We start from the raw sequence: 71,168 nt of genomic DNA on the forward strand, positions 1-71,168 counted from the left end.
GGAGGTGATAAAGTTATTAAATAAATTGTAAGTTGAATTTTGCATTTAACAGCTCTACTCAGCACTGTTTGTACGTGATGTATTTACAATTATTGTTTGATAATATTAGATATAAGGCGTCATCCATAAATTACGTAACGCAAAAAATGCACTTTTTTGACCCCCTCCCCCCGTATGTCACAAATCGTCACGCTTGGACGTACCCCCCTATGAAAATTACGTAACGCTGATAATTACCCCCCCATCTTTTCATGTTTTTGAATAATGGTTTTCGATGGTAAGAAAAGATTTTAACATACAAATTTATTAACGTACTTCGAAACGGAATTATTATCTATCCAAATCGCTTCTTAGTTCTCATTGATGATAACTTTCTGATAAAATAAAATGATTGTCTTATTACTAGTTGTTCTGTGCTTGTTAACTGATGATCTACCTTGTATAATTTATTTTGTTCAAGGAGCAAAATAAATTAAACAATTATGTAAAATATACTCCACTAAGTTATATTCGTCGGAATAACCAAAATTGCATTTTTTTTTAATTAATTGAGGTAAAATTTCCGTCTTAAGGTTGAATAGAGTTCTTGGGGGTAAATGTACATATTTAACATTCGACTTTCTAGCGATTATTTTTCCGATATCCAACACACGGTTTAAGGGAAGGTTACATACCAGTTTAATCATGTTGAAGCTTACAAACTTTAAGCTGATTCTGGTGGGCTCATCATTCTGCAAAAATTGCATGACATCATAATAGCTGCGATTAAACTGAATTTTTTAAGGAAAAAATCGTGACGTAACGATGAGCATACCTTCCCCCTCCCCTATGTCACAATTCGTTACGCTCGAGCTTACTCCCTCCCCCCCCTAGGAGCGTTACGTAATTAATGGATGCCCCCTAATGGTTATTTGAAGGCAACGAAACGAACGAATCTTAAGTGTTCTCTGGAACAGCATGTGAAAAAATGATTCATAGGGACACCGTGGAAAATTGCGCCGGGCCTCCCGATGGCTCAATCCGGCCCTGCTGATAACAGAACCAAAAATCATCGACTTATAAACTGCGTCTGATTAGAGAATTTTTTTAAATAAAACTTTAATTTTTGGAATTATTTCAACAAAACGCCCGATTAAAAAGTGACCAATTAAGCGAGTAGGTACGGTATTGAAATCCATATATGTAACCTTAAGTTGCCAATATAATATATTGTCTGAACTATTTGGATTTTGGAAAATCAAAATAGTTCAGACGATGGCCAGTCAATTTGTCCACTGAGGAGGAGCGAATGCCAGAGTTGCTCGAAACGTATGGACAACTGGTAAATCTGTTTTATTATTATTAAAACTCACCGAAAAACGTCGATGTTTTCGAAGAACAACTACACGAATAACAAGAAGCAATTTCGTTTACAAGGGAGAATTTACTGTTTAACATTTTAATCAAATTATAATTGCTTTAATATCGTTCAATTACAAGTTTCTTATAAACAGCAGAGGGAATTAGGATACTTGATCTCTGGATTCTGGATTGATACTGGATTCCTCAGCTATATCTCGAAACTAAAATGTCTTACATAGAGCAAATGTTCTAGAAAAATTTGCCAAAAAAGGAACAAAACAACAAACCAGTTGTCTAAAAAAAAATAAATACATATTTTTTGTTTGAAAAATCTAACAAAATGTATCCTGATGATCTATTTTATCACTTTAAAATGATTCCCACAAGAAAAAATTCAAATAAAAATGTTTACTCCAATATGTCAATCGTTAGAATCTAAAATGGAGTTCTCAATGCCATATTTTCAAATCGATAGTTATTATTATTATTATTAAGATTAGAGACACTTTACCGTTTTAACGGTCAAATCGATAGTACACTCTCAATTTTTAAGATAAAGTTTTCAAAAAAGATATGTTATGGGTTCACTTGATCCCTCGAGTCCAAAAAGATAAACATTTTTTACTGAATGAATGTTGATCATTGCCCGAAATTATGAATAAGTATTCAATAACTAATGTTTATCCAATATTTTCCTGATCATAAAGGGCTTGAAAAAGTGTTTTTATCTAATAATTTGCAAATAGGATATTAGTCATACTCTTAGAATTCTTTATGTCTGACACTTATAAACTGTGAAATAAAAACTAATATGGCCAAAAAAGTTAATGGAACTTTTACCTTTCGATTTTTAATGATTGTTGCCAAAGCTTAGAGAACCCTGTGTAAAAGATCCACCCCTCGTTTAATAAAGGATCAAGTCTCCTTTAACTTTTGAAATATCACTTTTTTTTTGTCCCACGAAAACGCTTCTAGTTCATCTACGAATTCATGTATCGATCTAACTTATGCAGCATATAAACTTGAAACTACACGCTGTCAAAAAATGCAAAAGACAACGATTTGCAAAAATTTTCAAAAAGAAATGATGAAAATAAGAAATGGGGATCAAGTGTTCTCATTCTCCTCTATGTATTCAATTATAAATATAGCATGCTTCGGAACATAATTTGCATTCAATCTTTTCTCAAAAGTTTTGCTTCCACAAAGCCAATCAATCATGCCACAAAAACCATTCAATAGACACCAAGCATTATCGGGTGTGTTTTCTTGGAGCTAAGTATTCCAATGGATTCACATTATCTAAAAGAAAAATTTAAGAACTATTGAAGGAACATGCCTCCAGCACATGTTGTTCGAGCCTTGAACGTCCCTGCTCAGCAAACTGCAAATTGAATACGTGCCTAATCTTTTATTTATAACCGAATTATCTACATTTTTAAATCTATCCTATCTTTTTTTCTCCCTCGAGACAAGGGGCTCTGTACGAAAAAAGCAAGGCAAAAATACTGTTAGATTCCACTTTTCTTTCTTCAAGAATAAGGCGTTCTGCAACGGATGCTGTCTGCTGCTGTTGGTTGCTGAACGAGCCGCATCTGCGTCCAGTCGATAGTTAACAAGAACGAAAGAAAACCACTTCACAATGGCAAGCTGGGTTCGACCTGGTCCGAATTTTGGATGAGTCACCCCCGCCATGCCAGAGAGGTTGCAGCTTCTGCTAGTCGCATAATATCTCAGTTGATAAGATAACTGGTAAATTGGCGATGCTGCAATGCGTTCTAGAAACCAACAAGGAGATGAACCATGCAAGGTATTGCAAGAAGATGTTGGGCAGTTTACAACTTTCATTTCATCGTAATGAGATACAAACTTTACATTATCGAAAGAAAACTGAATATTTTGTATATTTCGTTATCTTATCTATAAGATATATCAAATTATCAAAACCATATAGCTGATTAATATTTACCAACAAGCTAGGACTGTGTTTAATTTAACATTCAAATAATATTCGGTCTAGGGATTTTTTTTATTATCTGGCGGGTTTGCGCCGGGGGTCTTCAGATCTTTACCAAAATAGAAAATTTGATATTTTTTTTATAATTTAAAAACACATGTATTTTGTCAGATTCTTAAAATTTTTATTTTACGAGTTTGATTTGATAAGGTTTTTTTTGTAAATATAATAAAATCATACTTCAAAGCTAAATAACTCTGTTGTTTTTCGACGGAAATCATTAAATAGCACATTAAAACGCATTGAAACTTTATCAGCTTTTCTAATAAAATATTTCATATGGTAGGGTGGGTGTTTCTCATTTGAGTTGTGTACCTTATGTTAACATACCGTTCGATTTTGACTGTTTTTGACGTTACTTTTCACTTATCACAATTATAAAAAATATGATAATGTAACTTATCATGTGAACTTTCATTTTACGAACGAATTGGTTTTTTAACTCACAGGATTTTTCGTAAAATCCGGATTGTTTCAAAGTATGTCTAAATTGAATGGAATTGTTAGCATATTTCTTAAAAAAAAAACTCCTTTTCATAAATGAAAGATAAAAGCTGAATTTGTCAACCGATTTTTTTTGAAATTTTATGTCGGATTGTTTTTTTATTATGATTTTTGTAATTAGTATGTTAGAACCATGTTTTTTCGTGTAAAAACTTATGTCTACAATTAGGAAGGCTATTTTCAATGTGTTCCTCATAACGGACATAGTCAAATTTTAACAAACTATATCAAAGTCGTAGAATTTATTTGAAATAAATTTGATTGACGTAAAGTTGTTTAAACAAATTGTGTTTTAACTTAATTTTCAACGATCTGTTAAAATAAACTGTTGTGAGTAAAAAAACATATTTGATATTTTTTTATTTTATTGTAGGAAACCATCGAGTTACAGAGAGCTTCTCAACAAGAACACAAACAAAGGAAAAAATTAAAAAAATCTAAAGAAAATACGTTGTATACCGTCACCTGGGCGGGACGTAATGCAACACTTTTCAACTTCAATGGCTTCTTGAAACCTAATGTCCACAGATAACCATACTGCTTGTACATCAAAAGTTTTAAGGTTAATGGGACATCAAATTGACGCTGTCTGAAAAATAATTGGTTTCACCAGTTGTTTTTGAATTTACAAAACTATGCGATTTTCACCCTACCAATAAAATGGGGTTAATTGCAACAACCTTTGTTTTTAATGAAAAATCAAATGAAAACGTTTAAAAATGTTATAATTTTTTAAGTATTTGTGATTTCGTTTTGCATAAAGCACGATCTGCAGTTATTTTTGATTTTGTTCGAATTAAATTTATCTAAGAATGAAAGATTTGGCCTACTTATATCAAATCTGAAAACCTCTGACAAAATATAGCAAAATTAGGCTCACTGTATAATTTGGGTTAATAAAAGCATCAATTTATGCATTAATGGCTGTTCCAGCGTATACCAATACGCTTGAAGAATACTCCAGAAGATTCAATGTTCAGAAAGTTCAGTTACTAGCATGTTCCATTATAGAAAGTTCCAGAATGTTCCATTCCTATATCATTGTATTTCCGATGTTTCCAGAAAGTTCCATTATAATTCCTTAGAAGAATCTAGAATATTCTACACGTAATAATCAAAGGTTTGAAGAACCTCTTAGCTGAATGAAACTATTATTTCAAAGTAGTCGAAGATTCCTTTGAATTCAGCTACAGTACAGCGTACATAGCTACAGCATACTGTAGCTGAATTCAAAGGAATCTTCGACTACTTTGAAATAATTCTACACGTAATTTATTGGTATAGTTCCGTCGTTTCCAGAACATTCCATTAGCATATAAATACATAGTCGAGTAATTTGTGAGTTAGTGTTATTCCGCATTTCAGTTAGTGTTATTCTGCATTTCAGTTAGTGTTATTCCGCATTTCAGTGAGTATCATTCTGCATTTGAGTGAGTATAGTTTAAGCTTGCCAGATTGCCCGGTTTTATCCGGGTTTGCCCGGATATTTGATGCAAAATTTCGAGAAAGTCCGGTCCGGCCCGGTTGCCCGGATATCGTGAAAAAAATTTGGATATTGCCCGGATTTTTTCACAATTTTCACAAAGAAACCAAAAAAATATCAAAGTTTTTGAGTAAGTTTCAGCAAAATCGATCAACGGTATGGAAATTTTCAACGGTTGTTTCAAATAATTTCGCTGATTTACTTTTATAAACCTTTAAATATTTAAGTGTTCCAAAAAGTTTTTGGAAGCCTGCAATTACTTTAATGAAATATTAATTTCATTTTTTTGCATTTTTTCTTTGCTTTTACATATAATAATACCTAAATTTTGCCCGGTTTTTGCCCGGTTTTTGGATTTGAAAAATTGAAATCGATGCCCGGATTTTGCCAGGTTTTTTTGAAAAAATGCCCGGAATTGCTAGGCCCGGATGGGAGTGGAAAAAATTCTGGCAACCTTAGTATAGTTCCAACCTTCAGTGAGTACAAGTGCTTCCTCAAGTTTGTATCCTAAGGAAAATAAAGTGTTCCCAAATAGAAAAGTGTGGTTTTGTTAATCCAAGTACCAAGGAAGTTATCCCTATCGATGTCAGTGAGGTTACCAGAACTTTGGACTGTTGTCGATGTCAGAGTTACCAGTACTCTAACCAAGAGTTCCTATCAACGTTTGAGCTTTCCGTTTTCTGCAACGGAACATTTGGTCCTTCGAACCAGATACACAGTGCAGAAAAACATTGAAGATACAGTGAACAGAGAAAAGAAAAGGTTTAGATAAAAGTTTCAAAGATAAAGACAAGACAGAAAAAGTGAAGTAAAAACAGACACGTTAAAAGTGCAAAAGAAGTGATAAAAGCAGAAACAAAAAAGAAACTATCAAAATGCCAATCGAGCGTTCGTCCACCAAAAAGAGTAGTGCTGAAGATACTGAACCAGCTAAAGCAGTGGTCGGGGAACCGGGGTAAATTACCCCAAATGGGGTAAAAGTGAAATTCTTGGGGGTAACAGTGAATATTTTGTGAGTGAAAAGTGTATGTTTTCATTTTGCAATTTCATGAATTTTTTGGTTTTATTTCGAAAGTAAAGGATTAAGCGGAATATGCAAAAGTAAATATTTCCCCCTGAGGCATTCAAATAACACGCTTTGAGAGCTCGCTTAGTGTTAACGGATACGTTTTTTTTGCTCTTCGTCATGGGGTAATACCAACTTAAACAAAATGTTTTGGGGTAATGATCCAAAAAGTTCCCTGAGCTAAAGAGAAGAATTAAGAAGACCGTTTTGAAAATCCTCGGGTAATTGTAGACACCCATATTCGTGGACTTCTTTCATTTAAGAAAATGACTTCCGAAAGCTACCGCGAGCTTAGACAACTCTTAGATGATTGTACCCGCCATGTGGGAAATCTCCGTTACATGAATCAAGAGCTAACTGGTGTTTCTGAAGTAATTGTAGTGTATCTGCTGACGTCTGCTACTCGCAAGCAATGGGAATCAACTAATCCTCGAGGAATATTTCCAAGGTATGAATAAACCAGCGAATTTCTAAAGAAGCAGTGCAGTATCCTCGAAAGCTGTGAATTTCCAAGTTCGAGTAAACAAGATGAGTTGAATAGCCCAATATCCAAACACAATTCCAATGTGAATCCGACAAATATGAGATGTTTCACGACATCGAAAGAGGTCCTATCAAATATTTGTGATATTTGCCACAGTCTAAAACAAAGAAATAATCAGTGCTAAGACGTACACGATATGAATGCTGTCCAGCGCCTTGAAACAGTGCGTAAACATCAATTGTGCTTCAACTGTTTACGACATGGCCATTTCCTACGCTATTGTCCTTCTAAAAAGAAATGCCTCAAATGCCGTCGAAGACATCATACTCTGCTGCATGAAGATGACGAATGTGGAACCACCCCTGATATTGAGAAAGCTTCAAATACCCAAGTCATTCGAAATAGTCATAAGAATGAAGTACTGTCATCACTTCAGTCGAACTCCAAGTCTACCTATCAAACCGGAGCTGGGTCGTTGGCCTCGAAGGACGCCGCAACCAATCAATGCTTATTTGCGATAACCGTGCCAACGTACGAAACGTATGTCGAGAAACCAAAGTATGGAATATGGAATATGCCCTGCAGATACGCTAAGAGAAGAAAGACTTATGACAGCCAGAGCGAAACCAATTCTCGATCCAAGTTGAACCGAAGAAACCTGACTGAACACATAGAACGTGTGGTGATGAAAAAGGATAATCATCGATGGCCCTCTTTGCATGGAAGATGCAGATATCAAGATTGGTCACCAGTTCCTCCGCATCAAAATTATTCAACGCCGTTTTGTCGATGTCAAGTTTTGACTTCAAATTCAAAGTTCGATGATTTCAAATTATCAGCTAACAACTCTCGCGGGCGGAGTAGGTTCCAGCGTATACCAATACGCTTGAAGAATACTCCAGAAGATTCAATGTTCAGAAAATTCAGTTACTAGCATGTTCCATTATAGAAAGTTCCAGAATGTTCCATTCCTATATCATTGTATTTCCGATGTTTCCAGAAAGTTCCATTATAATTCCTTAGAAGAATCTGAGGATCGCTCCCAGAATCCAAAAGTTTCTGAGTACCTGAACAGGAACGTGTCCTCTCATATACCAGTGTTGCCAATCATCCAATTGATCGTTTTTCTTTCATTGTTGAAAGTCACTCGCGACGGCTAAACATGTTTACTCCGCTGCGATTTATCTAGACTGACGAACCGCGTGGCAAATGTAAACAATAACAGAGAGGCGCGAGTGAGAGAGAACGTCCATTCGCTTTTGTTCTAGAATTGACGAAGAGTGAATTCGTAGTATTCACTGGAATTGTTGCCAGTCAAACAGATAGGGAATCATTAGGAAAGTGTTGGAAACAAAACGGATGGATAATCCGATATATCAATCACTTTTGCAACCTGACTTTTTTTATAAGACTTGACATAAATCAATATGAACTTGTTTTCAGTTTCCAATACAAAATAGAGTTTTATTTGATTTTGATATCACAACATTTATTAATAAAAATATATTTATTCTCACATCATTCCCTTCAGTTTAAACAAACTTAGCTTTAATGAAAAATCAGATGAACAGGATTGAAAATGCAGAATTTTTTTTTCTAGGTTTGTCGATTTTTTTTTTCAAAAATGTTTTTAAAGAAAGAGTATAACGGAAACTGCATTTATTCAGGGGTGAAAAATACAACATGAAATTTTACTAGCTGAAATCATAAGAAATAATGTTTGAACAGATAAAGTTTGGTGATTTTCAAACGCGTGATGCAAAACAATCGAATTTCAGCATACGGAAACGAGATTTAAAAGGGGAATCTTTGATTTGCATTTGATGCATTTTAGCCCAGACTGGTAGCTGATTTCTAAAAATATTCATTAAAAAAAAATGGTGATTGTCCGAAAAATTTTTTTACATCAACAATGTTGGTACAGGATCCCAAGTAACAATTATAGTTCCATAAGAATCTACTAGATATCTATAAAACCTTGCCTTAAAACAACACCAAATTTTATAAGTTCCTTCAGAACATTTATAAAACGCTTATATATACAAAAACGCCCACCTACAGGAGGTTTTCCAGACAGGAATTAAAATACTTTTTAAAACTATGAGAATATATAAACCTGAGAATATTTAAGTCTTTATCAAAAACTCTTCTCGTGAAAAAAACCATGAATTCTCGTGATAGGAAAAATAATCTTGATTGAATCAATTCTCTCCAATAGATGGTTTAAAAATGTTTAAATCAAATGAAATAATTGTGACTTAATGTTTTTATATTTTATCTATCGAATAATCAAAAATCATAAAGTAACATCGATTTTTTCAAGTTCTTCACGCATAAAGATATTGAGCATCTGATTTTATCGATTAATTTTTTGAAAAACTAGCAATGAATTTGCGCCCCACATTAAACCTTTGAAATTTATTAAAACAAATCGATTAATTTTCTTTATAATAGCATTTCGTTTTGTGAAAATGTATTTTTCCTAGTCTTCTTCATCATTATATGATATAACATTCAGTGAAAATCATATTTTTCTTCAATTTACGGTACAAAATAGCTTTAAACGCAATAACATTCAATAAAAAAAATATATTTTTTTTACATTATCCCTTTAAAAAATGGGGAATTAACAATAATTCCTATTTGATTTATAAAAGTCAGTTATAAAACTAGATTGTCTAGATCAATTTTATTTTCTGGAATAAGGCCGGAACAAATTTCAAATCCTTCTTTTGTCACTCGGAGTTGGAACATCGTGAGGGGGGGCAATAAAAAATAAAGCGAAAAATAAATAATTTGGAATAAATTGCACGAAAGCTTGTTTGCAACAAAATTACATGCTATATCATTGCACAAAACTTATTAAATCAATTAATTTTTAATCGAAAAATTCAATAAAATCGAGAGTTCAAAAAGGTGAAATAACTTCCAACTTCCAAAATTTGTATTTTCGTCTTGTAATCTTTCGGATATTTGAATTTTTTGTCGAAATTTACATAAAAAACCTCAAACTTTATTTATTTCCCCCTTCGGGTTTTTTGGAAATTTCGAAGGGGGGGGGGGGGGATGGGGGTGACAAAAGAAGAAATTGATATTTGTTCCAGCCTAATTGCACTTGGTTAAATCCCTTATGCATCTTATAGAACCTTTCATTCTACATTTTTTCTTGAAGAAAACCATATCCGGAGTAATTTGTTGGTTATGAAACTATTATGGTTTATGCAAAGCTTTTTTTTGAGGTCATTTGACGTTTAATTAGAGCGTACAGAAGAACCCTGAGGGGTTTTGGTGATTTATCCGGCAAAATACTATCCCAAAGTCCAGCCCGTTACTACGGCAATCCGGATACTCATTTCGGACAAGTGAACGAACTCGGATCTTGGATTGTGCGCCGCGAAAAGAGTCCCAAAGCCGAAGCCGGGACTGTGGTCAGTTGCGCCTTGCGATGATGATAGCACAAATAGGTGCAACCAAAGCGGATAGGATCCGCTCTGTTTTTCCAGGTCATGGTAAGTAATGGTTCTACGGTACCACGGTTAGTCGAAGCATCATCGGAACAACAAGTACCTCTAAGAAGGAAGTAATGGAACACGAGAATGGGTCAGTGAACGTGAATGCTGTGGAGTCGATGTGGTATGTAAGATCAAGAACGTCAAAGCCTTCCGGTGGGCATTTTCGATTCATAACATGCTTGATGGAATTAATGTTGGTCGTAATTAAAAACGAAAGAGCCCCTAAATGTTAGATTTAACATTTTGTAACTGGTGTGAAGATAAAAAAGGAAATATTGACAATAAATTTTACAATATATGAAAATTCAAAAAGTTTGTTTACATTCTGTTTGGTGTTGCACATTTTTTTCTTGACGAAGACCATATACGGAGTATTTTGCTTCCTATAACACTGTTAAGTTTTATTCAAAGGTTTATTTCTTTAAAAGGGTTATTAAAGGGTATTTTAAAAGTCAATTTGTAATACTATTAAACTATAAGGTTTTAATCAAGACTTTCTGTATTCATAAGGGTTATATAAGGGTATTTTTACTGTCAATTTGTATTAAACTATTAAACTATTAGGTTTTAATCAAAGTTTTCTTTCTCTATAAGGGGTTTTTAAGGTCATTTTGACAGTAAATTTCTAAAACTAATAAAATATTAAGTTTTATTCCAAGTTTTATTTTTTTGTAAGGGTTATTGCAGAGCACATCTACAGTCAATTTGTACTATACCAAAGCAATTATGATTTTTTTTTCGGAAGATATTTCTGGTTTCATAAGGAAGTGTGGAAATGGTTTTATACACCCATAGAAGAGGTTACAGAAATCCAATGCCTTTTTAGCAAATCTCTGTGCCGATAATGCTCTGAAATGTGCACTGTGCCGAAGACGGTATGTTTGAAAAGAGGCTGGGTCATTCGGCCGAAAGTCATGAGGCCGAAAGCCATTCGGCCGAAGGTCATTCAGCCGATGGACGTTAGGCCGAATGGGCTATCTGGCCGAACAGGCCACTAGGCCGAATGGGTTATTCGGCCGACGGTTATCCAGCCGAATGCTGTTAGGCCGAAAGGACGCAAGGCCGAAAGGATGTTCGGCCGAATGATCACTAGGCCGAAAGGTCATAAAGCCGAATGGTTACTAGGCCGAATGGTCAATAGGCCGAATGGTCATTAGGCCGAATAGTCGTAAGGCCGAATGGTCGTTAGGCCGAATGGTCGTAAGGCCGAATGGTTACTAGGCCGAATGGTCACTAGGCCGAATGGTCGTAAGGCCGAATGGTCGCAAGGCCGAATGGTCGCAAGGCCGAATGGTCGCAAGGCCGAATGGTCGCAAGGCCGAATGGTCGCAAGGCCGAATGGTCGCAAGGCCGAATGATCACAAGGCCGAATGGTCGCAAGGCCGAATGGTCGTAAGGCCGAATGGATGCTAGGCCGAATGGTCGTAAGGCCGAATGGCCATAAGGCTGAATGATCGTCATGAATGGTTGCTAGGTCAATAAGAAATCTTTTACACATGTCGGCATGCTAAGCCGAAAGGTCGTAAGGCCGAATTGCTGATAGGCCGAATGGTCGTTCGGCCGAATGGCTGTTAGGCCGAATGTTCATAAGGCCGAATGGTCATTAGGTCGAATGATCACAAGGCAATCCATTAGGCCGTACGACCATTCGGCTTAATGACTATTCGGCCTAACGACCATTCGGCCTAACTACTGATCGACCTAACTACTGAGCGGCCCGACATGCAAGAAAGCGATAATATGTCTTATATTTATTTTATTAGTCATCGAAAAAATATTGTTTCGCACAGACTTATTGTTCTAAGAGATGCCTTAACCTATTTTTAAATGATTGTTTAGACATACCAAAATCAAAATTACTAACACACTCATTAAAATAACGGTTACATGTGTCTATTGGGTTGAAGTAGGCCTTATAGGCCTAGCATAAATTCGGTCCAACGACCATTCAGCCTAACAATCATTCAGCCTAGTGGCTAACGACCTCCTAGCATCCATTCGGCCCGACGATCATTCGGCCTAATGACCATTCGGCCTAACGATCTTTCGGCCTAGCATCCATTCGGCCTAACGACCATTCGGCCTTGTGACCATTCGGCCTAATGAACATTCGGCCTAGTGACCATTCAGCCTAGTGACCATTCGGCCTAATGACCATTCGGCCTAACGACCATTTGGCCGAATGACCATTCGGCTTAGTGACCTTTCGGCCGAATGACCATTCGGCCTAACGACCATTCGGCCTAGTGACCATTCGGCCTAACGACCATTCGGCCTAATGACCATTCGGCCGAATGACCATTCGGCTTAGTGACCTTTCGGCCTAATGACCATTCGGCCTAGTGACCATTCGGCCTCATGACCATTCGGCCTATCGTCCATTCGGCCTGATGACCATTCGGCCAAATAATATTCGGCCAAATAACCTTCGGCCTAATGTCGCATTCGGCCTATTGTCCTATTCGGCCGAACATCCGTCGGCCTTTCAACCCATTCGGCCTAGCGACCTTCGGCCTAACATCTTTCGGCCTATCGGCCTTCGGCCGAATGTCCGGCCCCCGTTTGAAAAACCGTAACTGGCATAAGGACTCGGCTTCCAACCAAAATTATGCATGACCACTACATTCAAGCGAAACAAGAAAAACATTTTATGGGATTTCGTTCCTATTGGATAATCCATCCCAGAAACAAGAAAATAAAAATAATAACCACAGCGCCGTGGGGAGATTCGAACTCAAATCACCATTCAAATCGTCTTACCAGTCCGACATCTTAACCAGTGTACTATTTGAGCTTCATGCAGGACGAGGGATATTTGTCATAGGCTTTCTGTCACCGATCAATCACAAAAAAAAACGCACAACGGCGGCTTCCCGGCGTTTGGCCTCCTTTTAATGCATTCCTTTGTCTTTTGTTGGAAACGGGAAAGGGAACGGGAGTGAAGGAAACGGGAAACCCATTGAATGAGAACTGTATTTGCTTACTGCCTGCTATTACATACACACGCTACATATACACAGCTGCTAAAGCCGGGCAGCTTGCCGGTGATTGTTTGCCGGTGATTGTTTGCCGGTGAATTGACGGAATGTTTTTGTTGTTGCTTTTGCTACATACACACGCACAGCTTGGCCGTGGTTTGCCGGTGCCGGTGGATTGAATTAGAAGGATATTTTTGTTGTTGCTTTTGCTACATTCACACGCACAGTGCTCGGTTCGCTGGCTGCCTGGTGTTGGCCGGTATTTATTTCCATCCTTCTTCGTCTTGTGATGCGATAGGGAGGGACGTACAAACGTTTTTATTTTGTTTCTTTTAGACATACGCAATTCGGTTAACTTGGGAGATTAATGCCAGTGGGAGCAAATCGAATCAGCACCGGTCGCGTTATCTTCTTGTACCAATGATGCTATGTAATTGACTACACGCCATTGGCACAGAGGCTGAATTTTGGGTGTAGAACTCTTGAAACCTCATATAAAAAACCTCATAAGAAATATAATTGACATTTTATTTAAAAGTTTTATTATAGAGTTTTTATAGAGTTCTTATTGAAATATCTTTAAGAAAAACAAAGACTTTTTGAATCTTTTATAAATCACCCTCATTTGCTTACAAAGCCTATTTGAATTTAAATTGTTACTTGGGGATAATAAAGCAAAATAAAGTTTGTAAGTGATTCAGCCAATCCATCATACTGGGTAAAGTTTTTTACGGTACGAAAAAATGTAAAAAATTGTATTGCTCGATGTTTTTTAATTTTCTATTAGAATCGAAAACTTTTAAAAACTATCGATGTAAAAAACTTTGTCATCATCCTTTTTTAGTCATTAAATGATAACTATATTACCTACATAATATTTAAGAAGAGAAATCTCCGGGAATTTGTTTTATGAAATTAATTTGCGGCTTTATCGGTGAGGGTTGAAGAGTTGAAATGAAAGACAGATAGTAGATCAGAAGAAAATTCTAAGGTGGTGAAAAGGGCGAAGAGCTTTTGAAATAGAAGCTTGACCACATTCTAAATTCTTTGTCCCGCACCAATTTAGTATGTGGTCAAGCTTCTATTTCAAATGCTCTTCGTTCTTTCTAGCACCTTTGAATTATCTTCTGATCTACTATCCGTCTTTCATTCCAACTCTTTTACCCTCACCGATAAAGCCGCAAATTAATTTCATAATATTACACAATATTTAAATAAAAATTGAATAAGTGTTGTGGTACATAAATGTTGCATCTAACCATGCTGTTGCATGATGCCCCTCGTGACGGTATTTGATTATGAAGATTTTAAATCTTCCTAAAATTTCTGAAAAAAAACCATATTTTGCAGCATTGAACAAAATAAATCGTAGAAGAACAGATTTGTGTCTAGTGAATAATTTAAAAAGAAAAAAGAAAATGAAGCAACGGGAAATAAAGAAAAGTAAGAATTCATCTTTAGATGAAAAATCTGAAGTATAACGTTAGGGATTGAAAATCAAGATCGTCTGTTTCTTGTTTTCAATTGATGAATGAAAAGTGAAACTAACATGTGAAAAGTAAATGTAATACGACGAATAGATGTAGGATTTGAGAAAAAAGAAGTTAGAAATAAAAATGAGAGACCAATATGAAGTAGGATTGGCGCGAATAATAAAAAAAATGGAATGTACTGAAAGTCGCCCGAAACGATTAAGATTTAAGATTGAACGAAACGTGCAGTCCCTTGTAAACCAGCTCGATTGAAGGTACGTTTTAAAATACAAGGAACGAAATCTTTCTTGAAACTTTCAAATCTTGTCACATGGTTCAACGTGTTCATTAAAACGATATTCTTTCCATTTATTCGTGTTCTCTTTGAACATCATATCTTTTCGGCTGCTTGCGGACCATAGCAACACTGGAACACCGAAAAAAAAGAAAAAAGTCAAATGAAATGATGTCCAAATGGGACGAAATAGACATTCATCCCATTCTCATTATCTGCCAAGCTTCGCCAATCCCACGTTTCCCCGGCAAGGAAAAGCAGCGACAGCAGAAAGTCCATAAAGTGAGAAACTTTATACATCGTGAAAGGATAATTAAATTTCACAACTTTAAGCGAAAGTTTTTTTTTCCGTTTTGGTGTGTGTTTTTTTATCCGTCCAATTTCTTTTCATTTTTTGGGCTTCAGCCCAGAATCAGCCAGTGATGGAAATTGATTAATCCACTTGACGGAAAGTTTCCCATCGAGGGATCTGAATCATTTAGTGCTGGGAAACTTTTTTGTGATCGATTTTTTTCTTTCTCCTACCGGTCACCAGCACCGGTAGCCGGAAGTGAGTTATGATGTTTCTTGTGATCTGGAGCTCTTTTTGCATTCAATTTCCAACTGTCTTTTGAATTCACTAGTGGGGGCAAAGTAAGGGAGGAATTATTTTCCTCTAAGTTACAGCAGCGTAATCGGGACTGATTATCCAGAACGACGAATGCTTAGTTTGACAAAACATTAATTGAACAAATATTACATGGAAAGGAAGTAAACAATGTTATAATTTCTGTTTTGAACTTCACAATCTTTCAAAACAAATTCTTTTTGAAAAAAAACTACCCTGCATTATTTGCTCCAATCGTCGATGCCAAAGTTCTCTCCTTTGAAAGAACGTTGGGATAGGTAGGAAAAAATAAAGTTCTCCATTCACTGATACGCTTCATAATGAAAAGGAGCATTTCCAATCCAATCTACTGGGAATGCAAATTGATGAATTGTGCATGATAAGTAATTCAAATATGTGAGAGCAAACAGCAAGCGAAAGATAGTGCATCTTACACTTCTCAAGAAAGTAATCACCATTCTAAATTAGTCATGCCTTGTTTGGTATATCAAAATTGGTTACAGATCCCAAGTAATAAAGATTAAGCCATTTTTATTGTTGATATATTTAACCATTTCTTAGAGCAAGTTCACTGGTGTTGGGAAAAAGTGGTAGAAATTTTGACACTCTCGGCACATTTTGAAAATTTTGCCATGCAAAAACATTTTCAAGATCTGTGGCCTTCTAGTTTTTTTTACAACACGTGTTGTATTTTTGCATGCTGTGATGCAAAAATAGCAATATTTCTATCACATACGGCTGAAATAGAAACAGTGTTGTAAAAAAATAGAACGCCCCAAGATCTTGAAAACATTTTTGCATGATAAAATTTTCAAAATGTCAAAATTTCTACCACTTTTTCCCAACACCAGTGAACTTGCTCTTATGCATCCAATTTTGAAATTGGTTATATTGAAACTTTAGAAATGTTTCATTCAGCGTGTGTTTAAAAAAAATTCTTAGTGTTCTGCTTAAACTTTAATTAAATAAAAGATAAGAGTGTTATTAACAAATTTTACAAAGTTTCTCTACAGCTTCAATAAAGCTCATAGTTTCGTAATTTTACTAAGGCTGTTAAGACCTGTTTGAATAAAATACTCATTGCTTATCTAAGATTAACGCTAGAGTCAAGTTATAAACAGTTTCATCAAAGCAGTCATTATAGCAAGGCCGTGTGAACGGTGACCGGACGGGGTAGGGAGGGGGGGGGGGGGGTTATGGGTTTACTCATGTCTGTCTCAGAAATGAATTTACCGTAGAAACGTGAAATTACTAGACCCTGAAAGGTGTTTGAAAATAAGTGTTAATAAACATGTCAGAAAATTGGCTCGTCTTCGGCGGTATTTGATCCTATATCATTCTAGACTATATCATTCTACGACACTACACGACGTTCAAGAAATGATTTTTTTTTAATTCTTAATTTCGATCGGCAATTTTATAAGCCTTATGTACAGAAACTCAAATCCTGACACACAAAAACCATACCTCGTCTTTAACATTAGTAATTATTATTATTATCTCTTTGAAAAAAGAAATCGTTTATAGCATTACAAATTTTATGCTGATATGAAATATTATAGAAAATAATTTCAACGTCAATTTTATTTTGTATTTTCCGTTCTTCTAAATTTTCAATTCCACAATGAAAAGGGTTTTCAAATATTAAACAAAACTACAAAATTCACATTTTTGGAAAATAGTTAAAAACTATCCAAGATTCTGCACTATCCTGACAAAACTTTAAAACATAAAAAAAAAATAATTTATATATCAACGCGAAAAAACTAAAGATGTTACCTTTTTGGTTAATTTTCCCAATTCTGTAGATTAGTATAATTTTTAAGAGATTTTCAGTAAGTTAACCCTCTGTTTTCTAAGGAAACAAATTTGCAACAATTAATGTATGGAAAAATAGTAAAATCGTTTTTAATTTTAATTTTCACGCCATTTCTAACTCTTTGAAATAATTTTTGAGGAAAAATCAAAATTCATGAATCGAAGGGTTAATACTATATTCTTTTTAAGATAATTTTATAAACAAAAATATAATCGTTTTGCAGGCTTCAACAAACTTGGTTTTCCAAACGATGAAAATTTTAAGAAATCAACTTTTTAGAACATTCATCGTCATCATCATCTTCAAAATATTATTTCTCAATTGAATAAAGTGTAGTAAATTAATTAAAAATCTCTTTTTACTCTCATGGAGATTTGTATCAAGTATCAGAACGGGGGGTTGGACCAGAATGTCAAAAAAGGTCCTAAAATTTGATAAAAAAGAACAGGGGTAAGCTAATTTTTGTTTGATTTTTAATAAAAATCTCATCTTTCAATTTTGTTGATCAAGCTTTTACATGTTCATATTTGCATATTTTTCCTCTCTCAGTTTAGCACATGATGAGTATAAAAATGATTCTTAACAAGCTGTTTAACATAACTATATAATTTATTTCAAAATTTATCAGCAATTAAGTTAAATGCCATCGACCAAATATAAATGACTTTGACTCATGAATAGTCACCCTATATTGAAATTAAATGCTACAAAACAGGGATCAATGGATGGATAAGGTTCAGAATTAAGTGTTTTCGTTAATTTAATTCAAATTTTTTTTAAACATTTTTCGAATTTTACACTGTTTTTCAAGCTGTCGAAAACTAGCACTGAAAATAATTCTAATATAATCTATTTTTCGACACCCAACTTTCTATGTATAGTTGCGTTCAAAAAAGAATGAAATCGCGTGAAGCTACGCACCCACTTCCAATTTCGACAAGCTGCCATTGCTCTCTCGGTTTATATTTTCTCATGAAAATTTCACACAATTTAGTTCAACTATCCAACTAACACTCCACAAAATTTGAAGTCCTTTAAATGACGGGAAACAAAGATACAACTTTTCCCCTAAAAAATGGAAATTTGGAATTGTTTCACTAAATTTACTGTATCTTTGACCATTTCCATTGAAAAATCTTGAAATTTTGTCCAAAGATGTAAAAATGTATGATCTAATATCAGGCAAAGTTTCGTTAAAATCGATGAACGTGATAAAAAAATGGTGCCGGATTGAAAATGATGTTCATTATCACCCAGTAGACGATTTCTTTCTTTTTTGGACGGATATTTGTATGGAAAACATCGTAATCCATGTATTCTTGGGTTTTTCTTTCACAAAACCAAAAGTTATCACACAGAATGTTGTTAATTGCTAGAAACTTCATTCGTACTTTGTTTTGAAAGAGAGAATGTTTCAACAGGGTTTAAAATAAGAAAAACAGAGTTTTAGAAATTACCTGCTAATTATACCGATAAACAAATTTGATCCACAATTAAAGCGAATATTCTATTCGCTCTTTTGTTTCAGTACCAGCTCTGTTGGAACAATTTCTATTTTTAAACAAAGCAAGAATGAAGTTCCTATCAATTAACAACATTTTTGTAATAAATGTTGGTTTTGTGAAAGAAAAAACCAAGAATACAAAGATTACGATGATTTTCATACTAACATCCGTCCAAAAAAGAATGAAATCGTCTGCTAGGCGATAATGAACCTCATATTCAACCCGGCACCATTTTTGATCACGTTCATCGATTTTAACGAAACTTGGGCTGGTATTAGATCAAACGTTTTTACATCTTTGGACCAAATTTCAAGATTTTTAATGAAAATGGTCAAAGATACAGCAAATTTAGTGAAGCAATTCCAAATTTCCATTTTTTACTGGAAAAGCTGTATCTTTGTTTCTCGACATTGTTAAGACTTCAAATTTTGTGGAGTGTTAGTTGGATAGTTGAACTAGATTGTGTGAAATTTTCATGAGAAAATATAAACCGAAAGAGCAATGACAGCTTGTCAAAGTTGGAAGTTGGTGCGCAGCTTCATGCGATTTCATTCTTTTTTGAACGCAACTGTATGTATGACCTTTCTTTGCGGTTAGGGTCTATATGATCGGAACTGCAATTTCTCGACGCGATATCTCAGGAACTGTTTCCATGGTTTGAAAACGCCGTAAAGTAGGCATGCAACTCCAGTATGTAAATATTCAGATTTTTTTTCCCAACAAAGTAGGTGGAACAGTTCTTGTCGAAAACTAAAATTGAATTTCGAAAATTAGACCATCGAGAAGTTTTGGTAAAGAGATAATAAAAACTATGTTGTGAAACTTTTGATCAATAAAAAAGAAATAAAGTATAGAGAAAAAAAGTCGGATTCATAGATCCAATCATGTTTGAGATGATAAACTTTAGTCAATGAATCTTTTTCATTTCATTTTTCTGACAAAACAAGCCAAAAACGGTCGAAAACTAGTTATGTTACTCTATTCAACAGAAATCGTAACAAACAATTGCATGATTGCCTTTTTGCCAACCAATAAAACGTTATATGTGCTCATTTACAACACGGAAAATAATTAAAAGGTAAAATTAATCGAGTAACTGAGGTAATTTTTTTCCACGCCTCTTCCACAGTAGATTTTACCTTTTTTACATCCACTTAGCAAAAAGATGAAGTGTACCGTTTATTTTCACCTAAGTGAAAAGTACATTTCAATATTAAAAGCTGTTCTGCTTAGTCGCCAAATTGAATGAAACAAACATACAAATCTTTCTAGATTTGATTTTTATTTTAGAAAGACGTTTTCATTACCTATGTTAATAATGTTTTGGGAATCTATGTTCAATAATGTTCCTAATTCCGACGATCCGGCTCGATGAACTCTGTTATTCTTGAATTTTCCGCTTTGTCCGATGAAAACACTTTTGCACCCTCTCGGGCATCAACGCTGCCTTTTCCAGGTCCTTTCGAGCCACCATGGCCACTGAATCCACCTACAATTAGCACATTCCGTTCCTTCTCCGTTCGACTCATCCGGCCAGCTGGGGGATAATATTGGCTGTTCCGGAATGATGAGGAAAACACTTCGTAACTCAGTAGACCTTTTTTTCAAGGTGAATTGTATCGATTTGTTCAGCGCCATCCAGGACAACTTCACCTCGCTACGAGGTTAGCTTTACCTCGAGGAGGTACAAAGTACCTTTTAAAATTTACCTTTTTTCTAGGTGAATTGTACTTTTTTGTTTCGCTCAGTTCAGGTAATCTTCACCTTGCTATGAGGTAAGCTTCACAATTGTTTTGATTTACTTTTTTTTGTAGGTGGATTCAACCTTTTTTGTCTGCTCGATTCAGGTAAACTATACTTCGTTGTGAGGTGAGTTTCACCTCGGTGAGGTAGAAGTTAACTTTAACGATTTCACAAGCATTCACCTTTTTATCTCGGTAAATTTTACTAGTTCATTATTTTCCGTGTTACAAAATCATCTCTTACTCATCAGTGGATAAATCCGTCATCAGCGTGTAGATAAAACAACAAACGAAGCTGTGATTCAACCTATATTAACCCTCATTCGTCCCAGAACTTTTTACCCGTTGCAGTCCCTGAAGTGTCAATTTGCCACTGAAATTGTAGAAAAAACAGGAAAAATTTTCCAAGGCATTTTGACAGATTTTATCTATTACTTTCCTGGGGCAAAAATTTCTATTTTAAGATTTTGCGTAATGTTTTCATGAAAATGTACAAAAGTTCAATGAAATGTGTAAAACGGTCAAAGCTTAATTTGATTTTTCTTCTTTACTGTAGGTACACACCAAAAAATTTCTAAAATTAAACGAGCCAGAAACGCTTCAACACCTAATAGTTTTTATGATCTAATCTAGATTAGATCTAATTTTACATAATTTTGTATCTAAACGACACACACTCCATAAATTTACACATTTGAACAAACGTTAAGCTTGAAAAGATCTAAATTTATTGCATAAGGGATGTGTTTTTATGTCATGTAAATATAAAAAAAATATCGTTAATGTAAAATCATGAGTTGAAATCAAACAGTCGTTGACTTCCCCTGAGCCATTCAAGTAGCTTGCCACAGATTTGATTTGAGTGACATGAATTAAAACATTTCCCTCTTCCGTTTAGCAAGAGAGTAAAAATGGAGATCGTCGGTTTGTAAAAATCGAGTGGAATTCATGGAGTTTTCAGTTTATCTGTGGCCGTCTGAAAAGGTAATGTGAGAAAACTTTTGTTTTCAAAATAATGTTTTGTGGTTTAAATATTTTTTCAGTTGAAAAAAATGCCATCAATCCGGAGCTGAACGAAAGTGCTGCAGCTATAAGTGCAGCAGCAGACCAACGATGCAACAGCTACGTTCGACAATAATAACAACCGAGGGACTGAATCCAGCAGCACCATGGGGGATCTAATTTAGTACAACAATGTCAACGCAGTAGTAAATTGGTTAAAAAGCACTGTGGAAAACCGTAAGTAACCTGTATTCTTTATTCGGAAAGCAAAACGTGAGAATTGCGCAGTGAATATATCACATTCTGATTTGTGGTACTTATGAGAGAAAACTTTTCCTAACTTTTTTGAAATCCCAATCCTCATACTGCAAAGTATAAGGTATTTACCAATTGTAAACAATTTTTAATCAATGTACCTAACGGGAAAATGAGCGCTGTATTTTTGTTTACCAGATATGAAGGCAGGAAAATTTAATATTATTTTAAAAATTGCATCTTTCTCCCACGGAATGATTGTTTTTCATTTAGGCATTCAATTTGTTTTACCTGACTGACGAATTGTTCTGGGGCGAAAAAAAAACCCTAATATAAAGCTTAGTTCTTTTAGAAATGGGACAGTTACAAATGCGTGTATCTTAAAAACTATTCGCTTGATCAAAATACTTTCTTTGAAGGAAATGAAGGAAATATTATGATAATTCATAAAAAAATTTGAAAAAAAAAATTTATCGTTTTTTGTACGAAAAATTTCTACTTTATTCTTGGAACCTCCCATCGGCCGGCGCACACTTTTATAAGTCATGATTTTGATCAGTTTTTCAAACTTATACTTCGTCCAATCTGTGTTTTAGGTGGCTACATTCTCCTCCTTCAATTTCTGCTACTCTTTGATTCAATACTTCTCTTTTGAAACAAACTGAGGGCAATTTGGTGGATACAGCTGTTCCGAAATTAATAAAACTTGTTTATTTTTGAGCCACTTAAAAGTGATTTTAACAGAATTTCTGCTAGCAAAATCTGGCAATAACGAAGTAAAACCATCATGAGATTGAATTTCAAGTATAATCGGTTAGTATGGATCGTAAGATGCAAAGGGTTCATACAAGATTACTCATTTTAGGCTTTTTAAAACAGTGAAAACCAAAGTTTTCGTTTTGAAATTTGTTGTTTTTTTTCCACAGGAGCAGAATTTTGAGAAATCATTATGTTTTATACAAAACAACCAGCAAACTCATACTTTAATATTGAAGAAACCTTGCCACGAGCAGACATGGTATAGTATTCGTATGCTGGAATGTGTTAGAGTATTTCATAAGTTTTGTCGTTCATCAGAAATCATCTGTCGCATAGCGTCGGTACCGGCTACGCAGCTTAAGAGCTCTGCAACTAGCAAAAGTTGTTATTTGAGGTTAGGTTTGAATGACTCATAGCTAGGCAACACTTTCAGTTTATTGGAGAAAAAAATTTAGACATCTCAGCTATCTTCACTTAGGGTTTCGCTTATTCAAAATTAAAAATGTTGGTTTGAGACTTGACCTCCCTAATGACCCTTAACCATAGTTTCCGGTCATGTGCTTCACTCCATTGCTGGATTTGAACTTTGTGGACATTTTTGACAGTGTTGGCATACTTTTCCACCACTCACACACAGTAATTCTTTGAACAGTCAACGGTTTTGTTAGCTATCAATTGGATTATGACGGATTTTGAAGGAAACTGTGCAAAATTATTTTTCTCTCTTTCTCTTACATCGTACATATCTCAAAAACGTGGAAACTTAAAATTTTAACAAAAATATGTCTGATAGTACTTTTTACAGGCAGAAAAATGGTGTCAAAGTTTTTAATGTCCTATTAGTAGTAAACGAGCTATTGACAAAAGAAAGTGTCCCATTTCTAAAAGAACTAAGCTTTAGATATAGACAAATGCCTCCCGGCAGGTAAAACTGTGCGTCTTCGGAATGATGCCCTGGATACAGCTGATCTTCCTGATTGAACGGCGCAACATCTCGTCTACGGGAACTTCTTGAGGGATCAGATTCCAAAAATCCAGTTGTTGGCTCCTCCACCACCAGCATCATGCTTTTCGATTTCAAAATCGTTCACAGATAACAATAATTTAAACAATTATCATCAAACACAACTAGTGAACTAGGATAAAATCTCAAAGGGGTAAACTTTTTTGCGGGTTGAATTATTGTTCTTTAATATTAATTTATTTTCGTTAACTTTCTTATTGTCCCATATGCGGCGGCAAAAAAGTTACTGTCATCAGAAGCAAAGCGGCCAACAGGAGGATGACCAACCTGTCTACATATTATTATGTGTATAGCACCAAACCGAATAGCGACAGTAAGACTAGCGACGCTTTGTTACTAGCGAGATTCCTGTCATTCGCAGGTTTGTTTTTCTTTTTTCAGTCCAGTAGGCGATTTCGATATAGTACTCGAACATTGTTTATGTTATTTACTGTACATTTTTCTTAGGCCGCCAATCGCATGCTTCAAGTCTCCTAGGAAACTCGCGCTGCGTCGTTATTATTCTCAACGTCGCGACGTATGCGACGTGTCGCTAGTAGGCAAAGCTGCTATGATTATTAGCGCTCAAATTTTGGATTTTTTTGCATGCATAATATATTCAAAACCAGGTGGCGAATATCAAGAGAGCTCACCCACAAAAGTTCATATTCAATCTATTATGACTGTATGCATACACACTTGTGAAATTTTTTAATGACAAGACAACCTATGTTATCACCCGGATTTCCTTGTATTTTTTTTTACCACGACCGCAATATTGAGTTCTTCATCACCATTGTATGTACCGCATTGGGAGACGGCCGGGATGGCACCCCTATGGGCCAGATTTTTTTTTACAGTTTCTGGCCGCGTTGTTTTTGAAAGCAGCCGCTTTTGCCGTTGCCGCCTGCCGCCGCCAACAGTTCGACTCACAGTGGTTCAAATAGTAAGCGTATGGCAAAAAAAATTTTATTGTTTATTAATAAGTTCGGAATTTGTATAATCATTTGGCATTTTTGAATACAACGTTGTTTTTATAAGAAAACTTCCGTTTGTATAGAGGCGACCAACTGCAAGGGATGGTCTTAGCACACTGCATTATTGATTTTTAAATTCAGGTAAAATTAGCTATGAAATTTCTGATCAAATTTCAATTTCAATTGTTAAAAAAAATATTTTCTAGTAGAATATACTATATAGTATAGTATAGTCAACGATTACGGGTATGATATTTGATTATACGATATTTGATTATACGGGTACGCTTCCTGAAAAAGAACACATTTTCACAATTTCATGTATCAAGCTGAGATAAGTAAATGAGTATTTAAATATGTTTTTCAAATTTGATGAGCACATTGACTTTAAGGTTCAAATTCAACCATTTCAACTACATGATAGTTGAAAGTTATAAAAAAAAAAACAACATAAAATTATGAGCTTTATATTGTCCAAGTTTTTACAGGTTCTGATTCACTATGCTTCGGCATAAGGCGGGCGGCTTGGAAATCATCGGCAGATTTCTAAAAAGTTTACGGTTAGCCCAAAGGAAAATAACTTCTAGATCGGTGTTAGTATTTTCCACCTATTTTTCCCAGCAAACAAAAAAAAGTTTTCGGACAATTTCATTTCGTTCAAAGCTGCAAAAAAAGTAAAATTAGGTTGTTAATGTCTTCGCATTGAGTTTTTCGCTAAATGTATATTTTTTCCAATTTCAGAAACCCTAACTGTAAACGGAAATGACGAAAACTAAAATAGTTTTGGGATACATGAACCGGCGAAGGACAGGTCATTCACTTGCTGTTGTGTACTATATAGACGGAATAAGAAAGTTGATTACTTTTCTGCTAACTACCGAACCCATCCGAGTGATAGCGAACCATGATATGTAGTGGATATGGAACAATTTCTCATTTGGTAAGTGTAGATTTTTCTGAGGTACCTACCTAAAAAAAATCTAAATGCATGTTTTTTCACTTTGCAGGAAAAACTTCGATAGTTCAAGACAAGTTAATAATTGCTTCTTGATCAATCTCGGCCAGGCAGGAAATCTGGATGGCTTTTCCCATCAAGCTGGCTGCTACATGCTACAATCGCTTCAAAATTTCTGAGCCTAGTTTTTGAGTAATTGGTCGCTATCGGCTCAAGGATGGCCTCGATTTCGACGGATTGGTTGCAAATTATTCGATTATTCGGGCAAATGCCGAAAGATTTTAATGTGAGTTTTTTTTCTTAAATATTTAAATTCATGCAAATCTGAGACAGCACAAAAGAATTAATTAAGGAAAACGAATTGAAAATGAAGGAAAATTAAGAGAAATTGACTGCATCAAATATTAAGTAATTCCTTCAGTGAAAGTTCGCTCTTAAAATGCCAAATAGAAAAAGTAAATTCAAAATTTTTTCGCCGGTTTTTTTTTCTAAAACGATAGGAAAATGTTCCAGCAGCTAATTTTGCTACAGTGCTTCATTCATGAACAATATACATAAACCAAAAACTAGAATTTTTTATTTTGTTATAAAATTAATTTACAATGATATAGCGTTTGTGCTTTGCTGCAACGAAGATGACAAATCCAAACTAGCTGATACTATCCCTCTTTCATTTACATGATTCTATTTAAAGCTTTCGGAATAACAAATTTTTAGTGAAATAAATTTTTCTTGATATAAATTCAAGTGAAATTTCATAGTTTGAAAAAATAATAGTCATTCATCCTTATTTTCATTCCAAATTATGGGAATCGTAATTTTATTGATTGGTACAAAAATAACGATGAATAATTTGTTTTGCAAACTGTGAAAATTAACTAAAATTTATATCAATTAAAATTTATTTTCCTAATAATTAATATCTCTGGAAGCTAACGTCACTGAAATTTAACTCAAAGCAATGTAATTTCAGAGACGATCTAAATTTACGTCAAATAAGATGCTTTACTTTTGTGCATCCAATTTGACATAAATTTACATCATTTATGACTCAACATTATGTCGAATATGCCTTCAATTGAAGTCTAAAAATTTATGTCTTCAAGCGTTTCTGTTTTCTTTGCTTTAATTTTATGTCAAAAGTGATGCTTCAATTTTGTGCATCCTATTTGACATAAATTTACACCAAAAAATTAATAGTGTGTATATTTAAGATTTGGAAACTGTTTTTCAATTAATAGATATTGAACAGATAATGAATAAATTCATAGTTTTTGAATCAGAACATCCAAAAGCTAAAATTTTTCGTTCTTGCTAAAGTCTTTATAAGAAAAATTACATGATTTTTAATTACTGTTTCTAAGAAAAAAAAATAAGAAGAATATTATTATGAGAACTCAAGAAAGACCGTGTAAATCAGCTAGTTCAATAACTAAAACTAGATTTTCTCGTGTTTTTGAAGTTTGCGATGCTATTTCTGTACAGGTAGGCAGATTCCTTCACTATTTCTCGAAACCGGAATGTCTTACAATTATCAAATGTTCTGGAAAAATTTGCAAAATAGAACAAAACAACAAGGATGTTATCTCATAAAATTTTAAAAAAAAACATTTTTCGTGTTATTGAACTTTGTTTGAAAAATTTAACAAAAGCGGTTTTGAAGATCTCTTTTTATCACTTAATAGTATAACATGAACTTTATAAGGCCATATTTTCAAAGCAATAGTAAACTCTCATTTCTTTTTTAGAAAAGGTTTTCCAGAATGTATAATACAGGTTTAACTGATCCCTAGATTCCAAAAGATGTATTTTTCTTCTGAATGGATCGTGATAATTGATTGTCACATTACTAGTATTTGTCCGGTAACTAATGTTTTTCCAGCAATTATCTGCTGAATAAGACTCGAAATACTGTATTCATCAAAAAACAGAAATTTGCGCCTTAAAGTATGCAACAACTTTAGAGTAGTAGACAAACATTTAGAATTCACTTCTGTCTGATACTTACAAACTGTGAAATGAGAATTTACTTGGCAAATTTTGAGTAGACATTTTAATAAGGCTTATAGAATTATTTTTTAGACGTTGTTAAATCACTAGTCTAAATGTTAGCTTTAAAGCAGTTGTGCTTCCTGTATATCTCACCAAATTTATTCAAAATTATTTGACTTGCCGAACCTTACAAGTAAGCTATCAAAATTCATGCTCTGAAAGGACACCCATTAGAGCTGGTGTCCCTCAGGGCAGTAAACTTGGGCCATTTTTATACAACATTTTTACTTCTGATCTTCCTGATGTACCAGAAGAAAAAGGCAGAAGATTTTTTGCTGATGATACTTTGCTTTCAGCCAAAGATCGGAATTTACGGGTGGTACGAAGTAGATTGCAACCAAATTTAGATTCCTTTTCGAATTACTTGAAAATGTGGAAATTTTCTCCTAACGATTCCAAAACTCCACTTATTTTATTTCCCCATAAGCCAAGAGCTCAATTTTTAAAACCTAATGGAAATCATTCCATAACTTTTAATAGGGTTTCATTAGAATGGTCTGATCACGTGAAGTACTTGGGACTCACACTTGATCGCAATCTTACTTTTAAAAATCACATTGAAGATATTGAATCTAAATGTAATAAATACACTAAATCTCTTTATTCTCTCATCAATAGGAAATCCAGGTTGTGTCTTCGAAATAAGATGCTGATATATAAACAGGAATTTCGACCAGCAATAATGTATGCAGTTTCGATTTGGTCTAGCTGCTGCGCGACGAGGAAGAAAGCCATCCAGAGGATTCAGAACAAGGTTCTGAAAATGATTTTGCAGCTTCCAGCTTGGCACAGCTCCGAAGATCTTCATCGGATTGCGGGCATTGAATCGATCGAAGAGATGGCCAACAAAATCATCTCCAACTTCAGAGGCAAATCGATGCAGTCTTCCATCGCAGAGATTCGTTCTCTTTATAATTAGTTTAATTTAATTTTAGGATAGTGTTTAGTTTTAAGTTTAAATTTTTTTGCCATTACAGGATCCGTACCCTAAGTTGCAATGGGTTAACGGCTGCGGTGTGTATGTTTGTGAAAATGATAGATCAAACCATCATTTTCCTGACAGTGTCGTTACACACAATCTTGTTAAACATGGTGTCATAGTATGGCCTAAATTAGAAGAGGAGCTGGACATCTTTATTAAGTTTAAATTCAGCAGTAGGTTCAAAGATGTCTATTTTTTTCATGATCCATGTTGATAAGATGAATGGGAGTTGAAACACTTGCCCTCCCTTCCGCAGAACAATCGCAACATTTGGTAGTGAAAGTATCACAATTTACCATAATAAAAGTTGATACTTTCAATAGGGCATAATTCGTTTGGTTAGATAGTTAGTTGGTTTAGTCTTATAGAATTAAAAATAGAGAAAACGTGCTAGAAGTATTACGATGTTAGGTAAAGATTATGGTATTCGCCTCCCCAATGCTCTAGTAAGTGTGTATTTGCGGTTTATGAATTTCGTTGGCTTATTCTTAAATCAAGCATTTTACAAGAACTAGAGGCTCATTGGATGGAAATGCTGTTCTTGAAGAATGTTATATTTCATTTGGTTAGACGTTTTTTTTGCTTTTTATTTAATTATTCACTTTTAGCAGATTTTTACGTTTTTCGGTTAGGTTTGAAATTCATCTATGGAAGTATATAATAGAATGTACGGTTTTGAATAATGACAATGAGTAGATAGTCCAAATCACTGATTTCGGGCATTTTACAGTAGGCACACGGTATATTTTAATAGAACCCCTATGTAGACTTAGCATAGTTTGTCAGAGAGGCTGACCAGAATAAGTGATTAGGTTTTAGAAAAACAGCATTGTGCATTTCCAGTTCTTTTGATAAGTAGACGATATCGATAAAGATACTAAAGCTAGATTATTACTGGTTTAAGCTAGGCTTCATATTATATATTGATAGATAAAATGAACTAATATCCTATTTTTCTTTTTTTCTTTTCTTTTCTTTTTTATATTTCTTTTCATGTGACTTTTTGATGATGACGAACGAGCCTTCAAGCTATATCCTCTCAACATTGGACCCCTAAGATGGTTTCGAATCCCAAGGAGAGTTCTATAACATGGTGAGAGCGTTCCATTTTATTTTATTGTTTTCAATTATATATAAATACTGTAGTTAGTTTCGTTGGGATTAATTAAGCGACCTGTCTCAAACCGCCAACGTATTTCCTCCAACTGGTATCATGAGGGGTTAGTTCACTATCTTGTTCTGCTTTAAGTTCATATTCATCCGAAGTGGACTTAAGGAAGTGCAAGATGGTATAGCCAACGTCTCAAGATCGCTTACTATTCTAAGCTGCCTACTCTAAACTTTTATTTCTCTGACCCCTCTACCCACATTTCCTTTTCAGCGTCAGCATCTCACAGCTATTTAAACGCCACAAAAAAAAGAAAAAAAAAATTTTTTTGCCATTACAGGATGTTCTCCTACATTAAATACTTGATTGCGCTCATCAAATTTAATCTTATAAATAAATTTTTACTATCTAGTTAACTATAGGGCTCTGAACAGTTTATTATTGAGCTGAACACCTTATTAAAGGTCATAATGTAACATAAATGTAATGATGAATTGATACAAATGAAGGCATATTAAAAAAAAGCAGTTGTGCTAACGCCTATAATGCGCACTGGCTTGTAACTTTAGGAAATAATCTTAAGCGAGCTGTGAAGGTTGGAATAAAACTAAATTGTAACTTGGGATATGATGTAATGTTAAAAAGTCGTTTGTGCACAAAGACTCTTTGTCAAAGATAACAAATCTAAGTATTTCTCAGTCATAAAACTTGCATACAGATTAACTTGCATACTTTTAGTACAGAGTAGCCAATTTTGTTGAGCCATCTACCTTCGAGTATTACAGAAAAAAAAAGTCGTTCACATCCCACATTGTGATTGTTCGCAATTTTCGCTCTCGTTTAATCAACAAAACGGTAGATGTACCAGTTTCAATTTCTAAAAAGAGGCGTTCCAAAAGAACGATAAGTTTATTCCCACATTCAGTAGTTGGTTGTATCAAAACATCCCATTCAACATTGCTTCGCAACAAAGTAATATGTTTATGTTAATGTGCAGCCCATACGTTTAACGTTGCCAACAGGATTACAATTGAATTGTTATGATTTTGAAATATATTGCATTTATCGGGACCGCCCATATATCGTTCATTCGAGTGCAAATTAGCATGTTTATAGTTTGTGTGTTATTCATAGATTGGGTGAACTTATTATTATTATTGTGCACCGGGTTTTGCTAAACTATTTTAATCAGGTGCCATGCAAATCACTGCTGCACCACACTGCACGGACAGATGGCAGCAGTAGAGGACTATCAAAAAAATTGCAACCCGCCATAAGGTTCTAGTCGTAAATTCACCCAACGATGGGTACACAACGCACGCATTCAACCAAACACACGGACAAAGCGGCACATCCACACACGAACACACCCACAAGCCATTTCCATTAGTGCCTTTCCAGGGTCGTTACTCGCGAGCACCACTCCAAATATGTGTAAAGCCATCATGAAATCTCATTACCACACAACCGCCGGCCGCCATTATTAAGGGCTACACACATTGTGGGGAGTAGTTTGTAACAATTTAAAACATATTTCAACTTTGAAATCAATTTAACCATCCGTGTGAAGAGTTTGGGTGATGGTGGCTGGAGTGCAACCGTGTTTGTTGTTTGTAGCCGTGTGGCTTTTATAATAAAACTGCCAACAGCCCGGGTCCTGCCTGTCCTCTTCCTTTCCTGGTAACCTAGCCACCCACGCGCGTCCTCAACCTACATCCTATTTAGTTAGTTCCTGTCCTTCCGTCAGTCAGCCTCAGCATCACGTGCGTCCGACGTGGACGACTCACGTGTCTACGTGCCTTGCTGAGTGTGTTTGTGAGTGCCTCTAAGAGTAATGAGCTGAATAAATACACGGGGATTTTGAAAAATAAACACTTCTGCTAAATGTTGCAATTTATATGCACGGCTGAGCGGCAAACTGGCCGTGTTCGCTAAATGAGTCCCCCAGCAAGGTCCTGTTGAAATGGCCATAAATTCGGGGTAACCGTCAGGCCAAATTTGAGAAGTGACAGCACCCCATTTTGGGAGAAGTCTCACAGCGGAAGTTCACATTAAATACATCAATCTGTTGGTGCTGAAATGGTGCTCTAAAGTTTTTGCAACCTGGTAAGCTTGATGGATCTTTATTTCAGCTGAAATGAATTATTTTGGATAAAAATGAACTGATATGAACTGGTCTAGTGGATATCTGATGCGTGTCTCAGAACCCTTTTTGTGTTGGTCCTCCCGATCCAAAAAGTTAATCTTCTGACCACTCTTTTTTAAAAAAAAATCCGTTTATTCAGTATATATTTCAAACATTTTACAAAACAGTTTTTCTATATGGTTTCTATGGTTACTGCTATTCATTTACCTAATTAAGTACAAAAAAATACAAATAAATTATACGTGTTAATAAAATTTCAAAACTAATTAAAACCAATAAATTACTTTAGTAAGGCTATGATCATTTAGTATCCGGGCACTTCATTTCGGTGATAACTACATTGTAAGGGATCGGTTATGCAAAACTTTAGCAGCATTGTGTTGGTTATAAAAAGAACTATCTTGTCTATTTTTGCCCGATTTTTAGGTTAACTTGTGTTTGAGATATTTACGATGCAAAAAGACATGGTAAAAATAATTTTGCACAAATTTGCGCCTTTTGCGCATTTTGCGCTTTGAAAATTCTTCATTGTCGACTTGGAAACTCATAAACTGTTGATTTTTTCTGATTCTTTTTTGGACCAAATGGTTAAGAAGTGTAAGGAGCCACTATAGGATCCACACGAAGTTCAAATTAAGCATCGGAATGGAACCCTTGATCTTAAATATGGTAAAAAGTATATTGTTATTGGGGATAACTGAATGCAGAACCCTTAAATAATGTATTCAATCCATTTCCGGCAGTCAAAAAGTGTTTTCTGACTAGTAGACACCAAGTAAATAACTAATAGTGAGCAGTTTCTTAGATTGCAATCTGTGCAACCGGTGTTTACGCATTGTGACAGATGTGTCCTGATGGACGAAGAAATTAATGTTAAAACCGGATTTAAGAGATCAAATTCTTCGAGATGCCTACTCATGAAAAGGTTCCAACTAGAATCCAATTGCTTTTTCTAGGTGAGTTTGTGTAAAATATCATGATTTTGCAAAGGTTTTGCTTCTGTGGTCAAAATAATAAATCAATACATGACCAAGGTTGCCGAAATCACAGAAAAATCTGTAATTTCACAGAATTTTGAGCAAATTTTATCACAGAATCTGTGTCACAGAACACAGAATTTTGAAATATTCACAGATTTCACATAATTTTTCAATTTTCAATGGATATCAAAAATTATAATTTTGTTGGCCAATATAAAACTTTGTTTTTCTTCTTTGAATTAGCTAATTATTAAAGGATTGATAATGGTTATTAGTTTTTCCCAACTAGAATGTTAAAAAGATCCAATTTGTCGAGAATTTTCAATGAAATTAAAGAAAATAAAACCATCATAGAATGTTTGGGTAAAATCACAGAAAGTCAGAATTTTTATTCTCAAAAACACAGAATTTTTTTCGGCATCCTTGTACATGACTGAAAAAAGTGTGCAAAGATAAAAATGAGATTTTATGAAAAAGTAAGAGTACTTCTTGAAATCATTGATAAATAATTTTTTTTATATTTTTATATTAAATGTCATATTGACACCTTCATTTAATTCATAGAAAGATTTTCGATCAAATGAATAGTTTTTAAAATACACACGTTTGAAACTGCCCGGATACTAAATGATCATAGCCTTAGTAAAAGAGATGAAATTTGTTCACTATCTTTCTTCTCACTTTTTATTTTATTCACTTCAAACTCACTTCTTATTAAATTTGCCTACTCGTTGTAGATGAGGTTGAGTTTTCATTTCTTCAGCTGGAAACACGAACGCGTGGCGATCTTTCTAAGCGGTTTGACCAGTTTATTTTTTCGGCCTCGTTTAGTGGTTTTTGGATGCTGTCGTGATTTCCTGCCCTGTCCTTACCCGTTTCCTTTCGAATGCTGTTCGATTCCTCCGGGTCCGATCCTCTTCATGTTGTTTCTCCCGATCCAACGATAATTTGTCAAGTGAACCTTCAAAACACTCTTCATGTAACACTTCCTGATCCATCGAAAATACATCAAGTGAACTTTCAGAACATTCTCCATATTGGTCCTCCAGTTCCAACGAAAATTTATAAAGTGAACCTTCAGAACACTCTTCATGTTGGTCTTCCAGATCCAACGAAAATTTGTAAAGTGAATAAAAGATAAACTTTTTTTCTCAAAACACACGTCTTATTTCTGAATATATTTAATTCAACAAAATGGGATAAGTTCCAATCCAAACACTGTCAATATTCTTGTATTAAAAGAATATTTTATTGTTTTCTTATCCAAAAATTGGAATAATTCTAACCAAAGATTACTATTTCATTACCGTGCTAGTGTTAATTGGTTACAGCATTGCCAGTTAATTTAAAGGCTAATTCTACATGTTTCTTGTTGTAAATTTTCTACTTTTCTTAGAAATTAAACGTTTTTGCCAAAAATTTTTATTGAAAATCAATTTGACCAATACTTTTGAAGTTAATTTTAATTTTTCAGTAATCCAAGCTCAAAAACGTTAAATTTGAAGTTTTTAAGAGAACTTATTAGCGAAAACTTGAAATTTTGCACTATTTTTTTGTTCACAAGTTTGAAAAATTTGTTTTTCTTAACCTCCCGCTCGATTTTTTTTTCCTGAAAAGTGCGTTGAATAAGGGAGAGTCTCCTCTGTAAGGTTGCAAATTTTCAGAGATGCCAATTTTTATTATTGAAACGGATCTTAAAAAGACATCGTGTTCTATTTTGCAATCGTAATTTAAATTTAAATATACACTATATTCCTGTAATTTTATACATTTCTTCAATTTCAAAGTTTGAATTTGAAATTTTAATCAATTTTTCAAATGTCAGTTATTATTTCCTACTCCAATTATGAATTTCGCCAAAAGATTTTTTTAATCATAATTTAAAATTTTCAATGCTGATTTCCACTCTTTTGTATGGTTAAAAGGATATATTGGCAGCCCTTTACGAAGACTATCTTACCGAAAGGCCTCAGCTCTAACCTCTAAACAAGAATGAAACCAAGGTTCGGAAATTCGCTCAAGAAAAGCAATCAGGATTCGTTTCAAGATAGAAAAACTATATCAATCAGGATTCGTTTCAAGCTAGAATAACTATATCTCCAAGTAGCTGTGATACGCACGTGGTAAAAGTATCTGTTGAATATTTTATCGAACATCAAAACTAACTAGATAGAAGAAAATATACCATATCCCATCGGGGGCTACCGTTGCTTTTTGACACATGGCTATTTAATGGTGATCGACACACTTGATAAGGGGCCGTTCACATACTACGTGGATAACTTATAACAAAAAGGCAAAATGTAGTGTTTTCTAACTGTCAAATTAGATTTAGGAAAAAAAACAATTTCAAATCTCACAAACGGGCCCACCCATTGAACATTTTGGTCTGTATATTTCAGTTGTTTCTGAGATATACACACTTTTGTACAATCTGAAAAAGTTGTATAGAATATTCTATATGAGCCTGTACCTACCAAAGTGGAGGCAATATACGGACCAAATTTTACTCACCTTGAAAATATAAAACTTTGTATTGCGTTTTCCGCAATTTGATAGCAACTTTGTTTTGCATAAAATCTTAGGATTGTACAACTTACAACTTTCTATTGCCTACCCTACAATTGGATTACAATTTCTTTTTGCAGGTAGCCTGAGGTTTGTACAACTTTTTTCGCCATTTAATACAACTTATTGTTACTGTATCCCAAAGCAATTATATTTTTCCCTTATTACAATTTTACTATGAATCGCCGTGAACATTAGTACAATAGAATTTAATGTTTATTGCGAAAAAAAATTGAACCATATACAACTTTATGTGTCTCTTTTCCCTCAGTCTCGAACTCACAACGTTCCGATCCCTGTCCTTCGACACTTCCTCGGTACCATTTCATGTTGATACAAACAAGCAAATTTATTCATGTACTGTTGAGAGTTCCGTTTAAAAATCAGTTGATCGTATAAAATACCACTGACTGCATCATTTCGGACTCCAAATCTATTTATAGATGCCGTTTTTTGATATACAACTTTAACCTATCTCATAGACGATTCTATTACAATCAATAATTGTATTCAGCGCTGTGCGATCTTGGCTAGCTATCTACTGTACTGTTAAACAATTCGACAATCTGCAGATTGTTTCAATTCCATTATACGATGTTCTTACAATTACTGTACGACCTTTCATGGAAATAATATGTCATCATAGATCGCAAGCATGAAAGATTGCTTAATTGTACAGTGGGATATAATATTGAGTTTTACACAATTCTACTGCGATTCAAAACAACTTGATTGATCTTTCTATACGATTAACAATATATTTTCGTATATAATGAACTATACAAACCATAAACGATAATTCAGCCGCCGCCCGCGGTCTAGAAGATAGCCTTCAAGTCTTCTAAGCCAGGGGGTATGAGATCGAATCCCGGTCACGGCATACATAGTACACTTTCGGTGGGTTGGTGGTTTTAGCATTTGTAAGATGCTAGCCATTATATCCTCGAAAGATGTACGCTTAGAGTTAAGAAAAAAAGGAATCTCTTCGAGGAAACATCATGTTTCATTGAGATCCTGTATGTGTTTATATATTATATAACTTGGTTTAGCTACAACATGATGTTTATACAATTCTAATCTAAACTGGATGCTTATACAATCTACAATGAACACTTCTTTACGATTTCAGATTATCTGGAATCATTTATCACCGAACCGGATATTTTTAAGCGTCGCCTGTGTTTTTTGCAAACGCCGTATGTGCCACTTTTTTCATTTTTATATTCTTTTTTTCATAATTAGAACTGCCTTCATTTTTGCAGAAAAATTCGTCAAGGATTTCTATTTTCTGCAATTGTTACCATAAGATGATTACGATATTACTAAGCATAATAATTGCATTATTAACAATTATTTACCGATTAAGTTTATCTCAATAAGCGACTTTGAATGACATGTATGAATAGATTGTTTAAATTCCATTATACGATGTTCTCACAATTACTGTACGATTTTTCTCGGAAATAATAAGTCATCATAGGTCGCAAGCATGAAAGATTGCTTAATTGTACAGTGGGATATAATATTGAGTTTTACACAATTCTACTGCGATTCAAAACAACTTTATTGATCTTTCTATACAATTAACATTTTGTTATCGTATATAATGAACTATACAAACCATAAACGATAATATATAATTTGGTTTAGCTACAACATGATGTTTATACAATTCCAATTTAAACTGGATGCTTATACAATCTACAATGAACACTGCTTTACGATTTCTGGTTATCTGGGGGGTAGGTTTTTTCCAAATGTCCACGCTTGTCCATGGAGGGGGTCAAAAATCCCATTTTCCGGTCCACGTGGTTTCTGAACGGCCCCTAACGTCGACACCACCATCATTCACTTCTATCCTCGCATCATTGTTCATTATATGTTCGTTATTGATAGACGATCATGAATGTCTCAGAGTTTTTTTTCTTTTTCTCGGAATTTTCATCCCGAAGGATGATTCATCCCTCAATGTCTCAGAAAGAAAATCTGAAGAAGTACTAGGACCACATGTTTAAAAAAGTCTTAGCACATGCTGCACAGTTCATTGCAGTTCCTTAGTATTGATTTTGTTCTTCTACGCAAAGTGAAATAAAAAAAAATCATCTGGTAGTCTCCACAGGTCGCTCAAAACTGATACATATCAGTTGTGCTCCTAGAAGGTAGACAGTCATCAAGGAAGGGAATCATCATCGAAACGTTCGTTAGCTGATAGTCTGCGTCCTTCTTTACTACATCATGTTTTGAAGGAATGTTTCAAATACAGAAGCGTCATTGTTATGCATAATTGTTTATATGATTTAGTTGAAGAAGGAAATTTTAATGCTTCAATTTTTTGGCTCTGAACGCAGTAAAGCATGACTCAGTGAAAATGATTGATTTTCGGAACATTTAATGAAAATGAAACGATTAATTTTTTCAAAAGGACGTACCCGAAACGAGATTTTACTAAGACAAAATTACCGTTTTCGCCCTTTCGAGAAACCGGTTGAGTTTACAATGCTTTGATTTTGAATGCTACCCAGTGAAACCTGTTCATATAATTTGTCAACATTCGGACTAATTTAATCTAAAACTCTAATCTAAAATCATAAGTTAAAGCAAATTTAACAATGTTTTGAAAATTCCTCTTCATATCAGTAATAACTTTAACGTAAAATGAATACATGTTCAGTAGAGCCTTCATTCCTCAAGTCCGTATTTAATTGGTTTAGGTTTGTAGGGGAAAGGTTTCCTAAATGGGCCTATCGGGTTAAATGACCCTACGGCTGTTTGATGATATGGCTGACTAGACAGCTTATCTGATCAATGCATTTTGAGGGTGATACGCTTAGAACATGAGGCAAGAAAGAATGTTATGAATTTACAAACTCAAAAAAATTTAAAAAATAATACAAGGTTTTGATACATTTTGATGTAATATTTCGACTTTTAAAAATTATACGTAAAGAAGCTTAAAACAAAAACTAGGATGGTTTTTGTTCCTTACTCAAATTAACTTAAGAATTTAAACATATTTCAGTTTTTGTGGAGTTTTCATAATAATTAAATAGTGGAATAATAGAGTGTTTTTGTATGCCCCCACCATGTTTGTAAAATGCCTCCATCGTAAAATAACAGGTTAAATAGAATAAATAAATGTTTTTTATCATTGAACCTTCAAATTTAAGCTCTGAATAACATCTTAAGAGAGAATTGAAGATCTAAAAACAGATTTGATACAGTTTTTTTCATGGATGAACCTACCTCCATAGTATGGCAACCCTAACTTTTGTTTTATTCCATAAAATTATAATATACATAGACACTTCTGCTTTGTCGTACAGAAATTATTACTTTCTAGCAGTTTCAATGAAATCATACGGAAATATTGCCCAAAAAACAGAAATTTTGTTCAAAACATAAATAGGCGCATTCAGCCCGCTCGGTTTGAGGTTCGACATTTTAGACAACACTTATAATAAAATCGTTTTCTTGGAAACATAAGAAAATTTTAACATAAAAATTACTCCAATGCATAGAAAACAGGTGCCTGCACACGTGTATATAGTTTTTGTACAGATATTCGATGTGATATTTGATTAAATCTGTTCTGCTTAAAAGGTGCATATAGCCCGCTCCTCCCCTAATTGTAACTTGTTTGAAAACAACCTGCAGCAATGAAGTTGAAATATTCTTATATTTCTTGTGATTTGCAGTGATTGAACCGATATATGATTTTTTTTCGATTACAGTCGTTTCAACATCATTATGTCATTCGCGGCTTATATCATCGATGCAGTTGGTGGACACTTACTGAAAAACTTATTCGAAATAACTGTGATCGATGTTTACTCTTTGGCTCGATTTTATTAAAACATTTTCAGCTTCTCGAATACTCTCTACTGCCTAAACAACCTAAATTTCCAACGATGTAATGCTTAGAAATATTAAATTTTCTTAATTTAATGAAATGAAGTTTTTACATACGCAAGACGCGTACATGATTCTCAAAAATTTGCGAAGTGCAATCAAATGTGTAGGAAATGTTGACAGATGAAAATTGAGTTCAAATATTCGAGAACTAAAAAACTAGCAAATATTCATTTTTGTCAAAACAACCTGGCAACTCTGATGAAGTAAAATCAAAATCAAGTTTTGAGGTTATGGCTGAGGCCAACCAGCCATCAATACCATCGACCGTATAAACCCTTTTAGAAAATGTATGCATTACTTGTTCAAAATCAAACTATGATATCAATCAATTCGAGTCCCATGATCCACTATGGGGTTTGAGGCGACAAAAAGTCAAAAACTGAACTTTATCGAATCGTTTTTTTTCCTGTTACTAGTTAATAACTCAATATATGACTAAGATATCCTCAATTTTTCAACTCATTATCTTAAATTCTGAACCCACCACAGACATTAGACTTTGAAAAATTGAAAAATTTATATAATAAAGAAAAACAAATATGCGTAAGATAGATTACCTATCACACCATTAGTTCACAAAATTTGAGCTTTCTAAAGATTGTGTTGGCAGAGATACAGTAATTCTACGAAAATCGGACTATTTGGACTTCTACTATTCAAGCTTTGATATCTCAGAAACTACGCAACGCATTTTATAAAAATTTTGCAGAGTTTTTGTTGAAATATAAAGTTTACATGTCTGAAATTTTTGAAAAGTTCTATTAATGAAATTAAAAGTTACGTCATGTACAATATTTCAGGCATGAACCAAAAAATGCGATTTCTATAGAATTTTGGACGATTCATGAGAACAAAATTATTTTCCCTTCCCAAATCAGTCAAATAATGTCTGTCAGAAGCAATAAAGAAAAGAAAAAGTTGAATAAATGATCAATTTTTGTTTTGAAATCAGAATCTCACAAAATTGTTTTAGATTTTTTATTGAAACAGATTTACTGATTGTTCAACATAAAATATTATTTTCCTATGGAAACATTCGTCCAAAATTCATTAGAAATCGCATTTTAAGGTTCATGCTTGAAATATAGTACATCGCGAAGCTTTTGAACCCATCGATAGAACTTTTCAAATACTTCAGACATGTTAACTTTATATTTCAACAATCTCACTGCAAAATTTCAGTAAAAAACGTTGCGTTGTTTCTGAGATATTTCAGTTTGAATGGTGAAAGTCCAAAAAGACCGATTTTCGAAGGGTTTCTGTATCTCTGACCACACAATCTTTAAAAAGCTCAAATTTCTTGATATGGTAGTGTGATAGTTGATCTATCTTACGCAGAAAATTTGATCAAAAAATATCATCAGAGAAAAAAGTTATGGACGTTCAAAGTCAACCTGACAGAGCGCGAGCTTCCAATTTCTATACAATTATGAACAGTACTGTATATATTCCTATTGAAAACGGTTCTTCCTAAATTGAAAGTACCCTTTCATTCGAACCCAGGAGTAGAAAACAGAAGAAAAAAACAAAAACGGCACTCAAATGTCACATTGATCTGAATAAATCACCAACTAGTGATCAGGCATCAAATTTTGTTTCACTAGAATGACCATTCTTAAAACATTTTTTTTAAGTCGTTGAGAGAGTTTTCCTTTGAATAAGTTTACAAGTTTCACCAAACTGAGCATGCCTCGTCTATGAAACAACAGCTTTGTTCATTTTATTTGGTTCCGGCACTAATTTTTATCATAAACGATTACAAATCTTTTCATAAAGTGCTCATTTTTCAGTCGAAAAGTAAAAAATGCTGCAGCAAAATTTCTATTTGCCTGACCTAGTATTTAATTTACCATTAATTAAATTCATAGAAAGTTAAGACATGTTGATGATTTTGATTAAAGAAGCTTTTGAATAAAAGCATTGAACATCAAATATCAAAATGGCGACCAGTTGGTGTTTACATTTTCAAAACAAAAACAAAAAGTTACCCTACAACAATCTCTCTCAGGAAATACTCTATTGATTATTCGAAACATTCGGTGCTAAGCGAACACTGGTTTTTGATATAGCAAACATCGAATCTTACTATAGCTCCATTCTATAAAAAAAAGTTAAAAATCTAAAAATCCTCAATACACCCAATTAAAAATTAAACCACAAAAAATCCTCCGAAGTTGATGAATCTATTCTTTTCAAGCTATGATTTTTAGATTTATAGATGCCATTGACAATTCAGAATTCGTTAATGCTTTCGATCCTAAATTCTCGATAAAAAAAACTAAAGCTTAAAGGCCAGCGTGAGGAAAAATGAATAACCCAACATGCTCACCTTAAAAGAAACCACTAGTTGTGAGAGAGATTGTCAGTTTACTTTTTGTTACTCCAGTTCAAACCTTCAACTTACGATCTAAAAAATCAAATGACAAGCTGCTGTGGTATTTTTCAACGATAAGTTTTACAAGCCAAATTTTTCAATTAGATATAACTTATTTTGTTATAGCAATATTTACTGATTGTTTATATTCTGTCATACAAACAAATATTTTTCATACATAAAAAATTTATGATTATTTTTTATTATCATTATTGATTATTTAAATCAAAGCAATAGATTTGACTGTATCAAACATATTTCTATCAATGTATGATCAATATTTGATAGACCAATTGATTTAACCAGGTAATTATTGTCGACTGGTTTCTCGATAGCAGCCCAACTAGTAATTTGTAACTAACATACCAAAAACAACATATCGATGGGGCTCTATCAAACATAATCAGTCGTTTGTTCGAAAATAAAATTCTCGGCCAGCAATTGCAATCCATGCTTGTCGAATTGAAATGCTCACAACTACTGTTGGGAACATAAAGTAGGTACAAGCCGTACTACAAACCACCCTTAATTAGGGGCGAGTTTGTCGAACAAAATCGAAAATTGCTTTATCCCGAACCGCCAAACAGCACACCCACATTTTCGGTTAGGATTCGAGGAGTCGTTTCAATCCGGTCCAACCCGGACTCACGGAACAAACAAGTGGGATTCGCAATTTCGTCCGGCCCTGGCCAACTCACCTCAGAACCTGCCCAGGAGCCATACCTAGTTATAGCTAGAAGTAGGTACCTTCGAAGCCAGAGTCATTCGCCGATATGGTAGTTTCTGGGAATTGGTGCGTTGTTTCGCTTGGCCGATCAATTTCATTAATGCAATTCACCACTATGTATACCCTATCTATACATTATAGGCCGCCATCATCCGTCGCCTGGCCTGTATTTGGGCTCTTGCAGCGCTTTTTGTTTGGGTCTGGGTTCTCTATTTCGCCATTATACCCGTTGAACAACGAATTCGATTTGCGAAAATAGCGGAGGGAGTTTGGCAGCGTCGGTTGCGCTAAGTTGATACAATTTCCATTTAAATTGAGTACAACCAGTCAGTACATACTCTCTAACAGCAACAGAGGCAAAATTACTATCGTTCTATTCTAATGGATGGCTGATAAGTACCGTGAAATTGCATGTTTGAAGTGAAATTTCAATAGCAAATAGATCCTTCGGTTCAAGTAAATTAGATAGGTAACGTAATCAGACAAGAGCTCAATCGGGACGGCTTCGAGGGAAGAAAGTATTCAATCAGAAAACTCGGAGGAAAATGGCCTTGCTAGTTTCACTTCAAAAGCCAGAATTTCTAATCTGCACAAAAATGTTAGTTGAACACATATTGCACACAAATTGGAAACCAGCAGTAATAACAAATTGATAACGATAAAATTTAAACAAATCCTATATATAAACGACCCACTATTTTTTAAATTGCACTTCAATAGTGTGAAGTTATTGACTAATTATAATTTATGCACACATTGTTAAAGAGGTGTTCACAGTTCTGCATCGTGCTCTCGTCGAGTGCGGTTCAGTTCGCGATTCGTCCCGGAATCAATTTATGTGTATTTAGTTCTCGAGTGGTTGATTTACTTAATTTACTTGATGACTGGATAGTTAATGAATCCGTTTTTTACGTTAACAGTGAGAAGAGTGGAGATCGATTATTTGTGAACAGAATAAGTGTCGGAAAAGCCTACGAAAAGAACGCGATTTGAAGCCGAAACATGGTCTTGCGAGTTTTTTTTTTCTCGCACGGAAAACGGTGTTGGGTGTGCGTCAGAATGTTATGCGCTCGCAGATTAATTCGCTTGAGTTTAGGGGATTTGATTGGTTTTTTAATATAATTTTCAAAGAACATAAAAAGAAAGTGTAGTGCAAATGGTGTTTGTGATGGAAATAAGATTGCATTGATCGAAAAAAATGGCGTCATATTCGTTAAAGTGATTCCGTATAGTATTAGAGGGTTTTTGTCCTATGCATCGTGCTTCATATATGTGTGAGTGTGGTCAAAAAGAATATGTGAACGTGTCCCTAGAAAGGAAAGGATTAGAGATGAGCGGTTTCAGCGATTGGTTTCATAACATAGAAACGTGAAAGGCCTTCGAACAACTCAATTTTAAACTTGGTGAGATTGTTCTAATTATTATTCTTTATTTGAGCTGGGTCAATAACTATCTATTCATTTACAAACGTATCCTTTTATTAATTGATTATTTTTTTTCATATGTATTTGATTAACATTTGTATTTCATACGTAAATCTATTATTATAAGTTTATAACAGGCCTCTTTATCGTTTGAAACCTAAGTCTAATTCAAGTTATGTGCTGTAAAAATAGTATTTTTATAAATATAACTCCTACATATGTTTTGAAACTAAATATTTTTAAAATTAAAAATACAAGAAGTTTTGAATTTTGAATGTGAGATATTTCAGTCTAAGATATTTTAAAAATTTGGCTATTTGAATTTTGCTAATTTGTATTTTTTTATGATCGTTAATTCCGAGTCATTTGTTTTTATCTCCACAGAATGTTACGTGTACCACTCATTTTGCTATTGTGTACCGTAAATTTTGTAATCATTTAATATTTGAACTTATAAATAATGAAACAATATGATACATCTGTTAAACACTATATCCTTTTGAAAATATTTTTATTTTTTTACTTTTTTTAGATTTATTATTTATTTAATTGTTTATATCTTTGCCTTTTATCAATGTATGCTTATATTTATTATATACTAGCTGACCCGGTGTGCTTTGCTCCACCTTCCAAAATCAAATGATATTTTCAAAAATTATTCAAATTTTTATTGTTTTATTGGCATTATAACATAATTCATAAGCAACCGTTATAAAAAGAGAGCTGCAGCTGGAATTTCGAATTGCAACACAAAGATAACTTAAACTAATATTCTGAATCTTGCTCTATAAATTTGTGTAAAAGATCTGATAATTTTGATCTGTCTGGAGGGTCTCAAATTAATCGTACGCAAACAATCTAACTTATAAAATATGATTGTTTTTGCTTGATATTCTCTGGATTTATGCTTAAAACTAATAAGAGAGCCTCCCCTCTCCTTCCCTTCACCCCCTGCTGAATGGAGGTCGTGGTCTTTAATAATCATACCCATTTTTTCGTGTCCAAAAATCCTCTTATATTGATTATAACTTAATTGGTTGATAAGTTTTTAAGCTTTACAACATACTTTAAAGGGAGCCTCCTTCTTTCTTCCCCTCTCTACACTGTAAAGCGTAAGGGTCTATAACATTCGTAGAAACATATCTCGTAACCAAGTACCTTTCCATGTCATATTTATTTCCATTTGTTGATTTTGTTTGCATAAATTGAGAACTTATGCTAACAAAAGTGTATTGGGCTCAACTCCCTCCTCCTATGTACCTACTCAATGAAAGGAGAATGGTGTGTCAGATATTCATAGAATCATAGCAAAATGATTTTCCATGTTAAGTTTTGTCCATTTCTCGGATTTAATAAAAAAAAAGTTAAATGTAAACCTTCTCTTTCCTTCCTATATTCCCAATTCTATCATCCTACTGCAAGAAAGGAATTGCTTCACAAAGAAAAAGTATTTCTCGTACTCAAATTCTTTTTGATGCCAAATTTAGTTTCATTTGCTTGATTAATTCTCGAATTATGCAAAAAAAATTGTATGGAAGCCGCCCTTATATCTTTCCGCTGAAAAAAAGTTGGGGCTTAAATTTATAATAGAAACATTTCTCGTATCCAACAACCCTAACATGTCTAATATGGTTCAATTTGCTCGATCAACTCTCCAGTTATACTGAAAACTGTAATAGAGACTAAAAACTCTAAGTTTTCGGATATAAATTAACACTCGATTTTTACTTGTTGAAGCTCAGAACTAAAAAGAGGCCAGCTCCTTCAGTTGCTAGTTTATTTAAACTCTTCAACTGTGTTTTTCGGCCTTTGTTTTGTTCGGCTCAAACGTTAGCGGCCGAACCGACACGCTTAACGTAAAACCATAAATCATGGGTTATAACAACTTCTCCCTTCTTTAGTTCACTTAAACTTTCGTCTTTTAAAATTCGAAAAAAAAAACCTTATACCTACTACTAAAAAAAAAGTTTAATTGATTTCAACCAAACATCTTCAAACGTCTTCAATTTTGGTCGGTTTACGCCTTCGTTTAGATCTCCGGAGTTCCGGTGGCTCGGCGTTTTCCGGTAACGAACTGCTAGGATGTTTCCTCTTTCGACCAACAGAAATTGGACCATTGTCCTTCTGACATTCGTCAGGAAATCCTTTGAACCCATCGACGTCTTCATCGTCAGACACCGACCTAGCTCCTCCTTCAGTCAAGATGATGTTTGGTCGAATTATGCTATCCCCTTTGGGTGGCTTAATTTGATTCCGGTGAACAAGCCGGAGCCCGCTTCCAGACCAGATCTGAAAAGTGTAAGGAGAGACACGTTTTATAAATTTTGCTTTTAACCATCTAACTGGATTATGAGGATTATAATTGGCATACCACACCTCATCCCCCTCAGTCAGATTGTTTATTGGATCGTTCCGCGTTTGTGGAACATAATTTTTTTTACTATCATCACTTTTTTTTCTACTAATTTATTTTCATGGTTTTTTGGATTAACCAAGTCAAGCAAAACTTTAGGTTTGAACGAAAAAAGTTTCTCGGATGGAAATTTTCCATCACTCGTCACAGTATTTCTGTAGTTTATCAGGAATAAATTAATTTGGTTATCTAATTCTAAATTCCATCAGTTTTATCGGGTACACGAATTTATCAATACGCGTGTTTCTACATCGTATTATTTTCGAAAAATCCATTGATATAACGAATCTTAAAAGTGATCAATATCACTTAAACATATGCTTTAGCACTTGTAGAAGAACAATCGAGTGTTGAAATTTAACTTAAAAAAGTGGAAGGTTTGATAAAGCGAAAATCAATTTTATCGCATTGTCACCATTGTGTTTTCTTGGTGACCCGAGTAAACAGTGTACCTAACCAAAATTAAGTTGAAAAGTTGATTTTCTCATTGTCGTTCAACTAAAAATCTGAACCTCTGAGGGAACTAGACGTTACCCCGCCATGGCGGGAACATCACCGGGGATTCCTCCCTATCCAGTTGAAGGAACATTACCAGCTTATATGACAACTCGCCACAACGATGGAATACTACGTGTGTTATTGCTCCGCGCTAGGAAATCAAATGAAAAAGAAATACCCGAAACTCAAAACTCTCAACCAAATCAACAAATGGAGGAAGAGAGATTACCATCAAACCCATTTATCATTGCCCGTTCCATCGAAGCAGTTATCGGGTACGAAAACCGGTCCTTTGTAACAGCTACAAAAGAAGCGCGGGGTACACGGTACGTTCTCCGTACACAGTCTGCCCAATTGTACAAAGCTCTTCTCGGAATGTCTCACTTATTAGACGAATGTAGAACCCCTGTGGAAGTTGTCGATCATCCAAGACACAATTTTACCAAAGGAATAGTCTACGATGCTGATACAATCAATGTTGCTGAACCAGATCTCTTAAAGGAACTGCAAGATCAAGGAGTCACAGCTGTTAGAAGAATAACCAAAAAAGTGAACGAAGACACTCTAAATACACCCTTGATTGTACTAACCTTCCGGGGCACCATACGACCGGATCATATATATTTCGGATTCATTCGCATCAGCGTTAGAACATACTACGATAGCGTCCAAATATGCCGTAACTGTGCAGCTTACGGGCATTCTCCTAAGTATTGCACTAGTAAATCGGTGTGCCTTACTTGCTCCCAAAGTCATCCAACGATTGAAAACCAAGTCTGTGCAAATCCCCCTTTTTGCTGTCACTGTGAAGGCGCCCATTCTCCGGTAAGCAAATTGTGTCCTGTTTTTCGTAAAGAAGAAACAGTGATACGCCTTAAAACGGACCGGGGAATTTCTTTCTTCGAAGCCCGAAAATTAATAGAAGAGTCGTCAAAAGCCCCCAGCTACGCTAGTAAAGTTCAAAACAGACTGAACGATAACTCGGACAAAGACCGTGAAATCAAAATGCTACGAGACGAACTTCTTAAAATTCGTGAGCAAATGAAAGATTACGTTGCACTCAAATCAGAATTAGAAGCCTTAAAACAAAAAATCATTCCTTCTACACCAACAACAGGAACAACAACTGATCGAGCTAGAACGGCAAAACCAACCACTACAAACATCTCTCCTGCCGAAATTCAACAGCAAGAAAAAAATCGCGTCTCTCGAAAAGATTCGGGTCCAAAACAAACTAACGCAATTAATCAAACCCAAAGAATCTCGAAAAATTACCCTCAGAACTCCACCAATCGGATTGCTACTCGTAGTATAAGCAGGAAAAGAAACATTGACATATCTCCCACAGCAACGGACGCTGAAACTAAGAGATTAATAACCTGTCCCGAACCCAGTCAAGAGGTCATCATATCCTCTGATGACGTTGATATGCTTTTCGGCGACAGCAATTAAAACAATCTTTACATCGTAAAGAACCAACTTTTATTTCCTCCGATATGGCTTATCATATAAAACAAATTAGTATAACATCTACCAGCAATAACACACAAAAAAGAACCATCACTCCCGTTAAAAAAAACACTCCACGCAATCCAAGAAGAAGGCACTCCACCGGATCGTCGTTTCCAGAACCGAATGTAGAACATTTCACCATTGAAGACAACACTATACCGTGTCACCAATCATCACTACCCCCGCCCAGCCTTTCACAGGCCCCGCCGTTGATCCAAGGGACATCGGCGGTTGCTAGTGTTTGGCAACCGGGTGGTACTAAGGTCAGTACCCATTCCGCTTCGGAAGAAATAGTTGCTACTCCTCCAACAATTCCAGGACTTGCACCCTACTGGGAACCAGGCGAGGGAACCAGAGTTCGTCTTGCCCCAAGAAAAACGCGGACACTTTCGACTTCGACCGACACCTTTGAATCTCGAGCACGACTGAACAGCTGTAGCCCCATCGAGGATCTCATGCTCCAAAATCCAAACAGGGTCATTTCTCTTTCGCTCAATTCCTGGATTAGCGAATCGACCAACCTTCCACACAACTGCTCTGAGCAGGAGATCGCAGAACACATCATAGACCATCTAATAACAACCAATATCAACACCCAGCTGAGGTACTCATCATCACCTCCCCCGCACAGCCTTTCACAGGCCCCGCCGTTGATCCAAGGGACTTCGGCGGTTGCTAGTGTTTGGCAACCGGGAGGCCCACAGGTTCGTTATCCATTTATTTTAAATCGAACATCAGCCATCGTTCCACAAATTCCACAGTTTGCTGTATCCAGCTCCACAAAACCAAACAACAGATCTACTCTGAAGGATTTCGCCAAAACATCACTAACACCCCCGCTCGGCCTCTCACAGGCCCCACCGTTGATCCATAGGACTTCGGTGGTTGCCAGTGATTGGCAACCGGGTGGTACTAAGGTCAGTACCTAATCCAGTGCAAAAAGAAACAGCTGCTACTCATCCACCATTTCCAGAACTTGCGTCTGACTGGCAGCCAGGTGAAGGAACCAGCTCCCGTTTCGAACCAAGGCAAATTTCTTCAAGCCCAGCTGTGATGATTTCATCGAGCTCTCCAAACTTAACACAAGCAGCCAACGAAGAAGCAGAAGCTAGATCACGTTCTACGTCAACCGATTCCCATGAATCTCAAGCCCAACTGAACGACAGTTGTAGCATCTCCCACCGTCTGGCTCTCCAGTGGAATATCAACGGTTTGATGAACAACATAAATGATCTCACTCTCATCGTCACACCCAACCCCCCCGAGGTACTCGCCCTTCAGGAGCTACACCGAGTCAACTCCTCTGTACTCAATTCTTGGTTTGGTGGTAGGTACTCATGGTACACGAAAAACGGCGAGACCAGATACCAAAACGTAGCAATCGCCATTCGAAACCCCACTCCACATACATTGATAGCTTTAAACAGTCCTCTCCTATCGATCGGCGTTAAACTTGAATCTCATACTCCAGTTTCAATCGTATCAATTTATTTACCTCCCGGGAAAATCTCCGAGTTGGAGAAACTTCTATCTGACTTGTTTTCTCAACTTGAACGGCCTTTTATCGTACTCGGAGATTTTAATGCACATCACCAATCTTGGGGATCCTCAAGATCAGACTCTCGGGGAAACATTATCTTCAATACAGCAGAAAAGTATAATCTCACTATTCTCAACAATGGGACAGACACTTTTCTTAGAGGCCAAACTAGATCTGCCATTGATCTATCAATATGCTCGCCAGGTTTTGCAAGTACATTTGATTGGATGGTTCACCACGACACCAGAGGAAGTGATCATTTTCCAATCGAAATAACCAGAAGAACAACCCTACCTTCTCTACAACGTCGCAAAAAATGGTCTTATGACAGTGCTGATTGGGAAAAATTCGAAAATTTGTTATTTGAACGGGTAGACAGCCACATTTCATATACAATCGATGAGCTTAACAGCATTGTTTATGAAGCTAGCCTCGAATGTATTCCTCGTACGGGTGGTAGAGCGGGTAGGAGAGCGACTCGATGGTGGAATGACGAAGTTAGAATCGCAGTAAAGAAACGACGCAAATATCTACGTGCACTCAGAAAACTAGCTCAAGGAGATCCACGACACACCGAATACCATCAGAGATACTGTGCCGCTCGGAACTCGTGCCGTAAAATATTAGCCGAAAGCAAAAGACGCTGCTGGGAAGAGTTTTTGGATGGGATCAGTCCCCAATCATCGAGTACCGAACTGTGGAACCGAGTAAATTCCTTGAATGGAAAACGCCGATCGCAGGGTTTTTTTTTTGAAACTTAACGGGAAATTTACTGAGGAACCATCAGAAATAGTGGAAGGGCTTGGAAATTACTTCCAAGACCTCTCCGCTTCCGCTAATTACGATCATGCCTTTTTGATTTCAAAGGCTAAAGCAGAGGAAGAGGGGATTATATTCAATCATATGACCAATCTTGAACGGGACTACAACCTGGTGTTTAGTATGAATGAATTAATTTTCGCCCTTGACAATTCTAATGGAAAATCTACTGGACCTTGTTTAATTGGGTATCCTATGCTAAAACGGTTACCTCTCCCAGCAAAATCTGCACTTTTGAAATCTTTTAATGACCTTTGGTGTCAAGGAACGTATCCTGAATGCTGGAGAAACAGTCATATCGTGCCAATCCCAAAAAACGGCACACAAAGTAGGGAGCCTAGTCACTTCAGACCTATAAGTCTCACAAGTTGCCCTTCCAAAGTTTTCGAGAGGATGGTGAATCGGCGTTTGGTAACTCTATTGGACGAAAACGAATGGCTCGACAATCGACAGCATGCTTTCCGTCGAGGCCGTGGAACCGGCACTTATTTAGCCATTGTGGGCGACGTCATTGAAAAAGCAATCTCAAACGGTTTACACGTAGATATTGTTTCCCTCGATATTTCTAAAGCCTACAACAGAACCTGGAAGCTGGGGATCCTGAAGCAATTAAAATCTTGGGGAATAGACGGTCGTCTTGGGAAATTCATATCTAATTTCTTATCTGATCGAACGTTTCAAGTAGTTGTTGGAGAATCACTCTCATCAATCAAACGCGAAGAAAATGGCGTACCACAGGGATCAGTATTGGCAGTTACACTCTTTTTAATAGCAATGAACTCAATTTTTTCTGTCTTGAATAAAGGAGTTCACGTTTTTGTATACGCTGACGACATAATAACTATAGTTACAGGAAAAAGTTTGAAGATCAACCAACGGAAGTTGCAATTAGCAGTTAATCGAATTTCAAAATGGGCGAAGTCAATAGGTTTTTGCATGTCAGCTGAAAAAAGTGTTAGAAGTCATGTTTGTCAAGAAAATCATCATCCATGGAAGTTCAAAATAGAACTTGACCGAAAAGAAATTCCGTATCGCAAAGAGCCAAAAATACTCGGTATAACGTTTGACCGCAGATTTTCTTTCGAACCGCACTTTAGAAGAGTGAAATCAGAAATAACAAGCCGATCGAGATTGATTAAAACTATTAGCAAACGTCACAATGTGAACAATCGCCGTATGATTCTCAGAGTTGGTAACTGCGTAGTAACGAGTAAACTGCTATATGGTCTGGAAATCACCAGTACAGCTTTTGATAAACTAGTAGATATTTTAAGTCCCGTCTACAACAGCATGATCAGAAACGCCGGAGGTTTATTACCTAGTTCTCCAGCCCTTTCTGCTTGTGCAGAAGCTGGAGTTTTGCCTTTCTATTTGATTGTGGCCCTTCATGCTGTTAAAAAAGCCATAAGTATATCCGAAAAATCATTAAGCCAAGATGAACTAATTTTCTACAACCGTGCCAAAGAAATTTTTCAAAAATACACGGACTTAGAACTGCCAGGCACAGAACGCCTAGAACGACTAGGGGATCTAAGGTGGAATGCAAGCAACATAAAGATAAATTCTGAAATAAGAAAAAACGTTCGTGCTGGAGACCCTCGGAGAAAAGTAATTGCCCATTACAATTCGGTTGTAGAGCAAAATTTTTTCTTTTTTGACAAATTTTTCACCGATGGCTCAAAATTATCAGATAAAGTAGGAGCAGGCCTTTACGGCCCCTCTGTGGCAATAGCACAAAACTTACCTGGACAAGTTTCTGTATTCTCTGCTGAAGTTGCGGCCCTACTACTTGCAATCAGTCACCAAGATACATCTTCCGGAAATATCGTCGTTTTCACAGACTCCGCTAGCGCTTTGAGTGCCTTGAAAAACCCAAAAAATCGACACCCTTGGATTCAAAGGATACAAAAACTTCAACCACCAAATATTACCTTCTGCTGGATACCAGGCCATACCGGAATTCATGGCAACGAGGAAGCAGATAGACTTGCATCACTTGGTAGAGACGAACAACCAAATCCAACGAATATCCCAGCCTCAGACCTTCATTTGTGGGTCAAAAACATGATCTGGCGAGCTTGGACGAACATCTGGTCTTCCAATAGAAATCTTTTTTTGGCAAAAATCAAGGGGAACCCTTACATCTGGACTGATCAGAAAAACAGAAAAGACCAAACAATATTATCACGGTTACGCATTGGACACACAAGGCTTACCCATCGACACACTTTAGAGGGAGGATCCACACCGATTTGCGAGCAGTGCAACACGAGACTTACGGTAGAACACATCATCACCGAATGTCCCGGTTTCCATGGCACCAGAGAAACATACGATATTGACCAATCTATCCGCAACGCACTTTCCAATGATCCAGGGAATGAAGAAAAATTGTTAGAATTTCTCAAAGAATCAAGTTTGTATAATGACCTGTAATTCTTAAGTGTATAGTTCAACTTTTACAGAGGCGAACCAGCCTGCGGCTGAAAACCTCTCAAATAAAGACAAAAAAAAAAAAAAAAAAAAAAAAAAAAATTCTAAATTCGTGAATTCAGGATCTAGCAAATATTTTTTTAAAACATCTTTCACTGTTCTTACCAACCTTTCTGCTTGGCCATTACTTTGAGGATGATACGGGGGACTTTTCATCACTCTGATACCCTGTTTGCTTAAGAATTCAGTGAAAGCAAATGAATTAAACGGGGGACCTCCATCTGAGACAAGGATATCCGGTAAACCAAATCTTGCGAACAATTCTATTAATTTTGCAAGTACTTTATTGCATTCTGTCCCTTTGTTCATTCGAACAACTTCCAACCATTTGGTATAACTATCAACCATCAGTAAAAAGGTGGTATGCGAAAAATGAAAAAAATCTATGTGTATTCGACTAAAAGGTCTTGTAGCCGGTGTCCAAATTGATGTTACTTTAGGTTTCGGTACAACTGCTCTACTGCTACAAATATCACAGTTCGATACATATTTGTCAATGTCCGAATTAATACCGAACCAGTAAACAGATCGTCTTGCCATTTGTTTCATTTTCACTGATCCGGCATGATTAGCATGCAATAATTTCAGTGTACGGTTTTGTAATTGATGTGGTATAACTACTTTATCTTGGTATAGCAAACAATTATCTACCACCTCTAAATCTTGTTGATTCGAAAAAACATTCGCATAAGCTTTTTCAATTCTTTCTGGCCAACCGTTTTTCAAGAATGAAAAAAGTTTTATCATAAATGGATGTTTTTGTGAAGCTTCTGCTATACAAACATAGTCTAATGGTATTTCGTTACTGAAATTTATACTTCTCACAGTATCGTAAGCAGCCGGAACTGATTGTTGAAGCGGGAAACGTGAACAAAAATCAGCGTTTCCCATTTTAGCCGAAGGTCAATAATGTATTTCGAAATTGTAAATTGACAGTTCTAGGATAAACCTTTGTAATCTTGTCACATATATAGAATTTTTCCCGTCTTTTCCGAAAATCCCTACCAAGGGTTTATGGTCGGTAAATGTTTGACCGTAAAGATATTTGTGGAATTTTTTCATCGTACACACTAAAGCCAGAGCTTCCAAGTGAAGGATAGGGTATTTCTTTTGTGATTCGTTCAATGAAAATGACGTAAAACATATAGGTTTTTCTATTCCATCTACTGTGTGAGATATTACTCCTCCTAAACCATAACTTGAAGCATCAGATACTACCACAATCGGTTTCTTAGGGTCGAAAAATTCTAAAATATTTGCATTAATAAGTGCTTTCTTCGAATTTTCAAAAGCTTTCCGGCAATTTTCGTCCCAAACAAACTTGACGTTATTTCTTAGTAAATTGTATAAACAATGCAATTTAGATGAAAGATGTGGAATAAATTTATTGTAAAAATTGATAAGTCCCAAGAATGATTTGAGTTCAGACACATTTCCCGGAACAGAAGATTTTTCAATAGTTAGAATTTTATCAGGACATGGTAAAAGACCTTTTTTTGTTATAACATGACCCAAATAGGGTAGTTCAGTGACGAAAAATTTACATTTGTCTAGATTTACTTTGATGTTTGCATCTGACAGTCTGGATAACACTTTAATAAGTTTTTGATAACACTCTTGTAAAGACGGAGCTGCAATTAGAATATCATTCAAATAACATAAAACATTTTCAAATCCTATTAAAATTTGATCCAAAACTTGCTGAAATGCCGATGCGCTCGAAGATGCTCCTTGTGGTAATCTGTTATATGTAAATAAACCACGAATAGTATTTATTACCATATACTTTCTAGATCTTTCCGATAAAGACAGCTGGGTGTAAGCTCCTTCTAAATCAAGCGAGCAAAAATACTTGCATCCTGCCAATTTGGCAAATAAATCCTGTGCTGTCGGCAGCGGATATGTATTAGGAATGAGAATTTTATTGATTGAGACCTTACAGTCTATAACCAATCGAATGTCATTGTTTTTCTTCATGACTATCACAACAGGCGAAGCCCATTCACTCGTTTTGATTGGTGTTATAACATTTTCCTTTTCAAGTTTAGTTAAATAGTCAATAACTTTATCTCTTAGTCGATATGGGACTTCATATGCTTTTTTGAACATCGGGATATCAGTTTTAAGAACCAATTCAGCCTCAAACCCTTTTATGGGAGTAGAAAAATCTTTTTTGAAAACTTTGAAAAATCTCTTTTTTACATCTGAAATCATTTCATCAGTTGATTGTACATTAATATTTTGTATCACCTCTGAATTTGAAAAAAAAATTCTTCCAATTCGGATAAAAAATAACCAGCCAATCTCTACCCAAAAGGGGAATGAATGAATTGTCACAATCCAATACAATTATTTTCAATTCAGTTTGTATGTTTCGAAAATTAACGAGCAATTTTGCTTCTCCAAAAATTTTTAAATTTGAACCGTTTACAACTATCAGTTTTTTTTTAGATTTTCGAATATTTTTGTCAAAAAACGAAATATATTGCTGAAACCCAATAACCGTTACCGAAGATCCACAATCCACCTCCATTTGAAGAAATTTTCCTTCAATATTTAATTGCACAAGGCAAGGATCACTTATTCTGTTAACAATTTCCAAATGCATGCAATTTAATGTACCTGAGTCTGAATCCGAATCTGAATTCGATTGGGATGTACGCATCCTGGCCATGAGATCGCTTAGTGCTTTACCAGCCTTGTCTTCCTGTTGAGCATCAACATATTTGATTGCATTCCGCTTCATGTTCTTCATTGCAAAACATTTCCGTGTAGGATGACCAAGAATTCCACAGAATCCGCATTTGATTTTGGAGTAGTCGGGTTTGTTGAATCCACGTCGAGTTTTTCCAGCAGAAGGCCGGTTATCCCCAAAGTTTTCGCGGGAACTGTAACCACCTGGATTTTTATTAAATTTTTCCCGATCTCCAGAGTATGGTCTATAACCGAGTCGTTCTCTTACCGGACGTCTTACCGCTCCTCGCACAGCTCCAACTAAACCACCGCTAGGGCTTGGTTGTTCCATAGCGGATGCGCAATTTTTTGCCATTTCCCATGTCATAATTATATTTTCCGCCTTTTCAATATTTAATTCTGCTTCGTTTAAAAGACGGAGCCTAAGTTGCTCGTCTTTTATACCTCCCACGATTCTGTCCAATAACAGTTCGTTTTTATCTTCTCCCAATTTGCAGAATTCTGCCTCCATTTTTAAAGATAAAATAAAATCTTCGACCGACTCCCCCTGTTCTTGCGATCTTTTTGTAAATTTGTACCGTAAAACTCTCGCGGGTGGGGTTTTGTCAAAACGACACTTAAGTTTTTCAACCAATTGATCGTAAGTCGCCTCATCTAATTTCCCATTCGGAAACAATAGTTTCAATTGTGAAAATACGTATTGGCCACTAAGGGTGATCAGGTACGCTTTTTTTTGTCATCGGTTGTATCATTAACAATAAAAAAGTACCCCAAACGCTCCACCCAATCAGAAAATGGAGTTCCTTTTCTGTAAGGCTCAATTGTGGCAATTAAAGCATTTGCTGAAGCCATTTTTTGTTAAAAATTGAAAAAAAAACCCAAGTGCTCAAAATGATTTGTAAAATTACAAGTATTAATAGAAGAAGATGAAAAAAAATCAAACAAAACCAATATTTGAAACAAGCCTGATACTCTTACCAAATCCGGGAAAATTACCCGACTCCAGTATTCCACCTAAAAACCGCTTTCGAAAATTTCGAAGCTGGTATCGCTTTGTATGCCACTCGGAATTCGCCAAGTTCTGTCGAGAAAAAAAAATCAAAATTAATAACTTTTTATTTTTTTAATCGATTAAGTTTTTTTTTGTCACACAACAAAATTATTTTTATTATCTTTTCTTTTATTTCGTTTAACAATAAGCGACAATAATCGGTACTAAAAACTGCTTTGTTAAAATTCAATTAAAAAAAAATCTTCTTTTGTTGCACCACTCTAATAGTAATGCTGAAGAGGAACGCGCGGAAAATGAAACACAAAACAATATCTGTTTGCTTGTTTACAATACAATGGCTTCCAGTATTTCACAAAATGGTTTTCGCACTGATCTGTTTGCTGTCGTTTACTTACGGTTTTGATGCCGGAAATCACCGGAATTCCTGGGACGAACTTTTCCGTACCCTGAATCCACTGTTCGCTTAAAATCTGTTCCGAACTTTTCCGGTCACTTTAAGCAAACGAATCACTTACGCTTTCCGCCGGTGTTGAAAATCGTCAACAGAGCAAAAAAATTTCCCCGAACACTCGTTCGCAGGCAAAACTACTAGTTCACTAGCACAATTTATCCTCGTCGCCACTAAAAACTCTAAGTTTTCGGATATAAATTAACACTCGATTTTTACTTGTTGAAGCTCAGAACTAAAAAGAGGCCAGCTCCTTCAGTTGCTAGTTTATTTAAACTCTTCAACTGTGTTTTTCGGCTTTTGTTTTGTTCGGCTCAAACGTTAGCGGCCGAACCGACACGCTTAACGTAAAACCATAAATCATGGGTTATAACAGAGACCTCTCCTCCACCTTTTCATCCACATCTTTGAAAGAGTGAGGGATTCCAAATATTCATAGAAACATTTCTCGTACCCAAATTTCGTTCCATGCCAAATTTGGTACCATTTGCTGTTGTAGTTCTTGAGTTATGCAGTAAAAAATGAATGAAACTCCCCTCCTTCTTTCCTTTCTCCCCGCTGGAAGAAGGAAGGCGTCTCAAACAATCATTAGAACATGTCACGTTCCCAAATACCCGCCCATGCTAAATTTGGTTCCATTTGCTTAATTAGTTTTTGAGTTATGAAAAAAATAATAAAAAAAGGCCCTCTCCCCCCCTTCATATCTCCCTACTGGAAAGAGGGAGGAGTCTCAAATAATCATAGAAATATTTTTCGTATCCAAATACCCTCTCATGCCAAATTTGGTTCCATTTGCTTTAATAGTTTTGGAGTTATGTAAAAAATATGAAAGAGGACCCTCCCCCTTTATACTGGAAAGAGGGAGGGGTCTCAAATAATCATTGAAATATTTTCGTATCCAAATACCTTCCCGTGCCAAATTTGGTTCCAATATCTTGATTAGTTTTCGAGTTATATGAAAAATTGTAAGATAGCCCCCCTCCCCCCTTCCTATCACCCTACTGAGAGGAGGGAGGGGTTTCTTATATTCATAGAAATATTCCTCGTTCCCAAATACCACCCCATGCCAAATTTGATACCATTTGCTTGATGGGTTCTCGAGTTATGCAAAAAATTGTCTTTTGTTTGAAAGACCCCCCCCCCAGGGAGGGGTCTCAAACCATAATAGGAACCTTCCCCTACCTCCAATACCCCCACCTGCCAAGTTTCACGCAAATCGGTTCAGTAGTTTCCGAGTCTATAGGGAACAGACAGACAGACAGACAGAAATTCATTTTTATATATATAGATTTTCCTGTATTATATTATTCCTTAAAACGCAGATCAAATTAAATATTTAGAAGGAATGCATCTGGGGATAACCTTAAGAAACTATTGCAAGCGGCACGGGTAGCCGGCCATTGTAGGTTACTAAAGGTTGGATGCCTTCCTGCTAGGGACCTCGCCACGAGTAGACATATTATACGATTCAAACGCTGGTATTTGTTAGAAATAGGGTTTTTCATAAGTGTTGACGTCCATCAGAAATCATCTGTCTCATAGCCTCGGTACCGGCTTTACAGCTTTCGAGCACTGGAGCTAGCAAAAGTATGTTGTTTGAGGTGAGGTTTGAATGACTTATAACTAGGCAACACTTTCAGCTTATCGGAGAAAAAGTTGTTTCAGCGATCTACACTTAGTTTTTCGCTTATTAAAAATAAAAATTCTGCTACGCGACTTGACTTCCCCGATGACCCTTAACCGTAGTTGCCGATCACACAAAGTAATTCTCTGAATAATCTACGGTTTTTGTCAGCTATCAATTTGATAATGATGGATTTTGATGGAAACTGTGCAAATATTTTTTTCTTTTCTTTTGCATTATAAAAATCTCAAAAACGCGTAAATTTTAAATTTGAAAAATATGTCGGATAGTACTTCACACAGGCAGCTGTCAAAATTTTTAAAGTCCGGCTTCTAGTAAATTAGCTATCAGCAAAACAAAGAGTCGCATTTCTAAAAGAACTAAGCTTTATTTGCCTTACAAGATAGATGTTTTAAGCACTTAAGCAGTAATCTATAGGGGAGATCGGGGATACTTGATCCTTTTTTCTTAATTTCATCATACCTTTTTGGAACAAAATTCAAATCGCTGTCTTTTGCATTTTCTGATAGCGTGTAATTTCAAGTTTATATGTTCCATAAGTTAGATCGATACATGAACTCGCAGATGAACTAGAACGTTTTCGTAGGACTAAAACAATTGTGATATTTTGAATGTTAAAGGAGACTTGATTCTTTATTAAGGGAGACAAGATCCTTTAATCAGGGTTCCCAAAGCTTTGGCAACAATCATGCAAAATCTAAAGATCAAAGTTCCATTGACTCTTAAATACGAAAATAAAATATGGAGATATTTTTTTCTTCCTTCGAACAATCACTGTCCACGCAACCACTTTCTGGCTAATTTAGCCAACATCCAACCACTTTCTGGCTAATAACCGTCGGTATTGCGATTCTGTAGAAATCTGTTTAGTCCTATTTTATCGTAGAAACTAAATTTTGCTTGAAAGTCGGGTGACACTTTCAAACTGGGATAGCATTTCTTAAAAAGCGATCGATGCGCACTCTGGAATTGACATAACGTACTGCTGAAATAGTGTTCTTGCAAAGTGTCCAGTTAGTTTTGTCAGTGGTATAATTTTTGCCGGACGTCTTCAAATTCAAGTTTTTATGCTGAGGGAATAGATGTATCACTCACTACACACAACATTTTCGAGGCCGGATATCAGCAAAATTTTGCTTAAATTTGACCAGTTAGAAACTTAGCAATCAATTTAGCAATAATTTTTAACTGAAATTTTAGCAAACGAGAAAAAAGTTAGCCGCACCCTTTTTTACTCAAATTTTTAGCAAAAACCGGGAGAAAAGATGGCCCGGATCTGAAATTTTAAAATTTATTGTTTTTTTCTCAGGAGGATCAGGGGGAATGTTTGATTATTTAATAGAATACTCAACAATCATTCAGCCACATTCAGTTTTAATTTATTATTCACATTTTTTTAATTTTACACATTTTGTAAAACAGAAGTTCCGATCCTGGAAACGCACCTTCCGACGAGCGAAGAACCACGCCATCTTCACCAATAAATGCACCGGGGTGTGTGCCTGAATGGAATTCGTTGAATTTTTAGCCGTGATCCCTCTTCATTTCCGTTGCACTTTTCTTGTTGCAGTTGCAACCTGGTAAGAAAAAAAAACAAACAATTTTAAAATTAAAAATTCGAAAAATCTGTACAGTTGATTGATCCTTACCTGTTCACGTCCGGTGTCGATTTGGCCAGTATTTCGTTACTGACTCAGCCACCTATATATTGAACCACCAGCATTTCGAAACCGCGCTCAATCGTGTCAGTTTGTTTTTTTTTCTTCTTTCAACCCGCGGCGGCTGCTGTCTGGACACAAAGCGGCTAGAAATCCTTCGTTTTACTAAAAATCAAGCAAGATGATAAATATGAAAGTTCATATTGCTAAAATCAAGTAAATTTAGCTTTTTGCTAACTCGACAGTAAAAAAATATTTTTGCTATCGGAAAGTAACAGTGAAATTTTGCTAAGTGAAGCCCCGAAAGTTTTGTGTGTATGTTAGTTAGGGAGGAGGCCGTACACACAAAACTTTCGTGGCTCCACTTAGCAAAAATTCGCTGTTCCTTCCCGTTAGCAAAATTATTTTTTTACTTTAGAACTAGCAAACAGCTAAGTTTGCTTGATTTGAGTAAAAACTAATATTTTTAGCCGCTTTCTTTTGAATAACAGCCGCCTTTACCGCCGAAAAGAAAACATAAGTTCGGTTACGGAAATTCGGAGCCAGAGGTGATTTTGGTGACCAAGCGGATCTATACTGGAAAGCAATCAGGTAAAGACCAATCTAGACGCAAACAAACTTTTTGAGTTTTTTCATGTGTAAATTTTCCATTATTACCAGGATGGCGCTCCCAGCGAATACAACACCAAAGCCGGGGATTCACCTAAGAGGTTGACAAGTCTCCAAAAAGGAACATGCTTAATGTTGGTCGACGATGGAAACATCCGGAATCGAACGGTCAACCTACCCACATCCGGAACGCAAGAAAGTAATTATTGGCAAAGTTCGAAAAAGTTTTCACAACGCTGATGGACAAGTGTAATTCAAAAAAAGGTTTCCGAAAATAAATTAAACTGAAAGGTGAAAGCATCAGTGTTTTTTATTTGAAATATGATAACCTCCCTGCGTTTCGAAAGGAAAAATTATAAATTTTGTAAATAAAAATTCAGGGCGTTTTTTTTCTTCGGATTTTGCTAGAAAATTTGAGTAAAAATTGCGGCGGCTAACTTTTTCTCTGGTTTGCTAAAATTTTAGTGGAAAAATATTGCTAAATTGATTGCTAAATTTCTAGCTGGTCAAATTTGAGCAAAATTTTGCTAAATTCCGGCCTCAGAAATTTTGTGTGTACACACAAAACTTTCGAGGCCGAAATTTAGCAAAATTTTGCTCAAATTTGACCAGCTAGAAATTAAGCAATCAATTTAGCAATTTTTTTCTGCTCAAATTTTAGCAAATATGAGAAAAATGAGGCGCCGGCATGTTTTACTTAAATTTTAGCAAAAACCGAGGGAAAAAATCCCGCAGAATCTGAAATTTATTTTTTTATGTTTTCATTTGAAAATTTCGAGGGAATGTTTGATTATTAAATAGAATGCACGGATAACATCACTTTGAATTTATTTTTTACTTTTTCAAAACACTTCATAAAATGAAAAGTAATATGTTTGGATTCAGGGAACGCACCTTCTGGCTTATGACCGATCGCCATTCATGCATCGATGATTGAGCCAGACGCAGCGCATTGAAACTTTAGTTGTCCACTTCCGGACTGTTGCGAAAAACCCATCAATACCTCCGGAAATTGTAACCTGGTAGAAAAACAAAACAAACAATTTTGCATTTCGAAAATCGGGAAATCTAAACTTTTCATGATCGCGGCCGCGGCCCTTACCTGTACGCATTGATCCGGTATTGATCTGGCCACCACAAGAACCACCAGCATCGCGCTTTCAGAACCGCACTTAATCGCGTCAGTTTGTTATTTTTCTCCCAACTGGCGGCGGCTGCTGTCTGCAAACAAAGCGGCTAGAAAACTTTCGTTTTACTAAAATTAAGTAAAACTGCCTTTTCAATTACTAAAATGAAGCAAAATTAGCTTTTTGCTATCGCGTTAGTAAAATAACCCATTTTGCTAATCGAAAGTAACAGCGAAATTTTGCTAAGTGGAGCCTCGAAAATTTTGTGTGTAGTAAAGGGTGTTCGGATCAAAGGTCAAACTAAACTGCGTGTAAATTGATTGTTTGATTTCTTTTAATCTAAGTATCTTGCTTTTTGAAGTTCAATATGTACAAAATACGGAAAAAATACTCAGTTAAGATTCCGGTCAACCTAGTCCAAATTGGTGCCACTTTTGTTTGACGCCTGCCATCAGGTTTTGTAAAGTCACCTTATACACTTTCTTACGCGCAGAACATCAGTTTGCTTGGAACAGCTTTTCGCTGCTTACAGTTTCTTGGTCTTCTTACGGTTTTGCTTAACTATCGTCCAATATTTTTCGATTGGGAGAAGCTCTGGTGCGTTGGGAGGGTTCTATTCCTTGAGCACAACCTGAGTGTTGTTAGCGGCATACCACTCCATGGCCTTTTTTGCCTAATATCAGGATGCCAAATCCGACCAAAACAGCACAGACAAGTCATGTTTCTTCAGGAAAGGCAGCAAATGCTCTTAAAAACTCTCTTTTACGGAAATTTCCCGTTTGACGGTCCCGGCTGCAACAAAAATGTCGCTTTACAAGCCTCAGGTACAGATAGCTTTCCAAACGAGATATATAAAACTCTTGCCCTGGAAGCTGTCTGAAGTCTGCCTTGGCGTAGGTTTTGTCGTCCATTCCTACGCAACCAAACTTTTTCAACAATTTCGTATACATTCCGAGATCTTGATTTTTATTGCGATAAGCAGTCACTACCTTCATATAAGTCGACAGTTCGGATCGTTTTTAAACTTCATGCACGGTTTAGACGGTATTCCTAACTTATTGGCGACGTTTCGAACGGAGAGATTGGAATTCGCTTGAAAGTGCTAGTCGCTCTTCTGTTCGTCACTGCGGCTCCCGAATTTCAATTTCCCCGAGATCTCAGCTTCCTATTTATCGGAATAACATTTTGGTTTTTAAAAACAGTGGGAATCAAAGTTTTCGTTTTCATATTTGTATTTTTTCCACAGAAGCAGAATTTTGGCAAATCATTATGTTTTGTACAAAACATCCAGCAAATACATACTTTAAATGCTACGGACCTTGCCACGAGCAGACATGGTATGGGATTCAAACGCTGGAATTTGTTTGACACGGTGTGCCAAAATACGTTATTAAAAAGAAAAAATGACCATCAAAACGGCACTCGGCATTCGAAAGATATATTATTCAGGCATCCATTCTGAAAATTTGGAAATGTTTCATCGGGCTTTTTTGAAATTAGAACTATTTTAAATTTTTAAGTCTATTTGCATTAGATTCCCAATGGAGTTTTTCGACCTAATGTTCTACGTCCATCGATTTTTCTGACAACATATTTTATGACAATCACCCAGTTCAATGACTTTAAAGAAAATTTCATGCCTGACAACTTTGTCGAAGACTAGAAAAAGATTTGAGTTGATCCTGAAAAGTTATTGGTAATTTTCTAAAACTTTATTAGACTGATTGAAATTTTTCCATGTTTCTTAAGTTTTTTTTCAATGCAGCTTCACTAAGAAGCGAATATCTTTCCAGACGTAGTTTGAATCGTTTTTGGGTCTTCGATAAAGTTTATAACGATATTTTGTTTGCTTGCAAAAACCTAAGCAAACTCGTTGGCTATTCGCCTTATCCGTGGCTATTCGGTTTTATCTAACCTCATAGTCTATTCTGAAAAATGAGCCCCGTAGTATTTTCGTCTAAGCCCGGCTAAAGCACTCTCAATGATTTTGAGATACTCAAATTACCAAATAGCGCAAATGAGAAGGTTTGATTGCATGTTCATGAAGGTTCAATTATATTCATGCAAAATCCACATTTTCTTACAATTACTAAGATTTTACTTAAAGCTACTTTTTAACTTACGTACTACACACAAACACATCGATCAGTAATGGCAAGCAGTCAATTTATCGCCATCGACGGTGTTCCGCTACCGGTGCAATATTCGAATGCGCTTGGGCGCGATCGTGATACCTGCTGCTGTTGTTTCACTTCAACTAGCGCGCTAGCTGCTTTCCGCATGCATCCGCATGCACCCGCTGGCTGCTGATTCGACCGCGCTGGTTAAATCTCTCTCGATTTTCCCGTCTCTCGCTACTAGTGGGCGATTCGCACCTCGCTCTCCTGCTAGCTGCTCTATGCTGGTTATTTGGCGCAATTTTCCGACAATGTACACGAAGCTCGCATGCACTGTGCTCCACGTGTCCGTCTGTACACCCAAAATTCAGCCTCTGTGCCAATGGCGTGTAGTCAATTTCATAGCATCATTGGTACAAGAAGATAACGCGACCGGCACTGATTCGATTTGCGCCCACCGGCATTAACCTCCCAGCGTAACCGAATTGCGTATGTCTGAATGAAACAAAATAAAAACGTTTTCGCGTCCCTCCCAATCGCATCACAAGCCGAAGAAGGATGGAAACAAATACCGGCCAACACCAGGCAGCCAGCGAACCGAGCACTGTGCGTGTGAATGTAGCAAAAGCAACAACAAAAACATCCTTCTAATTCAATCAACCGGCAAACACGGCTAAGCTGTGCGTGTGTATGTAGCAAAAGCAACAACAAAAACATTCCTTCAATTTACCGGCAAAAAACACCGGCCAAGCTGCTCGGCTTTAGCAGCTGTGTATATGTAGCGTGTGTATGTAATAGCAGGCAGTAAGCAAAGCACAGTTCTCATTCAATGGGTTTCCCGTTCCTTCACTCCCGTTCCTTTTCCCGTTTCCATCTTAAGACAAAGGAATGCATTGAAAGGAGGCCAAACGCCGGGAAGCCGCCGTTGTACGTTTTTTGTGATTGATCGGTAACAGAAAGCCTATGACAAATATACCTCGTCCTGCATGAAGCTCGAATAGTACACTGGTAGGAATGTCGGACTGGCAAGACGCTACAATTGGTGATGTGAGTTCGATTCTCACTACAGCGCTGTGGTTTTAATTTTTATTTTCTTGTTTCTGGGATGAATTATCCAATAGGAAGGAAATCCCATAAAATGTTTTTCTTGTTTCGCTTGAATGTAGTGGTCATCATTTTGATTGGGAGCCGAGTCCTTATGCCAGTTACGGTTTTTCAAACATACCGTCTTCGGCACAGTGCACATTTCAGAGCATTATCGGCACAGAGATGTGCTAAAAAGGCATTGGATTTTTGCAACCTCTTCTATGGGTGTACCAATTTTCCTCTTACAATTGGAAGTTCGCATGCACCAAACTTCTCCCTATCGCCTTGCCCAAACTTTCCAAAGAAGAACGTAAAGTGCTTGGACTGATGACGTCGCTCTCATGCAATCACGACAATTCCTACGATTCGATAATCGTCCACCTCTGCGTCCCTTCCTGCTCTCAGCTTTCGGCACAGCCACGATTTCGGAATTGTTGGAATTCGACGATTCGGAATTGTTGTTGGAGTTCGAAGATTCAGCTTGAGCGCTGGAAGAAGTATCTCAAGCTCCCAAAAACGGCCCTATAGTGTAGGTTGAACAAAATGTGTTAGGCCAAGAAATGTGAGTTTGTGATTTTAACTTACTTCACAGAGAAGGCCGTTATGATGCACGGAGCTTATTTTGCCGCTCGAGACGATGTCTACAGGGCCCTTCTTCTTCGTGTCTTTTTGTTATTGTCACTTCTGGTGACTTTAAGTCTGGAGAATACGTGGAATAATTTAGATGAGGATTTGTTATGAATTCTGCTTTCCTTACATTCATGCAGGTCACTCGTTGTTAAATGCTTCGTTCACTTATCGGTAGACGGTAAATTTATGGTGTTCTAGCTGTAATTTAGAATTTTAGTGGTTTTGTGAAAGTCATTACAGAACTTCATTTCTCACTTGGAGTTTACGCAGATCCACTTATTATCGGATGTTTCATTTCGTGATCGGTGAACGTTCGGCGCTCAAGCTGTAATTTTCATGAACTACATTTAGATGAAATTCTTAAAAGCGTGTTAAAAGGAATCTTACAAGTTTCGACGAGGTCAATGACATGCAGCATGCAACTCGAAGAACACTTTCTTGAATGCGCAAACGACTATAAATCACGGTTTTACGTGACTCCCGATCACTCGATCTTTTCTGGCTTTCTTGCCGATCCAACTCGGATAAATTTCACAATACACGCATTAATTTTCGCGATGATTTGGCGAGTGGAATAACACCGACGTTCTCGACTGTTTACCGTACCGATCAATTCTGCTTTCTACCGGAAGCAGTTTTCCGAGAGCTGATGGATTATTCCTTCTCGATATTATTTCCAGAAAATTGTTTTCCTGATGCTTATTTTCAAGCAAGTGAGGTGTGCTCAAATTTTTGGTGAGCTTCTATGCCATTTCTCGACTTAAAAGTTAGCCATAATCCACTGTTAGCTGAGGCTAACTTGTAACAAGTTGTTTGGGATAGAATTTTCAGCACAAATGTGTATGTAATAGTAAAAGAATGGGTAATAGTCATCATACGAGCAAGATTCTACTGTTACAGATACTTTCGTGAGTTTAACAAAAAGGGAACAGGTTTTGACAGCTGGGTTAGTGTTATTTTTGGTTGTTGTTGACGTAGGGACTAGAAAATGGTGCCTGACATTATTGAAAGTGCATTTTTTTTGGATCTCATCGGCAGACGCATCAGAGTGAAAATGTGTTCACAAAATTTCTATACACTGCCGGCCAAATGTTTGGGATCACCCACCATTATTTTTATTTTATTTACATAGTATTCCGTCTCACGACATAACTTGACGAACATAATTCCTAAAATTCACTCGGTCCATGGCAACCGTTCTCCAATTCCTCGGGCACCCCACGTTCGCCAGATCACGCTCCACTTGGTCTAACCACCTCACTCGTCGCGGGATCACCCACCAAAAAACATGCAAATTTTGATCGTTCATACCTAAGCCGTCTTAGGGCATATTGCAAATCTTCTGATCTCATTTGACAGATAATGAGCAATAGCTATTTCAGAGGTATTTTGCCCAGATATAATGTTTTAGTTTTGTACCTTAATCTTAACCTAAAGTTAGAACATTTTCAAAAAATCGCACTCAATATTCAAAGCCGATCTTTTCGGAATAGGGTCGACCACATTTCAAAATTTGCATTATAATCCTTATTCTGTACTTCTCAGGACACATTAAAAAAATTTTGTGCAAAATTTCAGAATGTATAATTTTTGAATGAATTTAAGAAAAAAACAACAACTCCCAAACTTCTAAATTAATCCTTCACCCAAAATTCAGCCTCTGTGCCAATGGCGTGTAGTCAATTACATAGCGTCATTGGTACAAGAAGATAACGCGATCGGTGCTGATTCGATTTGCTCCCACCGGCATTATTCTCCCAAGTTAACCGAATTGCGTATGTCTGAAAGAAACAAAATAAAAACGCTTTCACGTCCCTCCCTATCGCATCACAAGACGAAGAAGGATGGAAATAAATACCGGCCAACACCAGGCAGCCAGCGAACCGAGCACTGTGCGTGTGAATGTAGCAAAAGCAACAACAAAAACATCCTTCTAATTCAATCGGCAAACAACCACGGCCGAGCTGTGCGTGTGTATGCAGTAAAAGCAACAACAAAAAAAACATTCCTTCAATTCAATTCGCCGGCAAACATCCACGGCTAAGCTGTGCGTGTGTATGTAGCAAAAGCAACAAGAATATATTCCTTCAATTCACCGGCAAACAACCACACCGGCCAAGCTGCCCGGCTTTAGCAGCTGTGTATATGTAGCGTGTGTATGTAATAGCAGGCAGTAAGCAAAGCACAGTTCTCATTCAATGGGTTTCCCGTTTCCTCCACTCCCGTTCCCTTTCCCGTTTCCATCGAAAGACAAATGAATACCTTGAAAGGAGGCCAAACGCCGGGAAGCCACTGTCGTGCGTTTCTTTTGTGATTGATCGGCGGCAGAATGCCTAGGACAAATATCCCTCTTCCTGCATGAAGCTCAAATAGTACACTGGTTAAGATGTCGGTCTGGCAAAACCATTTGGTTAGTAAATTGAGTTCGATTCTCCCTACGGGGCGCAATGGTATATATTTTTATTTTCTTGTTTCTGGGATGAATTATCCAATAGGAACGAAATCCCATAAAATGTTTTTCTTGTTTTGCTTGAATGTAGTGGTCATGCATCATTTTAGTTGGGAGCCGAGTCCTTATGCCAGTTACGGTTTTTCAAACATATCATCTTCGGCACAGTGCACATTTCAGCGCATTATCGGCACAGAGATGTGCTAAATAGGCATTGGATTTTTGCAACCTCTTCTATGGGTGTTCAGATCTGCAATACGATGTTAGATGAGAAAGATATGAAAGAGATAAATTTGCAAGTTTTTAAAAGAATGATCCCAAACTTTGGGCCGATACACCATATTAAGGGGTGATCCCAAACTTTTAGACGATAACTTAAGTGTCTATTTTATTAATTAAAAGAACATTTTAAAATTTTTGAACAAAACTATTTATTGTGTTTTGAGAAGTACAGAATAAGGATTCTAATTCAACTCAAATTTTGAGATTTTGTCGATCATATCCCGAGATGATCGGCTTTGAATATTGAGAGCGATTTTGCGAAAATGTTCTAACTTTAGGTTAAGATTAAGGTACAAAGCTAAAACATTATATCTGGGCAAAATACCTCCGAAATAGCTATTGCTCATTATCTTTTAAATGAGATCAGAAGATTTGCAATATGCCCTAAGACGGCTTAGATATGAACGATCAAAACTTGCATGTTTTTCGGTGGGTGATCCCAAACATTTGGCCGGCAGTGTATAGAAATTTTGTGAACACATTTTCACTTCACCCTGATGCGTCTGCCGATGAGATCCAAAAAAAATGCACTTTCAATAATGTCAGGCACCATTTTCTAGTCCCTACGTCAACAACAACCAAAAATAACACTAACCCAGCTGTCAAAACCTGTTCCCTTTTTGTTAAACTCACGAAAGTATCTGTAACAGTAGAATCTTGCTCGTATGATGACTATTACCCATTCTTTTACTATTACATACACATTTGTGCTGAAAATTCTATCCCAAACAACTTTATCGAAGACCCAAAAACGATTCAAACTACGTCTGGAAAGATATTCGCTTCTTAGTGAAGCTGCATTGAAAAAAAACTTAAGAAACATGGAAAAATTTCAATCAGTCTAATAAAGTTTTAGAAAATTACCAATAACTTTTCAGGATCAACTCAAATCTTTTTCTAGTCTTCGACAAAGTTGTCGGGCATGAAATTTTCTTTAAAGTCATTGGACTGGGTGATTGTCATAAAATATGTAGTCAGAAAAATCGATGGACGTAGAACATTAGGTCGAAAAACTCCATTGGAGCAAATAGACTTAAAAATTTAAAATAGCTCTAATTTCAAAAAAGCCCGATGAAACATTTCCAAATTTTCAGAATGGATGCCTGAATACTATATCTTTCGAATGCCGAGTGCCGTTTTGGTGGTCATTTTTTCTTTTTAATAACGTATTTTGGCACACCGTGTTGAAATAGGGTATTTCATAAGTTTTGTCGTTCATCAGAAATCATCTGTAGCACAGCCTCGGTACCGGCTTTATAGCTTCCGAGCTCTGGAACTAACAAAAATTATTGTTTGAGGTTAGGTTTGAATGAAACTAAGCAACACTTTCAGTTTATCGGAGAGAAATAATGTTGGACATTTCAGCGATCTACGCTTAGTTTTTTGCTTATTCAAAATTAAAAATGGTATAAAACTTGACTTCCCTCATGACCCTTACCGTAATTGTTGATCATGTGCTTCACTACAAAGCTTGATTTGAACGTGTGGACATTTTTGACAGTGTTTGTATACATTCCCACCACTCACACATCGAAATTTTTTGAATAATCGAAGGTTTTGTCAGCTATCAATTTGAAAATGACGGATTTTAAAGGAAACTTTGCAATTTTTTTTTTGTTTTTCTCCTACATTGTATATATCTCAAATACGCGTGAATTTTAAATTTTGACAAAAATAGATCTGATAAGCTGATAGGCAGCAGAATGCTGTCAAGATTTTGAATGTCCGATTACTGGTAACCTAGCAATTAGCAAAAGAAAGTGTCCCATTTACCCAGAACCAAGCTTTAGGACGTTTCATTGTATCGAAACTACAATCGTACTTGAATAGGGATTATAAAGCTTGCATCATATCATCTTTTTTTTTAGTTGAAGAACTTTTGTGTCTTTAAGCATCGCTCCTTTTCATGTTTCATCATAATGAATTTATGAAAACAAAGAATTTTTTTGTTGCTAGAGTCTATCCTTCCTGATTGCATGCCTCAAACAGATTTATCCCAACACACCCAAACAATGACTGTAATCAAGAAAGTTCGTTTTGCAATGGCGAACGGCGGCTGTGGCGGTCCTTGGTCATTGTCCTGTAAA

The 71,168-nt window shown here is 36.0% G+C and overlaps 1 protein-coding gene and 1 long non-coding RNA gene across 2 annotated transcripts; both read right to left on the minus strand.

The window, feature by feature from the left end:
• Positions 1-46,055: 46,055 nt before the first annotated feature.
• On the minus strand, positions 46,056-57,096 carry LOC129757405 (uncharacterized). Its single transcript, XM_055754617.1, has 2 exons — positions 55,947-57,096; positions 46,056-46,338 (listed from the first exon to the last, which is right to left on the minus strand). The coding sequence occupies exons 1-2, from the start codon at positions 56,527-56,529 to the stop codon at positions 46,292-46,294; spliced, it is 630 nt and encodes a 209-aa protein (XP_055610592.1). The 5' UTR covers positions 56,530-57,096; the 3' UTR covers positions 46,056-46,291.
• Positions 57,097-66,492: 9,396 nt separating this feature from the next.
• On the minus strand, positions 66,493-66,902 carry LOC129754973 (uncharacterized). The gene is made up of 3 exons (XR_008739131.1): positions 66,738-66,902; positions 66,606-66,675; positions 66,493-66,548 (listed from the first exon to the last, which is right to left on the minus strand). It is a non-coding gene; the product is annotated as an uncharacterized LOC129754973 (long non-coding RNA).
• Between the last annotated feature and the right edge of the window lie 4,266 nt (positions 66,903-71,168).

The sequence above is a fragment of the Uranotaenia lowii genome, chromosome 3 (assembly GCF_029784155.1).
Source record: "Uranotaenia lowii strain MFRU-FL chromosome 3, ASM2978415v1, whole genome shotgun sequence".
NCBI classification, from domain to species: Eukaryota; Metazoa; Arthropoda; class Insecta; order Diptera; family Culicidae; genus Uranotaenia; species Uranotaenia lowii.

Bases quoted from the DNA above. Each gene is read 5' to 3' on its own strand.
- LOC129757405 (XM_055754617.1), bottom strand. From the start codon at position 56,529: ATGGAGGCAGAATTCTGCAAATTGGGAGAAGATAAAAACGAACTGTTA. The intron at 46,339-55,946 runs GTACATTAAATT...TACACTTTTCAG, and splicing joins AGATTCGGATTCAGACTCAG to ATCTGGTCTGGAAGCGGGCT.